The 54,102-nt window shown below is 39.5% G+C and overlaps 1 protein-coding gene across 5 annotated transcripts; it reads right to left on the bottom strand.

Moving 5' to 3' along the window:
• Positions 1–337: 337 nt before the first annotated feature.
• Positions 338–52,279, bottom strand: LOC121737845 (dedicator of cytokinesis protein 1). 5 transcript variants are annotated; one of them, XM_042129573.1, is made up of 39 exons: positions 52,155–52,279; positions 43,388–43,559; positions 39,911–40,013; positions 36,564–36,709; positions 35,544–35,667; positions 34,465–34,689; positions 33,670–33,758; positions 33,123–33,269; positions 32,248–32,371; positions 31,657–31,863; positions 31,364–31,462; positions 30,646–30,822; positions 29,931–30,135; positions 29,475–29,623; positions 29,045–29,208; positions 28,538–28,730; positions 28,040–28,170; positions 27,252–27,426; positions 21,460–21,564; positions 20,499–20,681; positions 18,755–18,975; positions 15,030–15,265; positions 14,192–14,335; positions 13,733–13,878; positions 13,317–13,465; positions 12,668–12,833; positions 11,549–11,794; positions 10,874–11,009; positions 10,226–10,369; positions 8,853–8,948; positions 8,289–8,453; positions 7,540–7,689; positions 7,014–7,120; positions 6,519–6,637; positions 5,292–5,342; positions 3,095–3,143; positions 1,841–2,044; positions 1,055–1,163; positions 338–753 (listed from the first exon to the last, which is right to left on the bottom strand). In XM_042129573.1, exons 1-39 carry the CDS (start codon positions 52,198–52,200, stop codon positions 530–532), a joined length of 5,826 nt encoding a protein of 1,941 aa, XP_041985507.1. In that variant the 5' UTR covers positions 52,201–52,279; the 3' UTR covers positions 338–529. The 5 variants fall into 5 exon arrangements, with proteins under 5 accessions (XP_041985507.1, XP_041985508.1, XP_041985509.1 ...); XM_042129574.1 differs by having other exon boundaries at positions 33,123–33,254; XM_042129575.1 differs by having other exon boundaries at positions 33,123–33,248.
• Positions 52,280–54,102: the final 1,823 nt, after the last annotated feature.

The raw sequence follows: 54,102 nt of genomic DNA, 5'->3' as shown, positions 1-54,102 counted from the left end.
TCTTTCGAAAGTCTGTTCTTTAGTCTGCTATCGGAATCGGACGTCAATCGGAATTTTAAAAGTGCCTAAATGCTTAAAAGTGCCGTATTGAGCTGTAGAAATTCAAATAGAAACGTTGGCCTAAATAATGGGCACTTTCCTTATCATTGGTACGTCACAGTAGCTATAAAAAAGTGGCACGCTCGTTTTCATACAAATAGAGCGACATGCGGTATCTATCTTGATCTATGTCTGTGGGTGATTTGTATGATAGAGTTCGACAAGGCTGTTTATGAACGTGGCGAGAAAAGGAACTAACGCTTCCTTCATACAAAAACGTCATTTTTGACAGTTCTCCTTTACCAGCAGTGCACATTGACTGACATTGACACATTCAATTTGTCGAACTGTAGCAGCATTTTTTCGACTTTTATAAAGTTCACACTAGAACACTTGTATTATAATAATACACATTCCTTGTATCTTCAAACAAAATATATCTACGGTACCAATAATATAACTGTCAACTATCGTTTGTAAGACCGCTTTCTTACGACGAATTCACCTGATTCCTCTTCTTAGGCGGAGGCGTGGGCGCTCTTTCGTTGTTACTGTTCATAGGTCGTCTATGTAGGTAGCTAGTTCTCGGCGTAAGCACTAGATCGTAGCTGTGTCTAGCTGGGAGGGTCGGCTGGTCTTCTTCTACCGACCGTTGTGACTGTTTGAGCGGTAACGGTGGGGGCTCTTCGTCGTCTTGGTTGGAGTCTGTAGTGCCTGGAATTTTATTTATCTTAAAGACTACAAGTAAGAATACATAATAATATTAAACATCGATATGCCAAAAACAAACTTTCGCTAGTGTGTAATAACTAATAAATTAAAGCTAAAAGAAACATCAAATTATTATGATGACATCACATTACTTATAATGAGCTAAAATTTACCTGAGTGATGTGATGTGTAGGAGATTTAATTTTTTAAAATAAAACCCACGACCTCTGAATCAAGAGGTACGTTTTAAAAGCACTAGACCAGGGAGGGATTTATGTAAGTATTTTTTCTATATATTGTATACCTAGCGAATCTCTATTAGACGGTGGTTCCGAGTTCGTGATGAAGCTCGTTCGCTGCGACAGTCTCCGATCTCTCTCCACTTCTGAACGCGGCGGCCGCTCTGTCACCAGCTGAAATTGATAAGAGTTTGCGCATTAGATTATATCATGAATTTAATCATTGTCACATTTCGTGTGTGTGTGTGTGTGTGTGTGAAGTGTATTTTTGAGATATAGGTAATACCTATTTATTTATAAATTATTAGCTAGTTTATAATATAAATTCAAGTAAGTAAAAAATATTCAAAAAAATAAAATAAAATAAAATAAAATTCTTACAGTAAACTATAAAGTTAACTGTGAGAATTTTACTTGAATGGTTGTGGATAGTGATCAAATTAAGCTGCTGCTTTCAGAAGAGTGTGAAAGCAGCAGCTTGATTTGACAGCTATCCACAACCATTCAAGTAAAATTCTCTGTTCCTATGTTTGTTTGCGGATAACTTCGTATGAACCGATTTTAACACGTTTATTGCAACATCACGCGACGTCGCGTGATGCAGTCCACTACCCTGTGGCCGACCACGCGACGGCGCGTTTTATTGCCTTACGATTTTGTTTACGCTAAAAAACGGTAACCGTAGCGCGTAATGGGTAATGGCATTAGTTTTGGCCATCTCGGTAAGTTCACTATTTTTGGCTTGGCAATCAACGTGTTAATGAAAAAAGAAAAATCATAGGCGCGAACCGACATGATAAGGAAATACAGTTTAAAGTCAGTTTTATTTGTAAATAATATATTATTATTACCTCCTGTCGCAGCTCCCGCAGGTTGCCATTGTCTGTGGCGAGGCTGTAGTTGTTGTTGTGGTTGCCCAGCACGGGGCTGTTGAGGGCGCTACTGAAAGCGCTGTTGATGGCGCTCGCTATGGGGCTGTGTATGTTGACGTTGACGTGGCCGTTTGTTGCGGAAGTGTACCACTGACTCGCGCTTGACTGCGCGCTGCCTTCGCTCTGAAACGGTTATGCATGTTAGCATGTAGGTTATAGATAGCCAACCTTACACACCTATCTATACTAATATTATAAATGCGAAAGTATCTCTGTCTGTCTGTCTCGCTTTCACGCCAAAACTACGGAACCGATTGTAATGAAATGTTGTACACAGATAGTCTAAAGCCTGAGAAAGGACATAGGCTACTTTTTAACCGGAAAAGGGGGTTGTAAGGGGGTGTTAATGCGTAAATTTGTTCAAATTAAATTAGTTCCAAAAATTCACAATAGATGGCGCTGTGCGTCACCTAACTCGCACAAGCGCTTACTCAAACGTGTTTCTATGAGAGGTGGTAAGGAATAAGGATGAAGAGATTAGCTCACGTATTTTTTTTGAAGTTTTAAGAAGATTTTTGAAGTTTGAAATAATCGTACCGCAGAAGCAACTCTGTCGTGGAAATTTTGCAGTGTAATGTAGCCTACATGGAAACGGAAACTACCACGCGCTATAAGCTGAAGTCCACGCGGACGGAGTCACGGGCAACATCTAGTATATAATATTATATTTGTTGAAAATAATAACAATCTATCTTTATTTACACATAAATATAAACACTTCTAAAAGAAATGCAATCAAGTACTATTACTGAATATATAAAGAATACCACCTCCTCTAGCTACTGATTCGTCGAATATACTTATCATCTTATATATAAAATTCTTGTGTCACAATGTTAGTCACCGTACTCCTCCGAAACGGCTTTACTGATTTTTACCAAATTTTATATGAATATTCAGTAGGTCAGAGAATCGGCTACTGAGTACTTTTTATATTGATAAGTGCATTTGTTGAATAAATAATAGTAAATTATTACAACTCGAGACTGACGGCGGCCATTGTTTGTGAGACGGGATAGCGATGGACGTTGCCATGGTGACATACTTATTTATTCACTTCAATAAAATAATACGGGCGAAATACTTTATATGGCAAAGAAACGTTTGCCGGGACAGCTAGTATTTAATAAAATATTAATAAAATATTTGATAATCAATTGTCATGTGAGTTACCTTTCTGCCCCGTTTTTTTCGCGGCGTTAGCGTTCCAGTGCTGCTGTTCCTAAAACAAAAAAGTTTTGTTAAAACATGTCATTACACAAACAAGCACAAAAAATGACAAAATACATATTAATATTGTCAAGAAACTATAATCCGTGCAATCAACGAAGACGCGCCCCACTACTCCTCCTAATCGTTATAGTATAATATGTGTGCATTTGAACGCCTCCGTGGTCTAGTTGTAAAGAGCGCGGCTCTTGACTCGGAGGTCGTGGGTTCGATTCCCGCGTTGGAAACATGTTATTTCCAAGTTTGGTTAGGACAATGCAGGCTGATCACCTGATTGTCTGACAAGTAAGATGATCCATGCGTCGGATGGGCATGTAAAAAGTCGGTCCTGCGCCTGATCTCTCGCCAGTCGTGTCGGTCGTCCGTCCCACTGGGTTATGAGAGTAAAGGAATAGAGAGTGCTCTTGTGTACTGCGCACACACTTGGACACTATAAATTACTCCTGCGTAGCTGGCCTGGTTTCAATGAAACCGGCCACCGTCACCGAAACCGGTGTGGGAGCTATTATTATTATAATATGTGTGCAAGCTTTCGCCAATGTTTGAGTGTAATTGGTACAAACTAATTACTATGAGTGCACGCTCACACTACAATAAATGGACCAATTAAGAAAAAGCGTCACGGTCAAAGGGAAAGGTGCTCACCCAAAAGTTGTGGGGCGCGTCTTTGTGGATGCACGGACTATACCACTGTTTATAAAAATATTTTATCCTTGTCTGTTTTCTCATGTTTATAACACGAGGACATAATATTTATACGAGGGCTGCTATTTATGTATCCGGAACTGGCCACTTACAAGAACAATATTTAAAAAGTAATTACAACATTTGAAAATAGAACTCTTTGGTTGAAGAATACATTTTGTTTCATGTGACTGTCAATTATTTTTCCATTGTGGCGTCATTTTGAAAATTGCGTGTCTTCATTTGCCATGGATTTAACGCGTGAACATTTTCGTGCAATGATTTACTACGATTTTCGGCGTGGGCTAAATCAACAACAGTGCTTTATTCAACTCACCGCAACTTTTGGAGATGAAGCACCATCAAAAACCACTGTTTATCACTGGTACAGTGAGTTTAATCGTGGGCGGTCTATGCTCACGGATGAAAATAAAGAAGGTCGCCCAAAACAGCTGTTGTCCCACAAAATATAGATGCTGTGCGGGAACTAATAATGCGTGATCGTCATGTTACATATCGCGAGATAGAGGCGTCCTTAGGCATAAGTATGACGAGCATACATAAGATATTACACGAACATTTGGCTGTAAAAAAAATATGTTCGCGTTGGATTCCGCACAACTTGACAATCGATCAAAAACGGGCTCGTGTCGATTGGTGCAAAAAAATGATAAAAAAATACAACCGTGGTACGTCAAAAGCCGTTTATAATATCTACACAGGTGATGAATCTTGGATCTATGCATATGACCCCGAAACTAAACAACAGTCAACGGTGTGGGTGTTCCAAGATGAGCCGAAACCAACAAAAGTTACTCGTGCAAAAAGTACTTTGAAGCAAATGGTCGCCTGTTTTTTTGGAATTAATGGACATGTGGCTACAGTGCCATTAGAGAATCGTAAAACGGTTAATTCTGAATGGTATACGACCATTTGTTTACCAGAAGTCTTTGAAGAAATAAGAAAGGACAACCGACAACGCAGAATCATATTACATCACGACAATGCTAGCTGTCACACCTCAGCTGAAACAACTCAGTTTTTGGAGGGTCAAAAGATCGAATTGACTGGTCATCCGCCGTACGGCCCTGATTTGGCACCTAACGATTTCTTTTTATTTCCATACGCGAAGAACAAATTACGTGGTCAACGTTTTTCGAGCCGCGAAGAGGCTGTTGATGCGTTCAAAATGCACGTTTTGGAAATACCTCAATCAGAATGGAAAAAGTGCTATGAAAATTGGTTCCAGCGTATGCAAAAGTGTGTCGATCATCGCGGCGAATATTTTGAAAAGCAATAAAACCATATTAAATGATATATGTTTGTTCCTTTTTTTAATTCCGGATACATAAATAGCAGCCCTCGTAATTGTAACAGTGAAACCTCTGTATGCACAGTGCCAATCTCTTTTTATTAGTAAAGGACTCTATACCTACTTAAAATATTCCATAATTACCTCGTCCAACTGATGGCGGAGTTCAGCTTGAATTTGGATTTTGGTGTCGACCTGTAAAAAAAATCAAATTAGAAATAAAAATTACAACTTGTTACTATTTTCTGCCGTTGATGTTTTCGTTTATTTCGCAGGGACCGTACAGTGCTCCCAAAGTGATAATGCGCATAGAAATTTTCGTCATTGTTCGGCAACGATCGTTTTTCCCGAGTGTCGGAAGACGATGTCACAAAACCTTTTATTGCGCATGTCCAAATCATGTCATGCCATGGCAACGCCAACTGTTTTTTTTTTTTTTAATGAAATAAGGGGGCAAGCGAGCAAACGGGTCACCTGATGGAAAGCAACTTCCGTCGCCCATGGACACTCGCAGCATCAGAAGAGCTGCAGGTGCGTTGCCGGCCTTTTAAGAGGGAACAGGGTAATAGGGGAGGGTAGGGATGGGAAGGGAATGGAAGTTAAGGGAATAGGGGAGGGTAGGGAAGGGAATAGGGTAGGAGATTGGGTCTCCGGTAAACTCACTCACTCGGCGAAACACAGCGTAAGCGCTGTTTCACGCCGGTTTTCTGTGAGAACGTGGTATTTCTCCGGTCGAGCCGGCCCATTCGTGCCGAAGCATGGCTCTCCCACGTATTAAACGTGTAAATACGACTTGAACATAATGGCAACACCATAATTCGCCGTAACAAGCAACTTGTTGGTGGCGTTGCCATGGCACGACATGATTTGGACATGCGCAATAAAAGGTTTTGTGGCGCATGCGCCAAAAATAGAGACAATTGACGGACCGGCGACAGCCACTGAGTACCGAGTAAAATATGATATTTACTTCTATTTCTTTTGAAGAAGGTGCAAAATTCAAAAGCATTGTTTGGGCTCTTACGTTTCATACTAGATTCGGGTGTTCTCGTGATTACGACAATTAGCGAAGATTTACATGCGGATTATTAATTTGGGAGTACTGTACATTGTTGTTTGTTCCAAAACAAACACTGCGCTTCTGTGCTTTACCAAGTAACGATACCTGACAAATCAAATCAATTATGTTTATTCAAAGTAGGTTACTCGTTTTGAACGTCGGAACAATGGTGCCTACCACCGGTTCGGGACTAGCACGGCGTAAGAAACTCGTAGGGTCCACATTTTAGCAAAAATGTGTAAAATTTATCTTTTCGCAAACCAAGTGAATTGAGAAAATAATGCTCTTTTGAACGCAGTCGGTTAACTCACTCATTGCCACTGGACACGTCCGACACGCGCTTGTTCAGTCGCGGCTCCAAGTCGACGCTGTCGCGGACGCTGCGCAGCTGCACTTCGGGCGTCTCCGGTTCTAATTCCACTATCGGCTTCTAGAAAGAGAAGATACAACATTAAATACAAAAACTTCTGGAACGGGAAAAGATGCAAATTTAAGTACTTATAAAAATTCTAGAACGTAAAAATAATAAAATTTAAGTATAAAAAGGTCTATAGTCCGTCAAAAAAGTGAAGAAATTAAAAAGTGGCAACATCGTAATGTCATCCCTTTTTCTTAGATTAATTTGAAAGGAATGACACTACGATGTTGCCACTTTTTAATTTCTTCACTTTCTTGACAGACTATAATATTTTTAGGAGTGAAGTTCAAGAGGGTGTGAAAAGAATAGATAGTGGGCGATTCTTACAACTGCCCGACAAAATTTCTTGAAAATCACGAGAGACACGAGAATTTTATATTTAATTTACCCTTCGTCCGTATCTCTGGTGCACATGTCGTTGTCTATTTTTGAAACACTCCATGAGATGTGCGTGGAGCTCCCTCTGCGTTGTTCGGCTCGCGTGGACTTCTAGACCTAAAGAACAGAAGAAGTAGATTAAAATTTAATAAAAAATAAGCTAAACAAAACTTGGGTACAGATTTCTATGAATTGTGTATGAAGGAATGTGAAATATGACAGACAGATAAAGAGACTTATGGGTCGCCTGCAACTACGTTGCGCCACAATTCGTCGTGATGAGGGAACTGCACATATTTCCGTAATAAAAACTATATATTAGGGTCAATTCAAACCGCAACGCAACGCGTAGATGCATTTCTAAAGTACTGAATTTACAGATTTAAATTGCGTGAGACGTCTTGCAAATCTGTCAAATCCATACAAATCTAGAAATGCATCTAACCGTCGCGTTGCAAGTCTGAATTGACCCTTGCCCGCCTTGGACGCCCGCGTCGAGTATACGCTAAACCAAGTATACAACATGTATAACTCACCTAGCTGTAACAGGGGTAACTGATCAGCGACTAACTCCTTCAGTCTGGTCAACAGCGTCTCGTGTTCGGGATGTCTGGCCGCGTACTCCGCCGTCATGAACGCCTTCTCGTAGTTGTCCAACCCGCCTTGGACGCCCGCGTCGAGTATACCTGAAAATAAGTAGTGTTTTTGTTATAGTTAACATTCAGGGATTTATTAAGTCGGGTTATGTCAAGTCAATACTAGTCAACAAGTGAATTTCGCCTGGCCTATACAGGGTGTAACAAAACTAATTTATAATACTTTAGGGTGTGTATGTGTTCCTTGTAGACTGTGAAAATAACAGCGCTGAAAAACCATTTTGTATGGGGAAACTCGTGATGCTGGGGCTCTTGCCCATACAAAAGTGAAAGAAAATTTGATCTTTCAGCGCTGCAAATTTCACAGTGAAATACAAGACGTAACACCTTAAAGTATTATCAATTTGTTTCGATACACGCTGTGGATTTAGTTGATTGAATTTTAAGCTATTGCAATGCTTTTATTGCGGGCTTTGACAACGGGGAGCGAATCAAGAAATTCCATAATGAAAATAAACCTAACACCGCCCCCCCCCCCCCTCCGAAAACACACGGCGTTGAAATCCATGCATCGTCTAACGTCGTTTCAGTTTGAGAGACTTCGGCACGACGTATTAGCTATGCAATAGCTTTAACGCGGCAGTCCAAGAGTGCCACACGTGTTTTTTAAAATAACTGTAGCGTCTTACCCTGCAACCTCATACACAGAGGGTTGAGCGAGGCCTGCGTGTTCCTCGCCTCTGATATCGCATGCTTGAGGTCCCTGTTGGTCTTGGTCATGGTCTCCACGGCGACCTCGAGCGGGGACACCCAGTATGTCCGCGAAGATACCACCGGGAACCAGCGGAGGATGCCTGCAAGATGAGGTGGAATTTAGATGAGATCAGTGATCATAATATTATGCAAAAGGCAGCCCTCAATAATAGGGAAGGTGCATATAAATTATATCTCATGATTTTGCCACCACATTGTCAAGGGAACATAAAAGAGGGCACATTGTAATGTTTTCACTTCAATCGATATTGATTTTTGATAAAAATAAGCATTAGAAAAAATGTGAACCAGAAAGTTTTTTCAAAACACAAAGTTATGTTACTTACCGTTTCCAAATTCGTTTCCAAATTTAAATAGGCAGGATACTAAACCATGTTTTTTTTAGTGTGAGAAGTGTCACGCATATCTTCTTAGAACGCATATAAATTATAATATTATATTATAGCTGTAAAGGTGTTTGCTTATATAGTTAAACTTACCCGGTAAAGTATCGCTGATCTCAATTTCTGTGCGTTCCAGCCAGAGCGAACCGAATTCGTTGCCTCCGGACACGTCATTCCCGTTTATTGTATCTTCTGAGAAAATATTAAACAAAAAATAAATGGAAGAAAATTTCTTCCATTTATTTTTTAATCTTAATAATAAAGTTTAAGTAAGTACTTAATAAAATATATTGTGTATTCAATGATGAATATTTAATATTCATCATTGAATACACAATATATTTTATTACTAGAACTGAGTTTCTTGATTTTGCCTCTTCTGGGTAACACCACTAAGGCCCGATTCGAGCAAACTTGAAGTTACACGAGTATAACTACCATGAGAATAATTTTACTCCTTTAATTTACTCTAGGGTATTATCGTTTGCATTTTACCAAGTTACTCAAAGAGTATGAAATAAAATGTCAATTATAGTTCACAATGACACCGACCGTGACAGTTGAACCCTGTTGTGCAACTATTCTCAGTTTAATATTTACTCCACCAAAATAGCCCGTGTAAATATTTACTCCCGTGTAATTACCTCATTCTTGGATTACAAGTTGGAAAAACGCAAAACCAGCTTACTCTTAGATTAGGAGACAGTTATACTCGAGTAAAATTTTACTTCAGTTTGGTCGAATCCGCCCTAAATGGATTAAAAATAGCTTTTATGCTATTCTTCTTAAAATGCTCTTTTGGCGCGATGTACTAAGAGTAACGCCACTATGTTAATAATATATTCTATGAGAGTCAGTTGCTTCACACTCGCACATGCAGCGACTTCATAGCAGAGTCAAGTGCGTTGCCGGTTTTTTGAAGAGGGAATACGCGAATAAACTATTGTAGTTATGAATTTCATGCCTCATCAAATGTGGCACAAGACTTTATTCTCCTGGTTTGACCACAAAATTTAAATAAAGATTAATCAGGGTAAGTTCAGATTATTCAACTTATCACTAAATTAGTCATTGTTTTTTTACCAGGCGTTACGGTGCCTTTACGCCATACTGCATTGCAACCGCAAACTAGTACCAGGCGAACAAAATATTTAATTTAGCGTTAACTTGAATTATCCGGACCTATTCTGTATCCCAGGAGTTTCCAAACTTATTTTGTCTACTGCCCACTTTGAGAAACAAATTATGTTTTAGTGCCCCCCATTGGTTCAATTTAAAATGGACATTACAATATAAATGAAATTACAAATCACCCCCAAGCCTCTACACAATTTTTTTCTAGGTCCCACACCTTCCCGACCGGTCCCTTTAGACCTTCAGCGCCCACAAGGGGGCGTTATCGACCACTTTGGGAAAGGCTGCTGTATCCGAACTTACCCTGATTACCTATATATACATTATACACTCACCGGGTCTATGGAAAGGCCGCGAGAACTCGAACACACTGACATCGTTGTGTTCATAGTACCGGACGACTTGCTCGTCCGCACCGCACTCCAGTAGATAGTGCCACTTCTCCGACATTAGAGGGGCTACGGTGTTGATTTGTAGATCTGGTGTGGGGGTTGAGGAAATATCGTGTACTGGATGACGCCCGCAACTCTGTTACGCCAAAACTCGTTTATTGCACGGCAACCGTACATTTTTCCGGGATAAAAGTATCTCCATACATGTAAAGAGGTAACAGACAGACGGACTGACAGACAGACAGACACACTTTCCCATTTATAATATTAGTATGGATGTCAGCAAAGTGAACTTTACACACGTTTCGCAGTGATTTTATGTCTTACGACAGCAATGCAGAAGGCGAAAATTGTTTGACAACTACGTTAAATATTGTGTTTATGATAGTGGTGTCATAAGAAATATTCTTATAAATTGCATAACTTCTCGAATGGTATACAAATATTAAAAAAAAAAGACTTACATATTAAGTTATGAAGCTGAAATTTTACAAATGCTTATTTTTTACCGTTAAATCTTTATTTTATTCAAAAAATCTGCTAATCTTTGAACTTGTCAACATCCAAATTAATCAAATGTATAAAGGATACACTGTCCATCAGAGTCTGTGACGTCTTCCCCGGGTTCGTCCAGCTTCAGTAGCACTTCGGCGTCCGGCCATTCATCCAGCATGCGTTCCTTGAAGCTCTGCAGCATCTCGCACTCGTTGCCGCGGTACACGAAACCCTGAGAATTCATAAATATATTATACTAAAGTACTATCAACGAAGTTGATGCATAGACAAATGACGGACTTATTTCATTTGGTCGTGTTATGTCAAACCCATCCAATATTTCACGATAAGGCTGCGTTTTCTAGGAATGTGTTTTTCAAATCCAACAGTATCACTCGGAAGAAGTCGCCGGCATTAGTAGCTCAATGAGCGGCGCTCTATACAATCTTGATAGTTGCTAGTGTAAATAAAACTATACAAAATAATGATATCACGTCACAACTTACCCTTGGCACTTAACTCCCCAAGTACTTAAATCGAAAATAAGTTACCGGCATTCGTAATTCAGTGAGCGACGCTCTATACAATTTTGACAGAAAATTACTATAACATGACGTCACAACTCAGATGATCGAGGAATCCCCTCCCTAAGTATTTGACTCGGAAATACTTCGCCGGCATTCGTAGCTCAATTAGCGGCGCTCTGTACAATCTTGATGTTGCTCGCGTAGTTACAACGATGTAAAACAACTATATGACGTCACAACTCACCCTTGGCACTCTCAGATGATCGGGGAATCCCCTCCCCAAGTATTTGACTCGGAAATACGTCGCCGGCATTCGTAATTCAATTATCGGCGCTCTGTACAATCTCGATAGTTGCTCGTGTAGTTTGGCTAGTGTGGTGTGACTGGCGCGTTGTTCGCACACTCGCACTAGCTCCTGTAACGCGCGCACCGCTAGCTCCCACTGTCGGCCTTCGTCTAGTAGCCTAGCTACTTCTTCGTATAGATACATCTGTGAACACATGTGGATGAAATAAAAGATTTAGGGCCTGTTTCAGCACTTCCTGATAAGGCTATCCACCACTTAACTTAACTTGACAGATAGAGTACGGAGAATCTGTCAAATAAGCCTATCCGGCACTTTATCAGGAAGTGGCCCTAAGGGCCTGTTTCACCACTTTCTGATAAAGTGCCGAATAGGCTATTCACAACTTTCTTGACAGATTTTCCAAACTTGATCTGTCAAGTTAATTGGTGTATAGCCTATTCGTCACTTATCAGGAAGTGGTGAAACAGGCCCTTAGTTGTTAACTCAGTTTGTTTTGAAAACATACTAAATTACTAATGTTTTAAATGCGAAAGTGTGTATGTCCGTCTATCTGTCTTCGTCTCAAACCGCACGAGAACCGTACTCATCGCTAATTTTTTCCGGGACAAATAGCATTGTATGTCGTTTCCTGGGACTCCATGTATATCCACACCGAATTTCATCTAGATCATTGAAGCGTAAATAGGTAACAGACAAACACATTTTCGAATTTATAAGTAACTAGCTGTCCCGGCAAACGTTTCTTTGCCATATGAAGTATTTCGCCAATATTATTTTATCGAAGTGACTAAATAAGTATGTCACCATGGCAACGTCCATCGCTATCCCGTCACACAAACAATGGTCGTCGTCAGTCTCGAGTTGTAATAATTTACTATTACAAATTTATTCAACAAATCCTCTTATCAATATAAAGAGTAGCCAGTAGCCGATTCTCAGACCTACTGAATATGCATATAAAATTTGGTAAAAATCAGTAGAGCCGTTTCGGAGGAATACGGTAACTAACATTGTGACACGAGAATTTCATATATAAGATAATTTAAAACATCCAACCTTCAGCTGTAAATGCGTCTTGTGCGTGTGCACAGTCGGATGCCGCAGTCGAGTCGGCAGCGGCGCGTCGCTCCACTCCAGCAGTTTGGCGTGCAACTGCAGAGTCAGACCCGCCTCCGCCCAGTGCTGGGACGAGCAGTGCATGTCGGCTAGACGGTGGACGTAGCTAGAACGACATTTACTTTTTATAATATAGGACTAGCTGACCCGCCAAACGTTGTTTTGCCATATAAATTATTACTGGTATCAATATAAAAAGTAGATAAAACCTTATTCTCAGGCCTAACGAATGTAATATCAGAGAAATTATTCCTAGGCAGATAGCGGACGTAAATAATTTGGTCGCGTTATGTCAAACCCATCCGACCGATCACAGCTAATATCGAAATGACATTTGCCGACCAAACGACGATGGTATGTCAACCTAGGAATCATTTTCCTCGGGCATACATACAAAATTCATTAAAATCGGTTGAGCCGTTTTGGAGGAGTTTGCACACAAACACTGTGACACGAGAATTTTATATATTAGATGTAACAAAACAAAGTGATAATATTTCAGACTGTCTATGTCTCCCTTGTACTTGCGAATGTACGCAAATAGCGTGCAGTACGCACTATTACACACTTATTTCTATCTCTTTCTTACCGTATATACATGTGCGGTCGCTCTATATGCTCGTAAAACCTCAGCACTCGTGTGACGAGCTGCACGCGCTGGTGGTGCGGCGCCGCGCGATACTGCAGCAGCGCGTCGAGCTGTCGCGCCGCCGCCGCCACTAGCGCTCCACCTGCCGCCTGAAACGTAAAGTCATTTATTAAAAATTCTTTATTAAGCCATTTATTAAATATTATTTATACATTTCATTATTCCTGATGGCGTCGTAAATAAAACGTCGCATCCCCGCGCCCCGCCACTCTAGTTTACATAGAACGTTACCTATAGCTCACTATCCGCTTTCGCGCATAATCCGACACAGCATCGCTAACCGCGACCGCCATGCTGCTGCGTCCCCGCACCACGCCTACACTAAGAGGTTCACTCTAGTTTACATAGAACTTTACCTGTAACCCGCTATCCGCTTTGGCGCATAATCCGCCACACAGCACCGCTAACCGCGCCCGCCAAGCCGCATCTCCACGACCCGCCTCCGCTAAGAGATCCACTTTGTCTATCAGCTCCGTTTCAAAAGTACGCATGTTAGCTTCACCTGTAGAACACAAATTTATTAATCAATAAGAACAGTATGTATACTGATAAAACTATTTTAGAAGAATAAAAGTATACACAACGAAATTAACACGTGTCCTAAATTAGGTTAAACGCTACGTTAAACGGTTGACTTCTTTAATCACCTTTTTACGTATGAAGGACTGCTCTCTGAGCTTCAACATATTTCACTTTCTGCCTTATATAAATTTGTATACAATAGACATTGGCTATGGAAAAGTTGCTCGAAAGACACATTCAAAAGCACTGTATAATATTTTTTATTAGTCAGGGGTTTAAATCTAAAAACTCACCATTTTCTGCATTTCGGTTGTATTCAGTCTGCATCATGTCGAAGAAAAGCGGTATCGTGGTGTTCCTCACTTCCTCGTCCCTCAGAAAACTCACTTCCAATAACGGCCCGACCAGTTGGGGTATAAAAAGACGCTTGTAGTCACCTGAAAATAAAATCATTGGCAACTAACATATGTGATACAATGCAAAGACCTCTTAGCTCGCAGTAGAAATAGAAACTAACTATACCTATTTCTTCTACGTTAATGAGTGTCTAATTGTGAAGACGTCGTGTAAACAGTGTTTAGAGTTTATATAGTACCTATTTAAGGTGGTTAATTACAATCAGTGTGTGTTTTCTAAACAAATAAAAAAAAAATTATACATTTACACATCACAGACTTGTATTTCACACCCACTTGTCCTGTACGCGTGCATTTTGCACTTGGTCGAAATCAGAGCTTACTCTCGCACGCATGCACGCAGGCACACACACACACACACACAGCTGTCATTCTTCAAGTAAAATTTTGTGGCTAAACGCCATAACACCAAAGTGTCAAAAGATCCTGAAGGCAGTATTATTCTTAAGCATGGAAGTAGCATTGTGTATGTTACCTAAGCTTTGCCAAGTATCAGCCAACAGCGTCGCGGCGCTCCAGCGTATGTCGCCGTAAAGTGCGAGCGCGCGCTGGCTTCGCGACGCAGGCAGGCTCTCCAGCACACACACACACATACACACGTACGAACGCACGTACGCACACTGGTGCTTTTTTGAGTCGATGTTTTGAAATGCCGTCCAACACAATACCAAAAGATTCACAAGTAAGATCCTTAAGCAAGGAAGTAGCATGTTACCTAAGCTTTTCCAAGTATCAGCCAACAGCGTCGCGGCGCTCCTGCGTACATCACCGTAAAGTGCGAGCGCGCGCTGGCGTCGCGACGCAGGTAAACTCTCTAGCTGCAGCGGCGGTGACGACGCCACCGCGCATACAGTACTGAACCAGTCTTGGAAACTGGTTTGAACTGTTGCCAACGCTTCCGCATCGTCTTCGGCGGCCCTGAGGTTCTCGCGAAGTGTTAATGCTAGTAGCCTGAAAGAGATTTTCTTGTGTAAGTATTGTGCCCGTCTCTAAAACATATTTTTTAATTTTTATTTTATAAAATTAAGGTATAATTTATATTGATTGCCAATAACAAGAGACCACAAAATGTGGAAGTTTTATGTCATTTAATAGCATGCATTGCGTACACGCAAATATCGTACGATGATCATGCGCAGTTTTATGTTCGGGCCACACTAACGTCAAACGCCGTTAATTATCGCGTTGCTGGACGTTAGCCGTAGGTGTAGCCACAATTTAACGCGATAATTTTCAACGGCATATACAATGCCGTTTGCCGTTTGACGATAGCTCTAGTGACGGTACATCAAAGAGATTAACGCGAGAATTAATGCGTTGAAGCGGCCACACTACGTATCGTCACTTTGCGTTGAGAGCCCAACGGGATCACACGTGTTGGCTTAGACTTGTTTGCATTTAAATTGCACGTTTTTTAAATTTAAATACGTACTTTGGTAATGGAGTCTTCACTCCGCTCTAGTTACTCCTAATGAGAAAGTAATTGCTTTTTTTTGAGATTTTGCAAACCGAACCATGTTTGTGGAATCTATAAATCAAAAGTTACAAGAATCGTGGAATGCAAAGTGATGCTTGACGACGAATAATAGAATTATTACCTTTTGAAGAAATTAATTAACATTATAAAAAGATAAAAGCAACTTCAAAATTGTACGTAATTTAGAATTAAATCGCCCTACCTCCAAAACTACTGAACCAATTTCGATGCAATCTGCACTATTCCCTAAGTTATGGCCTGTATTCACTTTCATTAGTGCAAGTGCAAGTGACTAGTAATTGAGGCAGTGGAGCAGGTATGTAGCTCAAGTAGTGTCCAATTCTTATTTAGTGGCTCTATTTAGTAAATTCAGTAGTAGCTGTCAACCAGCGATTGTTTTTTTGTCAACCAGCGAGTACGGTCGAACAATGAACATCGAGAAGCAAGCTTGCAATTGCAAGAAGTACTCACAGAAGTATTAAATGCGATGCTGTCTGATACGGGAACTCTTTTGGAAGCTGAATTTGCAAGACCAAGAAAAATATGGGATTAATAGAAGACTTTGCCATTTTTTTTGCAAAACAAGACAAGCGTCCGAGTTTCAAAAATACAACTGCCATTTTGATTTTTAATATTCATTTTATTAAAAACTATTTAACCATAAAGTATTTATATAAAACTAGATATCGCCCGCTATGGAGTTGCGGCCATAATTCGTGTATCGCGCGGGAACTTTGCGATTTTTCGGGATATAAAAATATCCTACGTCGTTTCCCGGGACTCAAAGAATCTCCACACCAAATTTCAGCAAAATCGGTTCTGAGGTTTGAGCGTGAAGAGTAACAGACAAACAGAGAGGCACACATTCGCATTTATAATATTAGTAAGTATAGATTAGTATGGAAGTAATTATTGAAAGGGTGTCCTTTCGTACTTTTAATATAAGGGCGCGTTTAAACGTGCGCGTGTTCTACTATAGCGTATGGGAAAACACGCGCGCGGCCTGCGCGCAGGTTCTGCGCGGGCTCAGCGCGTGCTGCGCGCGTTTTTTCCCATACGCTATAGTAGAACACGCGCAGAACACGCGCACGTCTGAACGAGTCCTAATATAATTATTTTATCTATGGACGCTTCACACCACGTCAGTCTGGCCCCATGGAAGGACTTTTGTTACGGGTACCAGACAACGGAAATATAATATTTAATAATTTTATACTAGACTAGATGACGCCCGCAACTCCGTTGCGCCAAAATTCGTTTATCGCCCGAGTACCGTACATTTTCCCGGGATAAAAAGTATCCTATGTCCTTTCCCGGGACTCAAAGTATATTCATACTAAATTTTAGCAAAATTGGTTTTGGAGTTTGGGCGTGAAGTGGTAACAGACGTAGACAGACAGACAGATAAACAATATAGACAGACAGACACATTCGCATTTATAATATTAGTATGGATAGGTATACATATTATATTGTTTAATGTTTTTATTATAATATCATACACATAATATTATATCAGTCTCCAGACCCGGGAACATTGAAAACTTTTTGTTCCGTCGTCGGCGGGACTCGAACCCGCGACCCCCGCCTTGAGCTGCCACACACTCAACCAATTGAGCCACAGAGGTCGTCTCTTTATTTTGATGAATGAAAAACTTACTTTAAAGTTAAAGAAAAAATAAATTAGGTATGGTGATAATTATAATTATTTAGCCCCCTCTATTTCCATTGTCCCTAGTATGAATTCATAATTGATCAAAAAATTCAAATTGAACCATATTATTTACTGCACCAAGAGCCTGTGACGGCCGGCCTGGCCGGCGGCGGCGGCGTTCCTCAGTTTCGGAAAGCTGTATTTCAACATTCTGAAAACATTTGCTTCAAATTTATTCAGAAATAAAAACAATTTTTATTTACTATTTTATTTATTTATCTGAAGGTCTACCTGATATTTGAGAAAAAATAAAGCTCAATTTCATAGCTAGCAGGCACGCTGCGAGTGGAGGGAGGAAGGGCGCGCGGGACGCGTACTCGCACTTGCACTTGCAAAAAATAGAACAACTATTTTAATCACGTTACTACGCAGCCGACTAATCACTTGCACTGATCAGTCGCTGTCCACACTTACTTTCTCCTAATAACTAATGACCCGCACTAGTTACCTGCACTGAATCACTAATCAAAGTGATTACAGTTCTAATCACGTTACTACGTAGCCAGCTAATCACTTGCACTACTGAGTCGCTGTCCACACTTACTTTCTCCTAATAACTAATGACCCGCACTAGTTACCTACACTGAATCACTAATCAAAGTGAATACAGTTCTAATCACGTTACTACGCAGCCAGCTAATCACTTGCACTACTGAGTCGCTGTCCACACTTACTTTCTCCTAATAACTAATTACCTGCCCTAATCACTTGTACTTACTACTAATGAAAGTGAATACGGGCCTTTATATCTAGTATATATCTAGTACAACAAAAAAAGATTTACTGAAATCGCAATGGTAGTTCCAGAGATATGCGAACACAAACATAAAAACATACATACATACATACCTACTTACATACATAAATACCTACACTTTTGAAATATTTTGGCACATTTGTTCAGACGCTGATATATGAAAATTAGGCAGTTCTGGAATGTTACATACATACGCGTCGAATTGATAACCTCCTTTTTATGAAGTCGGTAAGTAAAATCAACGCCGTTTATAACGCCGTTAGGCATTAAACGTTGACCGTTCAAGTGTAGCCACCCACTTTAACGCGTTAAAATTATCGCAATAATTGTCGCATTGTTGGGCATTGACGTTAAACGTTAGTGTGGCCCGAACATTATAAGTATTACAAGCAAACGAACGATCTATATTATCTAATCATAATCATATGTATGTGTATGTGTAAAAAGGCCATCAATAGAAGGCTTATGGATTTATGGCCTTCGCAAACTCACCTGCAAGCATGCAGCATCACGTGATGTTGTAGATGTAGCATATCGGCCCAGTACGATCTGAACACAGGGCGCTGTAGTAGAGCCATCATGAGAGCCAATGCATCAGTCACCAACACACCGGTACTTCTAGAATTTTCCGCGTCAATGGATCGCATCACAACTATGTACTGTTCTTCGGACATCTGACGAACCATGTCTAGAAGTACGCAGATTAGTTTCCTCTAAAAATAATTAAAATAGGTTAAGTTATAATTATTATCTTGTAATGTTAGTTGCTTACCTATTAATTGGAATATAAACATTTTTATTGCATTTTCATTTTATTTCAATACTTTATTTTGATCAGAGAGAATAGTCAAAGTCACCGTGCACTGGACTGACGTCGTCATGGGCTAGCAGTAATACTACCTCGCCTAGAGGGTCCATTATTCCCAAGTCCTTACTAATAACGGATCATCCTGGGCACCATCATCCTTGCCCTTATCTCGCATCATGGCAGCCGCTATCCTCAGCACTGTCGGCAGCAGACATCGCGCCAGCTCGCCTCTGTCAGCCTCTACTGGACCGACGTCATCCCAAGCTACCATTCTATTATTGCCAAGTGCTAACTCACCAGCAACGGATCATCCTGGGCACCATCATCCTTGCCCCTATCTCGCATCATGACAGCCGCTATCCTCTGTACTGTGGGCAGCAGACATCGCGCCAGCTCGCCTCTGTCAGCCTCTACTGGACCGACGTCATCCCAAGCTACCATTCTATTATTGCCAAGTGCTAACTCACCAGCAACGGATCATCCTGGGCACCATCATCCTTGCCCCTATCTCGCATCATGACAGCCGCTATCCTCTGTACTGTGGGCAGCAGACATCGCGCCAGCTCGCCTCTGTCAGCCTCCACTGGACCGACGTCATCCCAAGCTACCATTCTATTATTGCCAAGTGCTAACTCACCAGCAACGGATCATCCTGGGCACCATCATCCTTGCCCCTATCTCGCATCATGACAGCCGCTATCCTCTGTACTGTGGGCAGCAGACATCGCGCCAGCTCGCCTCTGTCAGCCTCCACTCGACCGACGTCGTCACGAGCTAGCATTATATTATTGCCAAGTGCTAACTCACCAGCAACGGATCATTCTGGGCACCATCATCCTTGCCCCTATCTCGCATCATGACAGCCGCTATCCTCTGTACTGTGGGCAGCAGACATCGCGCCAGCTCGCCTCTGTCAGCCTCCACTGGACCGACGTCATCCCAAGCTACCATTCTATTATTGCCAAGTGCTAACTCACCAGCAACGGATCATCCTGGGCACCATCATCCTTGCCCCTATCTCGCATCATGACAGCCGCTATCCTCTGTACTGTGGGCAGCAGACATCGCGCCAGCTCGCCTCTGTCAGCCTCCACTCGACCGACGTCGTCACGAGCTAGCATTATATTATTGCCAAGTGCTAACTCACCAGCAACGGATCATTCTGGGCACCATCATCCTTGCCCCTATCTCGCATCATGACAGCCGCTATCCTCAGCACTGTGGGCAGCAGACATCGCGCCAACTCGCCTCTGTCAGCCTCCACTGGACCGACGTCGTCACGAGCTAGCATTCTATTATTGCCAAGTGCTAACTCACCAACAAAGGATCATCCTGGGCAGCATCATCTTCCCCCCTATCTCGCATCATGGCAGCCGCTATCCTCTGTACTGTGGGCAGCAGACATCGCGCCAGCTCGCCTCAACTCACCAGTAAAGGATCATCCTGGGCACCATCATCCTTCCCCCGATCTCGCATCATGGCAGCCGCTATCCTCAGCACTGTGGGCAGCAGACATCGAGCCAGCTCGCCTCTGTCAGCCTCAACTGGACCGACGTCGTCACGAGCTAGCAGTGATACCACTTCACCTAGAGTTTCCACGCAGAGCTCCATCTAGATAGATAGAATCACTTTAAAGTCTTGCAGATCTTAGGCAGTTAACACTAATGAAACATGTTATTATTTGCACCCTTTCAACCATGTTTATTAATTAACATTTCTAACAAAATACGCGACAGATCGATAATTTTATTTTATCGAACCGGTCGTGTATTTCGTTTTTTGTTGTTTCATTAGTGTTGAACATAAATTTCCACCAGGAACCTGAAGTAGGCACAATCAATACATACATTTAGGTAGTATGTCCAATATTAATAACCGTTTTGGACAGTTAATAGAAATTTATATCACTTTATATTTGGGTATAGGCCATATAAATGTCCTTTACTGTATAATATGAGACAGTGCTAAACAAATAGAGTATATTTACAAAATAATAATTTGAATTGAGCGTGGCTAAATTCTCCATTTCAATATTTAAATATGAAATTCGCTTGGTTTCTTAAAAACAAGAAAATTTTACCACGCTTTATAAAACAAAAATATACTAACCTGGTATTCCACTTCGAGCGTGCTGCATAAAATCATGTTTAAAATGATAATATTATTCAGTCTGTACAATTCTGATGCATATAAGAGAAGCTATCCGCTACCAAAAGCTTTACAAACTCGAACACTCAATTCTATATAGTGTAAAGCGGGCTTCACACTTACAAACCGCCGAGCATGTTCGCGAACTCACCCGTGCGCGCTAGAATTTTTTTACTCCGAAGGCCTTACGGCCCTGACATCACTGCGACCCTCGAGGATCTATTGTGGTTGGTATACATACGACTTGCTGTTGCTGCGTGTGGTCCAACAACCTGGCTGTGTCGGCGCCGAGCAGCCGCGCCGCCTTGTCGACGGAGCGGGACTTGTGCAGCGCGTCCGGGTCCAACTGTACAGCGGACTGACGCTCACCGGACGTGGACATTGACCATGGCGGTTGCATGGATCGAACAGTCATTTTTATAATAAAAATAACACTATCAAAACGTGTAACAAAATTATTCATTCGAATACGAAACGTCTACATTGAAATAAACTTGCTAAACTGCATGGCAGAGGTATAGTCCAGTCGCGGAGAAAGTAGAAAAACGTCAATGACTCCGCCCTACTTGCCTCTTTTGATCGCGCACAAAAATAAACGATACGTAAATAGATACAAAAACATTATTGTTCTTCTTTGATATATTAAGACTGTTTGATCCATCAATTCAGAAATTCTATATACTAAAACCATCCATGATCAGTGTCCAGAAAGCGAGGAATGTTAGGTGTTTAAATCAGTCACTCTTTGTTAAGTAATTCAAACTTAAAACTTTTTACACAAACGCTTTTAAAAATGTAAAACTTGATATTTTATCGACGCAAATATTATCTTGTTCGGTCGTGTAATGCTAAGTACTCACATACGGTTTTACTCTATAGTTGAAGCAAAACTCACAGCTCGACGGCTCGCATCGAGCCGGCTCGATGGAATTAAATGTATCTAATTTCCTTTGATTTGGAGTAAAACTATCGAACAATGCTGAATGTGTGGACGAAAGCCCCATCCGTGGTTTTTACTCTACGTGATTGCTCGATCGAGCAAAACCGTATGTGAGTACTTACCATTTGAAAGTTTTAATTGTATATAATTTTTTGACACGAATTTTAAAAGCGTTTATGTATATTTTGCGTGACCAACTTAAGTATATCGGGTTCATTACAAGCGTACAATAAAACTTTGATCAATCATTATAAATATAAATAACTAAATAGTTATTTTCATCTTTGATTTTGGAAGTTTTCATTTCAAATCGACACAATGCTAATGTAAAATATAATGTTGCTTTTTCAGAGAAAGTATCTTTGCATTTTTTAAATTATTTAAAAACACTAAAAATAATGACTGATCTTAAAAATCGTAGTGCATGCTACATCTTGAGTTTGCACACAATAGCGAGCAACATCTAAAGCTCGGGTGTGTAGACCCCGCTTAACTACCGCCATGATTGTAAAAGCGCCATCTAGTCATAGCTAACAGTAAATTTTGACTTTCACTTATCAGTTATCATGGATCAGAAAATGTCATCTCTCTCATTCTTCGTATTAATGAAAGAGGAGGGAAATAACGCTTAATAATTTTTTTTAATAGGATAATAATTTGCATCCTAAAATTTCATATCTCAGAATTTTATAACTTTGGCGATTTAGCAATCATGGGTTCGAGTGTAAGAGGGTCTTAAAATGTCCAAAATCTACACATCAAAGAGTTTGTCTGGATTGTGGTGGAAATATTCGTGTGCAGTGTAGTATAATATTGTAGTACATAATATTATATCAGCTTTAAACTATTTTATATGTTTATAACGTATGTATGAGTATAGTCCGGTCGCCGAATAGATGGAAATATTGAAGAAGGGCTAAATCTAGCTGTTCCTTTTACTCGCACATAAACTTATTTCCACATGTCATTGTAGAGCTTTCGCTCTAACAATACGTGCGGGAAAGAAAGAGACAACAAGCATTAAATCTTTGTTAAAATTTCTCTCCATCCGGCGTCCAGACTAATAATGTATAAATAATGTAACAATTGATTTTGAATACATATAATACATTTTAAATATGTAATAATATAAGCCCAGAACAAATGATCACACTATTAATGGACAGGACAAAAACGCACACTCACACAAAAAAAGTTAAAACGCACACGCACGAACACAAAATATCCTAATAGTCATCTACTTATTGTGAGGATTTAAGAGCCAATAGTGGCACATGAAATGATAGAAAACATACATTAAGAATAAAAACATAGTTTGTTTTGTAGATTCTATATGTGATAGAATCTCTGAGAAACTTTAGACTTTAGAGTTTAGATGGTAAAATATTTTTATCAAGCAATCAATGAATTTTGTTGATAAAAAGAATTGAAAGTTTTGCATTTTGAAATAAATTTACACAAAAAGATAATTTTTATTATACAAAAAGATATGTGAAAGTGCATAGAGAGGTAAATGCAATTCTAAATATGACGTACGGAGAAACATAATAATTAAAATAATATTATAAATAATTTGTGTCGGTGACAATTAGACTTGTGTGCACACCTCACGATGCTTGTGGTTTGTTAATAACTTTGTGACAGAACAATATTTTTACTTCTTAAAAATACGGACAAAAAAATATTTCAACAGAAAAATTACTACACAACTTTAAAAGATTTTTATTTATAACTCAGTCTGTATTTTTAAACATAGGTTCATGCTATAGCCCGGTCGCAGAACACATATAAATTAGTTCATCGAATCCTGTCGCTATTTGTTTCGATCACTCGCACATGAATATTTAGCTCTCTTTCTAATGCATATCTGTATAGATATGCGTTTGTTCGCGTGTTGAGAGAAAGAAACAAAAAGCGTTAGGTCAATGACCGAATTTCTTCCTACTCCACGACCAGGCTTAGACTCGTGCTATTAAAACGAATATGACACAAATACCATGCATCTCCATCGATTCTCACATGCACAACAGATTTTATACTAAAGGATAATGATATAACATTGAAATGTAATTCTATAAGTAGGAAGACAGACTGACTAAAGGGCATGTAATATAAACCTTTAAAAATCAAGAAAAAGTATCATAAATGACAATAATATTATAATAAGTGGTAATATTAATAGATAAAACTCTGGAATATAAAAGAAAGAAGCCCAACACTACAGACATAAAATAAAGTGGATTGAAAAGTGCGAAATGGGAATGAAAATAGAAGAATCTAAAGAGTAAATGAGAAAGGAAGACAATTTTTTTACTTGCAAGTAACATTTACTGTGGCAATGTAAACTTATTATGGCTTGCCATAGAGTCTAGAATCTATACGACAACACTTAGGTAACACCTACTAAACGTCATAGGAAACTAAGCCTAAAGAACATCAGCTTCAAACCTCTGAGAGGACAATTTCATGCAATCATGCTACGTACAGTGCGTGCAGGCATCATGCATAGCGTGGCTTACCTCATCACACTGCGACACGTACACAGACCTGCCCGGCGACTCTCGCGTCTATGACCATCGAGATTAGAGCGAGTTTCCAATACATTTGCTTTTTAAAAAAATGCTTTTTTTTTTGCAAACAGTTCAAGGTCAAGTTATAGGAAATATAACCCAAATACGTTGATGTAAAGTTCATTTTTGTACAATGGCAACTTTACTTTGTCTCCAGTATCCCGATTCAAAAAAAAATTATGCGACATTAAGCTTCGCCCCTTGTTCGATCCAGTCCATTTCCTATTCTACTAAATGGTATCCCCATAAGAGACTTTATTGATGTTTTATAGGAAACGCACTGAATCAAACAAGAAACGAAGCTGCATCAAAGTTTCCTAAAATAAGTTTCTAAGTAATATGCCGTAGTGGCATACACATCGCTAAGTGTCATGGCGCGTGCGATGCATTTTGTCGTATCCCATACATTTTTGACAACTAACTTCGCTATCAAAACTGGTGAATTATAGACTAGGTGTCTTAAATTATCTAAGTAGACCATAGACACTAGTATCGCCATCTCGCTCTAACCTCCACGGCCGCTATAGTGCATTGTGCATACATACCATCGCATGTGGTGTAACACGGACGGACACACTGTTAATTCACAAGTGACTGCTAACTTACACTAAGAACAATTAGCACAGATTATGACGATGGTTCACAAATAGATAATGAGCATAGATTATTATATTTTAATAAAGGGCACATCTAGGCATATAGTGTCTTGACCTTAACTATTTTTAGGGTTGCTTAAGGGTCAATTCAGACCGCAACGCGACGCGTAGATGCATATTTTCTAAATTTATATTGAATTGACAGACGATTGCGTGAGACGTCATGCAATACTAGAAATACGTTCACGAGTCGCGTTGCGGTCTGAATTGACCATTAGACTCACATTATGTACGCAAAGACTTTTATAATGTCACTCTGTCATCACTTTGTTAAAATTGTACTGTTTTCTGTGTTCAACTATATTAGTTAACTATAAGCCGCGTACCGACCAAGCGAGCAGCCTCGCGCGGCATCCTCGCGAAGCAGTTGCTGGGTCGGCGGTCGACGTGCCTAGTGAGCGCGGCAAACGTACCGAGGCGCCTTTGAGCATCGACAAAAATGCGTTTCCCTCGGGCGAGGCACGTCCTGACCGACCGAGCAACTGCCTCGCGAGGCTGCTCGCTTGGTCAGTACACGGCTATAGACTAAAATACCATATTTTTGAAAACATCATTCATTTACTTATTTTTTACACAAGGTCAACTTATGACAAAAATATCATCGTTTAACAAATCTGTGCTAATTATTGTATACTTAAATAATCTTATATGATAAAATGTGCGAGTGTCATAGAACCTACTCCTTTAGCTATAAAAATACACACTGGATAGAAAGGTGGTTGATGAAAGTCTGTCAAGAAAGTAAAGAAATTAAAAAGTAGCAACATCGTAGTGTTGCAACCTTTCAAATAAATTTAAGAAAAAAGGGATGACACTACGATGTTGCCACTTTTTAATTTCTTCACTTTCTTGACAGACTATAATGTTCTATCCTTGTCTATCATGGGAAATTTCTAAGATGTAAGGAGAAAAGATTGTGTAAGTTATCCAATGTGTATTTTCAGTAAGAGAGTTGGTGTTTTGGTGTTTGGTGAAAGTTGCGTTTTTATTTAATTAGAACGAAACAAGTTACGAGTGATTTTTATCATGACAGAAATGACGATTTATTTGTTACCCCGAAATGACGAAATGTAAAAATTTGAGTCAAAGGTATGAATTTTGAAATAGAATCATGAACGAAAAATTGTTATACATAATTTTGAACGATTAATATTTGAATTATATTTCGGTGATAGGAGGTACTGAGTATTTGAAACATTTTAGAAAAGAAACAAAAAGTAGAAAAGTACAAATACCATCAGAACTATTTATTCATCTATGTTATTTGGTAGGGTTTTATCAAGTCAAAGTTAGTCGTGATATTATGTCGGTTGGGCTTCCAAACACAACCCGACCAAATCACGTAGGTTCGTCATCTTCCTATGAATCAATTTCTCTGATAGTATATTTCGAATAAAATAAGTCCTAACTATTTTGGGAGCATTTTTGTCGAGTATTATCATGTAGGTGTATGTAACAAGTAAAGTGTAAACTGTAAAATGTAAAAATTTATGTACATTTTAAAAATAAGAATTCGGTAATAAATTAAACAAGTGTTCACGATTTCCGTTCGACTCAGATTCGGAAACTTTACCGTGCTATCATTGGTCAATGCCTAGCGAGGCGAGTGTTTATTGGATGTCGCGTAATTTTGTATTCCAAGTCGAATTGCGTATTGTGAATCAGGGGTGAGCCAAGATCTTTTCTTTATCGCTTCTTTATAGACTCGCCGATCAAAATGTATGGAATTGACATAAGACGAGTCGAACTTCAACGTCATATTAACGAACGCTTGTGTCAATTCCGTACATTTTTGTGATTCTATAACGAAGCGATAACGAAAAAATCTTGCCTAAATGGCCAGGGCTAAGAAATTCTAATAGCTCACCTCCGCTGGGGCCCGCAGTAGATTCCTCAGCGTCCAGGCGAGGTGGGGCAACAGTTTCGCCCGGGGCCCCGGCGACGAACCCAGGGGGCCCCTCGCTAGTTCCAGCAACGCGTGCAGGCGTTGGTTTGACAGCCTTCCTCGGGGCAACGCTTCGAGCGCTAGTACTGTATATTCACTGAAATGAAATTTAGGTAGTATTGTAAGTATTGTTATATAAATTAAGTCATAAGTGGACTTTCGTAGTTTCGTCAGGTTCCACCACTCAAAACCAACCAACCATTTTTTGAACTTTATTCACTAAACAAAAAGATGCAGATTGATTTAACAGACTTCAATGAAACTTGTATGACGTCGCTATTAATAAGTGTAATGACGATTCGTTAAGATCTGTCAATTATAGTCCGCGCAATCCACAAAGACGCGCCCCACTACTTCTCCTAATCGTTTATAGTATATAAAAAAGTGGTGGGGCGCGTCTTCGTGGATTGCACGGTCTATAGAAGTGAATCTTTTTGTGTAGTTAATGGATCTCGCGGCATCTACGCGAACGTTGCAGTAGGAACTGACAATAAGGGTCAATTCAGACCACAACGCGATGCGTAGATGCATTTCTAAATTTGTACTGATTTGACAGATTTGCAAGGCGTCTCACGCAATTGAAATTTGTCAAATCCATACAAAAGAAAGGCGTGTACGCGTCGCGATGCAGTCTGAATTGACTCTGAGTCTCACTCAATACCTTATAATATAATTCGATTGTTTTTAATACACGAATAACGAATGAATACCTCAACTCAGTGTCCGGATATATCTTGATCATGTGCGGCATGGCGTGCGGTAGATATTTCAGCGCGGAGCCCTGACATGTTAGCGCGTGGTCGCCGCACCGCATCAGCCAGACTAGCGCTTCTAGAAGACGCTGTGAAGTAGAATATAGTGATTGTATAATCTAAAAGCAACATGTTTTGTTATTTTTAATAACCTGAAATTAGCAGAATTAGAGAGTGGCGTATATTTGCGTACTCACGCATGTAATTTTGCGTACAGACGTCAATACACATTTAACGTCAACACGCAAGACTAAGCGAGATGCAGTATGTATCTCGCCGTCTCATTGTCATAGTCCTCTGCAAAGATGAGCACGAACTACACACATGCACTGTTTTTGCCCCGCCCTATGCACTATGATCACATGATCTGTAGCAACACTGTACCTTAAGCTGCGGGCAGTAGTGCGGCAGATTAGGCCCCGCCCCCTGATCACGTGGTCTGTAGCAACACTGTACCTTCAGCTGCGGGCAGTAGTGCGGCAGGTCCGGCGGCGCGGGCTGAGCGCCGAGCGCCGCGCGCAGCTGTCTCGACCGCACCAGCAGTCGCACCAGACTCTCCAGACACTTCATGCACTGCAGCAGCCGCTTAGGCCCCGCCTCCCCCGCTTCCGCCGAGCTTATCGTCCACACCATGATCGATATTAGTTTCCTGTAAGTAATATTGACATAAGTAACAAAAGAGACCGACTTGAAATATTATTTCGTTATAATAGGACCTTCGGTGAAGTACTCTATTTCCAACTGAAAAAGAATCATCAAAATCGGTCCTTATATGACGAAGTTAATGATGATCAGACAAAAAAACATATATACGGTCGAATTGAGAAATATCCTCCCTTCTTGGTTAAAATTATTGAAGTTGGATTAGGTAATAAGTTCGTGATTATCGTACGCGACTGAAAAACCACGTAAAGTAAATTACAAATATTTTAATGCAATTTAAGTTAACTTTATATAACTTACTCATAAGCCAGAGCGTCACAGAAGCTCTGGTCTATATACACGTGTAACACCGGTTGGAAATGTTGGTATTTGTGATCGGCGACAAGAGATAGAACCAGCAGAAGACAGTCCAATACTAGGACTGCGTAACTCTCTTCTGTATAGTCTTCTTGATCTTCGTCCACCTGTAGATGTCATAAACGTATTAACATGTAAAATAGAACGCAATTTTAGATCGTATTATTATGGCATTAAGTTGAAAATTATGTGTGTAAAATAATTAGCATGTTGTGAAAGTAACGCGTACACCATTTTAGAGCGTATTATGTTTGTCATAAGGAGGGTTTTTCGTCCATAAACACACTGTGCTAGCTTATAGTTGGGCACATGTAACAACCGCGGTGTAAGCCATATCAAAACCTATTACGTATACAATAAGGTGGTATTTTACCTGCGTCAATATACAGAACAGCGCGTCTAATATGTCTTGTAAGAACTTGACTAGCTCGTCGTTTGGTACTCGCAGCAGCCGCCGCAGCGCCGCACGTAGCGTTCCCTCCGAGTGATGCGTACTCCATTTTAGTACGCCGAGGATTTCCTCTGTAATTTTTTAATTAATATTTCTTAGAAAACGCAGTAAATATCTTTCTAGTTTCTACATTTTGTTTTTCAAGTTTATTTGTACAGTTAATTCAAGTAACGATTCAGTATTTTATGATAACTTACTAAAGAGGCAAAATACTTTTCATGTGCACGCAATTGCGTATATATGCACGTAAAAGACGTTCGGAAAATTCAAAATAAAAAGGTTCAAAATCTAGTTAAAACAGACAAGTTTATGGACAAATTCCTAAATCTTCTGTAACCACATAGCCTAGCTCAAGTTATAAAAACATCAGCCTCTCACCTCTCTGAGTCAACTTAGTCGAGCAGAGCTTTGTCTCGACCGTCAGAGTGTCTCTCGGTATCAGCGCTAGCGGCCCTCGAGTCAGCCCCTTATCAGCGCCGGCCGGTAGCTTGTCACGGTGCGACCACAGACCGAGACACGCGGCGCTCGCTTCTGTCTCTATCTCCTCTGTGGTCGCGGTCGAACTGGTCTTCTTGTATTCGATCTAAGACAACAGAGAAAGATAAGTTGTAATGTTTTCGTTTTTGTTCTACTTAATTAGTAAGTTTTGGGTCAGTTACCAGTTACCACTGCAACATTACGCGTAGATGCATTTTTAAATTTGTATGGATTTGACAGATTTGCAGACAACATCATTTATACGTGGGAGAGCCATGCTTCTGCACGAACGGGCCGGCTCGACCGGAGAAACACCACGTTCTCACAGAAAACCGGCGTGAAACAGCGCTTGCGCTGTGTTTCGCCGAGTGAGTGAGTTTACCGGAGGCCCAATCCCCTAACCTATTTTCCCCTCCCTACCCTCCTCTATTCCCTTCCCTTCCCTATCCTCCCCTATTACCCTATTCCCTCTTAAAAAGCCGGCAACGCACCTGCAGCTCTTCTGATACTGCGAGTGTCCATGGGCGACGGAAGTTGCTTTCCATCAGGTGACCCGTTTGCTCATTTGCCCCCTTATTTCATAAAAAAAAAACATCAAAAAGACTTCAGTAGTTACCTTATACACGGCCAAATTATGCGCCTTATCCGGCGTAGTGGTGCCCTCTCGCTGCATCAGCGGTAAGTAAGCCAGGGCGAAGTGTTTCTCAGCTCTATCCTTAGCCTCGTTGGAGCTGCGGTGACGTAGGAAGAATACTATGTGGTCTTCTTTAAACTCTTCTATGTTTAGACAGACCTGTAAAGAGATAAATTGATATGTATAAGAATAAGAGACGCAAAGTTCTATGAAATGCATGGTTGTTTTAGTTAGAACATTAAAGAAGGTACTATAAATAATGATCTTAGTTACACACGATATTTCGAATAACATTCGAATTAGTGTTTAAATCTTGATACCAGCGGGCAGCGGGGCGGGAGCGGCGGCGGCGCGTTCCAACGTTTACATTATATGGACCGGTTCTCGAAAACAGCGACGCGGCGAGCAGCGCGCGGCGTACTAGACGGAATATCCATATAAATCTATACATTGAAACGCGCCGCTCCCGCCCTGCTGGCCGCTGTTTTCGAGACTGAACCCTTATTCATTTTTATGCCAACCCATTCTTAACATATTTTTTTTACACACGAAATTCGTCATAAAATAATTTATTCTGTTTAATTCTATTATCAGCTTGGTGAAGGTAGTTTAGATCTTCTACCATATTATAATATCTACAAAAATTATAAAAATACATATTTTAAATCAAGCCTTACTCATCATAATAACATTATTTTACCTTGAAAACCTCCTGCCAGCGTGGTCTGTCGTCGTGGTAATACACTATAGACGTATACTCGTTGACTAGAGGCATACCCGCTCCGCGCGATATCACACCCTGAAAAATAAAAAAAAGCTTGTCAAGTGAAACGATGCAAGGGCCGAAAATATAACCGGGACCAACCATTCTTGACGTCAAGGGCACTGGCCAATACAGTCAGGTATATTTTGGAACTCATGTTATACGAAATGGTTTCTTATTTTGCTGCTTACCATACTAATTGTTGTAAGTACTGAGCTTATACTAATTACCGGTATAATCTTGCCGTTTTTGTCCACAACTCGCGCGACCAGCTCAATATTCCTGTCCGAGGACTTCCCCCCTCTGCTGAAGGCGCCGCTGACCAGCGTCACGTACAGGTCGTTGCGCGCGTCGCCCGGTAGGATCACTTCGGGGAATCCCATTTTGCGCGCGACGGCGGTTGGTCGCGCGACGAGATGGGCGTTCTCTTGCTGGATCTGAAAAAAATATATATAACGAGTTACGACGATAACACTGCACTGCAGTTTGATTTCTAATAATATCTCCGACACCGATTGGGTCTGATTTTATATAGTGCAATCAAAGTCGCACAAAATTGCCCCTAGCGTCATTTTCTGTAAATAAATTATTTTTTTTCCGGCGTCTCGGTACTTACTTACGTACGTGATACTTGGACTTGCATTTTGGACCAACACAGGATTTCCAAGATATAGGATTGGACGTATTCAATGATTTTTAAAGAAACGTTAGGCTTTATTGGAAAATGACATCATTTACTTTATTTTATAACTTCAGAATTCATTGACGTAGCAAAGTACTGAGTAAAAACACCAAAATATCTGAATACTTTCCATTCTTACCTGTTTCATATCACCTTCCACTAGTTGTATATCCAGCCATAGTCCTTGCGTCTGCTTCTGATCTTTCGGGTCTCTATTTGCTATCACCTTTTTCAGTAACGAGTCCATGTTTTCTTTTTCGCATCTAAAATAATGAAGTCAGGAATTAGAAAATATTGCGAGTAACTTAAATTTTTGCTTGACAGGTACTTTGAATATTGTGTCAGATGATGCTCTTTGCGTACGCGTCGCAATTATTGCGTACTTATGTGCGTTTATTTTGCGTGCACGGGTGCAACACATACGTATTGACATATGTATGCGGCTCTATATCGACTAGTTTGTACAGACGACTTACTTATACAGTGTTCTTTGTCCGATGGGTTAGATAAGTGACTTGACGGACTTGGACTATGACGTTTATAATAATAATAATAATAATATCTATGGACGCTTCACACCACGTCAGTCTGGCCCCGCGCTAAGTACCTAAAGGACTTGTGTTACAGGTACCAGACAACGGAAATATATTTAATACTTTTATACTATACATATTATGTTTAAGATTTTTATTATATCATACATATATTTAATACACATCCAGACCCGGGAATTTTTTTCCGTCTTTTGTTCCGTCGGCGGGATTCGAACCCGCGACCCCTGGCTTGAGCTACCAGCGCGCTCACCACTGAGCCACAGGGGTCGTCGGTTTGTAAGCAGTGTTAATCTTTTTATTAGTAAGTCGGGAAGTATACAACAATTATTTCTTACTAATTGTAAAGTTACTCAATACATTCACAATGCTTTGTCTTTGTTTTTGAATCTTCTTTTCAAACGTAACAAATACGGACGACATATTGAAATGATTAGTAAGAGCGGAAGAATAAGATACTAACGGGTAGAACGGTAGCTGTATCTCCTTAGTATCGTGTCCTGGTGACAGTGTCACTTCAGTGACAGCTACGCCACACGGCCGTCGTATCGCACCGAGTAGATTCGCCGAACCCGTAGAACACATCGAACTGCGTCTGAAAATTATCAACCTGACACATCATGTAAATTTATTAGTGCATGCATAATACAGATACATAATAGCATAAATAGTAAGGCTTGTCTAACTTAAAATGACGCGCCCCTCCCTCGCATTCTTTTAATTTTTTCATTTATATCAACTAGTGAATTGGTGGGGCGCGTCATTTTAAATTAGACAAGCTCTAACATATTTTTAATTGAACATAAAAGAAAGAGGTAATTTAGAAGGTGGCTCAAACAATTATTTGTACAGTAATAAAGGAGTAAATTATCCACTATAGGAGTAAATTAATCATGCTTGATTTTGACTTGTTCTAAATGTTTTTCGGGGAGCAAAAAAAATTAAAGCAGACGGGCAGGCAAGTTGGGCGTTAAGAGCAGGAAAAACACAGACTATATAAAAATATTTACCTGTGATCTATATTCTGTGGCTCCATCGTCCCAAGCCTTACGACATGACAGACAAGGAAAATTTTCTTTGTTATATCACTTGACAGATCCTAAAAATAAACAATATAACATTACTTTATTTATATTTTACTGCAAGACGCAAACTAAAGATTGGGAAAGCCATGCTTCGGCACGAACGGGCCGGCTCGACTGGAGAAATACCACGGGCTAACAGAAAACCGACGTGAAACAGCGCTTGCGCTGTGTTTCGCCGAGTGAGTGAGTTTACCGGAGGCCCAATCCCCTCCCCTATTTCCTTCCCTACCCTCCCCTACTCCCTTCCCAACCCTTCCCTATTACCCTATTAAAATGCCGGTAACGCACCTTCTGATGCTGCGAGTGTCCATGGGCGACGGAAGTTGCTTTCCATCAGGTGACCCGTTTGCTCGTTTGTCCCCTTATTTTATATTAAAAAAAAAGTTGTATGCAGCTTTAATAACTTTTACCGGTAAATAATCAAAATCGGACAGTTTTTCACCTGACCGAACACTACTGTGTTATAGGATATTAAAAATGTCCAACATTATGCGAAAATTTTTCTAATGTAGGACATTTTTGCATCTTGTAGGACACTTATTCAACTCTTAAGAACCTTATACTAACATAAAAAAAACATTTTTCTAACTTTAATGATATTTTCTCAATCTACCGAACATTTTCGCGTCACGTAAAACGTTTCTGCATCACGTAGGTCATTTTCGAATTTCGTAGGACATTTCTACACCTCGTAGGACACTTGACCAACTTTCAACTCACCGTGAACACGAACGTCGGTCTCATATGCAGATCCACGGCCGCCAAATGTGGTGGGGGCCATCGCAGCAATACGCTTTCGGTCAGTTTGTTCCCGCTCGAGTCATGTAAGGCTAGCGACAGTTCTGACGTGACTGACACTCGGCATACGAAGTTGGTCACTTTCCCGACTACGGTGTAGGTACGGGCGGTGGGCGTCTGACTTATCGGTCTACTGGGGGTTGTCTCCTGAAATACACAGACGGACATAAAAATATTTTCACTTTAATAATCGCTATCATGCTCAACAGTTTCAGCGAGTTTTGAAGGACATCAACAGCTCTGAGATCACGTTAAGATTTTGGAACGAAGTTCCTTATCGCGCGTTGCGCAAGGGGGCCAGACGAAAAGTTGTAACGACACGCGAACTCGCATTGAACAGTGTTGTGTAGCTGCGATTTTTTTGTTGAGTGTGTATACACTCAACAAAAAAATCGCAGCTATGTACAAAAAACCTGTATAGGTTTTTTGTACATAAGGAACAACTTCGTTCCATCCGGGTGTCCCTTGAAACTCTCAATTTTTTTCTCCCCAACGAAAAAAATATACTTAAGTTTAATATGTCTGTGTGAGTGTGTCTATCCGTGGCGTTGTAGCATCTAAACGGATGGACCGATTTTGATCTGGTTTTTTAAGCTATTGCATAGATTTTATCGCGGGCTTTGAGGGCGGCAACCGAATCGTCTAAAGTCGTTTTAGTTCAGCAGACTTCGGCACGGTGTTAGTGTGCGTGCGACGTATGCGAATTAGAATTGCATAAGTTGATAAGAAATGCTATGCAATAGTAATGCCGTGGCAGTCACCGAGTGCTAAACGTATTTTAAGTAGGGCTACTACGAAATTGTTTTGAGACTCAAACAATCGGATGTGAATGCCGCGTCCTGCTCTAACAACGTCATTTCACGTTTGTTAGAGCAGGACGCGGCATTCTCGTACGATTGTTTGAGTCTCGAAACGGTTTCGTGATACGGCCCCTGGTTTGAAAGCTGATATGATCGAGACAAATTAGCAGTGTAGTTCATCATCAAAATACTGGAGCTCACCATATTCTTATCGATCCTGGAATTCGCCTCATCATGTAGACCATTCAGCTTGAAGGTGGAGGTGATGAGGGGATCCACGAGTTGACCGTTCACCGTCCTGATGGCCAGCTCCATGCCTAGCGATCTGGAAATTACGAGTTTCATTAAAACTTATATTTTTAATTGGTTGGATTTATATTTAGAGAATAATAATGTAAAAAGAGATACATAAAAGAGATACATTACGTATAATGTTTGCACTTCAGGCATGACAATAGGGATGATGACAAGGTCAAAGATTAACGAATTTTGTTAATAAAATAAAGTAATCACGGTAAAAAATAAGTGTTCCCAAAATTTCAGCTTGATAGCATTTGTATTATTTTTTTGTTATGCGCCTTGAAAGTTGGATATTCAAGTCGAATTTTTCAATAAAATTTCTTAATATTTGTATACCATTCGATAACTTATGCAATTAAAAGCAACTTTCGTTATCAAACAACTTTCATAAACGCAATATTCAATATACCTATCGAACAAAGTTCTCCCCCGATGCGTACAAACTACGAAAGAGTGACGTCATACTTTTGTAGCACTTTGTATGGAGCGTTTCGGGCAGGTTTATTTTATAAGATGTTCGAATTGTCATATCTTGGTGAATTTTTAAGCTATCAGAGTTAATCTTTCAGCAATGTTTCTATTTTTAAGGGTCTTTCAATTACCAATAAGAAAAAAAAAATAGTCATCGTGCCTATTGACAAGGTATATCGAGGCAAAAAGTGTCGACAAAAGGCAAAGGTGGTGACAACTGAGGCGTTCTTTAGGGCCATTTTGCAGTTGAGGTTCCTTCCAGATTGAGGTCCCTTCACGAGCATTATAATTTATACCTGTACGTGTGTACGTACTCCAGTGTATGATTGAGCTTACAAAAATATCATTTTGCCATCTCTTTACCACTCTGTCTGTCGTACCCATTCGTATCTCTACCACTCTGTGTGTCGTATAATATAGCAATTAACATTAAGCAGCTGTCACTCTTACCTGTTCCCCTTGTCAATAGTGAATATAGCGGTTCTGGCGACACGTCGTAGCTCGTCTTGCGGTATAGCGCTGGACGCGGCCTGCGCGCGAAGCGCTAGCAGCGCTCGCATGCTCAGCTCCATGAAAGTGAAGCGGTCGTCGTTTGTCTGAAATTGAGACGAAAGATATATTGTAAAATAATGACAGCTAAACTGAGGATTAAGAGGGCGATTAACCCAAAAAATCAAACATCGTCCTTCTCTCTTCACACTCACGCCCGTCTTTCATATTATGCCAGGTGAAAAAGGACGACGCGGATTCATCGCCGAATTAGTTTTTCACAATAACTCGATAAATATACATTTTAAAAATCCGCTAGGTCGGTTTCTCAACGATGGAATTTTACACAATGTGTTAAAATATTAACGTAGTTCAATGCATGGTTAGGGCAATATATGAAAAATTCGTGATTAGATGTATCTTTGTGATTTTTTCTATCGAGAAAATTTTAAGATATCGTGTTTTTGCTCAAATTGAATTCTTGGAAATATAAATATAATATGATCCTGTTGATAGGAATTATTCTGCACTATAACCAACACAAGTTTAAAAAGCATGAAATAAAATAAAATTAATAAATATATTAAATTAAAAAAAAAAACCCCCGCCAAACAACTTTAAAAAGTAATGAAATAATATATTATACTGACTTTAAGTTTAAATAATTCCTAAGTGTAAAGTGATATTTTAGTCCATAATTGTTGTCACGGTGTGTCGGGGGACCGCCAACAGTGTCTTTTACATTATGTATCGCCATTTCACTGATTGTCTCCTTTTGGTTCGCTGAAAACTGACCCTTAAACTATAATATTAATTGTTATGTGAAATCAAACGTCTACATTAGCGGTCCCCCGACACACCTTGACAACAATTATGGACTAAAATATCACTTTACACTTAGGAATTATTTAAACTTAATGTCAGTAAAATATATTATTTCATTACTTTTTAAAGTTGTTTGGCGGGGTATTTTTTTAAATTTAATATTTATTAATTTAATTTTATTTCATGCTTTTTAAACTTGTGTTGGTTATAGTGCAGAATAATTCCTATCAACAGGATCATATTATATCCCAATGAATACCATCTAGGAATGTCCTTTTAGATGAGTCCGTCAATATGAGTGCAAACATGAAACCTCCACTTTGGGTTCATATGGAGCTCGGCTCCTATAGAATCCAGGTAATGCTGCAGCAGCAGCATGCAAAAATTTATTGGTTATCTACGTCTTACTAGTTGTCGCAGTTAAAATGAGCCCAAACACGAAACCATTGCTCTAAGTTGGTGAGGAGTTGGGTATCCTGTTGATTACCAGGTGATGCTGCAGCACCAGGTCAACTTTCCATTAACATGTAAATGTCACGAACTAGAATGCAATAAAGCCCACCAAGCGACTGCAAGTTGCTAATCAGCCCTTCACGAACCAGATGAACCACGATTTTTCAGCACGGAGCAGGCTGATGATGATGAACCATAGCTAAGAACACTCTCAATTAGGTCAGCTTTCAAACAAAAAAAACTAGATCAAAATCGTTCTACCCGTTTGGATGCTACGATGCCACAGACAGACAGACAGACAGACAGACAGACAGACAGACAGACAGACAGACAGACAGACAGACAGACAGACAGACAGACAGACAGACAGACAGACAGACAGACAGACAGACAGACAGACAGACAGACAGACAGACAGACAGACAGACAGACAGACAGACAGACAGACAGACAGACAGACAGACAGACAGACAGACAGACAGACAGACAGACAGACAGACAGACAGACAGACAGACAGACAGACAGACAGACAGACAGACAGACAGACAGACAGACAGACAGACAGACAGACAGACAGACAGACAGACAGACAGACAGACAGACAGACAGACAGACAGACAGACAGACAGACAGACAGACAGACAGACAGACAGACAGACAGACAGACAGACAGACAGACAGACAGACAGACAGACAGACAGACAGACAGACAGACAGACAGACAGACAGACAGACAGACAGACAGACAGACAGACAGACAGACAGACAGACAGACAGACAGACAGACAGACAGACAGACAGACAGACAGACAGACAGACAGACAGACAGACAGACAGACAGACAGACAGACAGACAGACAGACAGACAGACAGACAGACAGACAGACAGACAGACAGACAGACAGACCGACAGACAGACACGTCAAACTTATAACACCCCTCTTTTTTGTCGGGGGTTAAAAACGAAACAATTCGGAGGTTATTTTCAAGTATATTTTTATATATATTAGTATTTAGTATTTTTTTTATACATAAAAATGAAAAAAATCTATACTAATATTATAATTCTGCAGAGTTTGTTTGTTTGAACGCGCTTATCTCAGGACTACTGGTCCGATTTGAAAAATTCTTTCAGTGTTAGATAGCCCATTTGTTGAGGAAGGTTATAGGCTATATTTTATCACGCTAAGACTAATAAGAGCGAAGAAATAGAGGAAAGCGTGGAAAAAACGGGGGGAAATTATTTGAAAGGGCTTATTTGAACGCGCTAATCTCAGGAACTACTGTCCGATTTGAAAAATTCTTTCAGTGTTAGATAGCCTATTTATTGAGGAAGGCCAAAGGCTATATTTTATTATTCTACGACTAATAGGAGCAAAGAAATAGAGGAAAATGTGGAAAGAACGGGGGAAATTATATGAAATTGCTTATTATCTTAAGATTCTTAAGAACTACTGGAGCAATTTTTATGTTATTTGGCAAACATGAAGAATAGACCACGTTAAGAGACATAGGCTATTTTTTTTGCGGAAAAATGTACGGTCGCGTGAAATTCCTAAATTACGCAAGCGAAGCCGCGCGGAACGCGCGGAATATCTGATATATAATAAAATCGTAGGAAAGTCAATGCTGTACATTGAATATTTTTGTACAATAAATAATACTTGGGACGTGATCTACTATACTAACGCGGACGAAGTCGCGGGCAACAGCTAGTGAATTATAAAACCGAAAATTTTGGGTTAGTCGCCCCCTTAAATTGGCGATAATAAAATTATCCCCTGACAATAAAAGAGTGGTTTTATAAGATGGACATCCGTCCATGTCTGTCTGTGCCATCGTATCACCCGTTTGCTGTTACCTCGGAATTTACGTTTGCCAAGTGTCAGGCAGTAACGAGGCACAGAATTGTTTACAAATTCTTATTCAATTTATTTTCATTTTCAAATGCCTCTGCTCTCAATTTCAACTTTAGTGGTATTTTTTTAGGGAATGCGAAATACAAGCAATAACCACCCTTATTCCTTACCAAATAAAGCTGTTTCCAGTGCTGCAGCCATTCTCGCAACGTCACCGCTATATCGTGTACCACTCCGCCGCCGCCAGCAGACGCCACCACTGTTTCGCCGCATCTGAAATGGTAGAGTCACATGGGTGAAGTTGGTAAAGGCAATATTCTGTTGAAAGTACTAGGCTAACATAGGTGCTTTATGTTTATAGTGAGAAATTCATCTATAATTATTGTTATTTGTATCTTTCGCTCAATATAATATCCTAAAAGAGATACTTACCAATACTTTTACTTGTCTGATTAATAAAAAAACAAACAATCTTCAATGAAGGAATTTCTCTCTATCCTGTGACCGGACTTTACATAGAGTGATCTGTAATATTCCTAAGAAGTTCACCGGGTTCAGTATGAGTATAAAAATTTTCGTGTCGCTGTGTGATAAAAATGATGATGAATATAATTCTTGATCAATGACGTTGATGATGATGATGAGGAATAATTGACCAAGTGTATAATGCAATCATTATATTTCAATTAGCGTGCCCGGGCCACCATGATTTACAGATGGCAATTTCTCATTATCATCAGCAGTATGTGAGTGCGCATTCGCCACATCTGAAATGGTAGAGTAACATGGGTAAAGTTGGTAGATGAAGGCAATATTCTGTTGAAATTACTAGGTTAACATAGGTGCTTTATGTTTATAGTGAGAAAATCTATAATTGGTGTTATTTGTATCTTTCGCTTACTAAAATATCCTAAAAGAGATACTTACCAATACTTTTACTTGTCTGATTAATAAAAAAACAAACAATCTTCAATGAAGGAATTTCTCTCTATCCTGTGACCGGACTTTACATAGAGTGATCTGTAATATTCCTAAGAAGTTCACCGGGTCTAGTATGAGTATAAAAATTTTCTTTAGTCTAGTATGAGTAAAAAAAATTAAATGATGATGAATATAATTCTTGATCAATGACGTTGATGATGATGATGAGAAATAATTGACCAAGTGTATAATGCAATCATTATATTTCAATTAGCGTGCCCGGGCCACCATGATTTACAGATGGCAATTTCTCATTATCATCAGCAGTATGTGAGTGCGCATTCGCCACATCTGAAATGGTAGAGTAACATGGGTAAAGTTGGTAGATGAAGGCAATATTCTGTTGAAATTACTAGGTTAACATAGGTGCTTTATGTTTATAGTGAGAAAATCTATAATTGGTGTTATTTGTATCTTTCGCTTACTAAAATATCCTAAAAGAGATACTTACCAATACTTTTACTTGTCTGATTAATAAAAAAACAAACAATCTTCAATGAAGGAATTTCTCTCTATCCTGTGACCGGACTTTACATAGAGTGATCTGTAATATTCCTAAGAAGTTCACCGGGTCTAGTATGAGTATAAAAATTTTCTTTAGTCTAGTATGAGTAAAAAAAATTAAATGATGATGAATATAATTCTTGATCAATGACGTTGATGATGATGATGAGAAATAATTGACCAAGTGTATAATGCAATCATTATATTTCAATTAGCGTGCCCGGGCCACCATGATTTACAGATGACAAATCGTTCAAGTGTGTAATGCAATGATTATATTTCATTTAGCGTGCCCGGGCCACCATGATTCACAGATGACAATTTCTCATTATCATCAGCAGTCAGCACCATGATGATGATGGTGATGATGATGACAAATTGTTCAAGTGTATAATGCAATGATTATATTTCAATTAGCGTGCCCGGGCCACCATGATTCACGCATTATCAATGGGGTCGACGCCCGCGCTGACTGGGACGTAAGGGACCTTGTACAACAAAGGACCTTATTTTTATAGGAATTAGGTTAAAAATGCAGTGGGGGCTGGCTGAGATTGAGAGTAAGGGCCCTTGTACATGGACGAAAATGTATGTTAAACTTTAGCCAGTAGAAAATATGCCGAACAACTACATTTGGCTCTCCGATCTATGCCGCAAGCGACCGCGACCGACAAAAATTCAAATAAAACGCCACTTTATGACATAAAAAAATGAGAAGTGTCAAGGGACATCCGAATGGAACAAATTTATTTCTAATGTTCAAAAAACCTCTAGCCTCCTTTACGCCGAAGGCGCGATAAGGAACTTCGTTCCAATACGTTACATACGTTTCATTTTGCTTTACGCCACTACAAAGCAGCAGTGACATGAGTCGCTGGACCAAATATGTCGGTAGAAAATGAAACCTATATGCGTGGTCATAAAGTGGCATTTTATTTGAATTGTTGTCGGTCGCGGTCGGCTGCGTCAAAGATCGGAAAGCCACCTTAAACTGTCATTGCTTTGACAGTGATAAGTGGAATTTATCGAATATTCTTTTCTTTTTCGTGATGCCGAGATTTGGTTTGAGATGTTTTTGTTAGAAAAGCCAAAATATAGCGTGCATCACGCAACCAACTGAACAGATTCGCGTACAGTTTTTATTGATTATAATTTAGTGGGGAGTTTTACGTCAGTAACTTTTTAACGTTTAACTTAAAACTTTCATTTTTACATAGTTTGTTAAAAAAAATAAAAAACAAGTGTACACGGTCCTTATCTTCACATTCCCGAGGGATTAAGAATTGACACTTGTCATAATAAGAACAATGTCGCGGTCGGGAATTTGTCGAATATAGGGGCAAGCGCGCTGTTATAGAGGTCGCTATTCTTCTGTGTGCACTTCTAGTACATAATATCACACTTCTACTATCCTGAATACTTCCTACGCCTCCTATGTTTCTCCTGATTAATTTAGTTGCATGTTATGCGGGCTCCACACTCGCGGCGCGAAAGCCCGCGAGCCGCGAGTGTGGAGGGTTTCGCGGCTTCGCGTTCGCGCTTCGCGGCTTTCCCCGGTGTCGGTTTTTTGGCTCGCGACATTTTGATAAGCACACTATGTAAGAGCAGCAGTAACAGTGACTTCAACGTCCATTTTACTCAAATGCGCGAACGTGAATGCGAAGATTGCGAGCGTATTTATCCGCGTCGTGTTCATGGCGCGTAGCGCCCGTGAATCGCGGCCGCGATTCGCGCCGCGAGTGTGGAGCCCGCATTATACGACAAATTTGCTTGCTGAGATTCTATCAAAGGGTTTACGTGGTTGGTTACCAGTTACCACTGTCGATTCTCAATAACAGAAGTTGTTGTGATAAGAAAATGATCGTTAAAATAACAGTATCAATAGTACCTACTACTACTATCAACAGGATCGTCGTGGATCTCACCAACTCGTACAGTAGTTCCCAAACTTATTTTATCTACTGTCCATTTTGAAAACAAATTATGTTTTAGCGCCCCCAATTGTTTCAATTTAAAATGCATCCCAATAAAATCAATCCCAAAATCTCTACACAACGCCCCCATTTTTTTCTGGGTCCTACACTGCCCCCCTCTAGGTCTTCAGCGACCAAAATGGGGCGTTATAGCCCATTTTGGGAAAGACTTCCCTAGTAGGTACTCACTTGTCAACATTGGTCTCTCGTACTGTCACGTAGTTCTTGGGAAAAGCACCTTTTGCTTCTCTTCTCAGACTCGAGCCCCAGTACCAGTTCCTCGTCTCCCTGACGATGTGCACCAGCTCTCCCACCTCCAGCGCCAGGTGGAGATGCGACGACGAGTTGAAGTTGTATATGGCTGGAATGAGAAATCTTTGATCAATCATTAATTACAATCTACTTCAGTGCAGCTGTCTAACTGCACTTATGCTGCACGCTGTTCACATTGAATTCTACAGGGTGTAATAAAACCAAGTGATTTTTTGGGGTCTATGATAAGTGTTTTTTCACCCAAATAGATTTAACTGTAAAAGTAGCATCGTCGAAAGAGTTTTTTCCTATATAATTGAATGGGTACATTCATGACGCTTATGGCATTTTACAGAAACACTAGCTGTCCCGGTAAAAGTTTATTTGCCGTATAAAGTATTTCGCCCGTATTATTTTATTGAAGTAACTAAATAAGTATGTTACCATGGCAACGTCCATCGCTATCCCGTCGCACAAACAATGGTCGCCGTCAGTCTCGAGTTGTAATAATTTACTATTATTTATTCAACTTACACTTATCGATATAAAATGTACCCAGCAGCCGATTCTCAGACCCACTGAATATGCGTATAAAATTTGGTCAAAATCAGTAAAACCGTTTCGGAGGAGTACGCGGCCTAACATTGTGACACGAGAATTTTCTATATAAGAAGATATTTAAGTCAAATGTAGCTCTTTCACCTACTTTAACAATGAACTCTTATATTTGGAATATGTAACAAAACAAAGTGGTATTAATACTTTAGACTGTGTTGGTGTCCCTCATATTATACGCCCTACTGTTATGAATTGGGCCATAAAAATTTTACACAAACATATTACTAGTTATAAAGAGGAAAATTTTGTTTCATTGCATTGATTAGGCTCCGAAAGAATTGGCCGATTTCAATTAATTCTGGCATAGACATAGAGTAGACAAGCGAATGAAGCTTAAAGCAACATCAGGCATTTTATATTTATTATACTCTGTTTAGGTAGAATAACATTCACAACGGTAAAACCTATTGCACCAATGGCACGCTAGAAGTATGGCCCTAACCAAAACTATTCTAGTCCAATTAGTACTAATATCCTGACTAAATACTGACTAATCCCGTTAAAAGCACAGTCTAGAATTTTAAAACCTAATTAGCAGTTCAGACCATGTCTGACCAACTGTTCCAAGCACCCTGTATGGTGTCGTTGCGTATGTTTTGCATAGTCTCTATTAAGTGCGAATAAGGTTGGTAATCGCATGTAACATGGCGCACGGAACATCTAATAAAGGCGCGTCCTAATTTGGCATAACAATAACACTGAGTCGCCAAAATGCGTGTATGGTGCCAGTGGGGGCGATTAGCGGGTTGGGAAAAACCTGTGTTACAGAACTACAAGGATGTTATCTTGATGATAATTTCATGGGAACGTGGATCCAAAAAAAAACACACATACAGCCAAACGTATTACGTCCTCCTTTTTGGAAGTCGGTCAAAAACAGTTGTCACTCAAAGTTAAACCAGCTATCCATACTTAATATTATACATAAATGCGAAAGTGTCTCTGTTTGCCTGTCTGTCCGTCTGTTACCACTGCACGCCCAAACCGCTGAACCGATTTTGCTGAAACTTGGCATGGAGATACTTTGAGTCCAACATGTAACGGAAAAAATTACTGAGTTGCTGGCGTCATTTAATTGGACATTTGTCTGCAATGCGTTCACTTGTACCACTCCCTAATTCATAGCAAGTGCGAACATCTATCTCTGAAATTAATTAAGACAATAATTCAGCTGGGGTCAGCTGATAGGGGGCGCAATTAATTATTACAAAACTAAGTCACCGTATTACCCTTATCAGTTGCGGGGTCAGGTCGTGTAATACATATTACATGTTAGAAATGTAATTTCTTCTGCGGTTGGATAATACGAATTTATACTGGATGTAAAAGGTAGATTAAGTGGGTAACATTTATAATTATTTTAATTTTCTTATAAGGCAGTTAAAGCTATTACTTGGTAGAGTTGGTACTTCTACTAGAGTAGGTACATCTGCAGTGTAACAAAAATAAGTGATAATAATACTTTAGGGTGTGTAAGTGTTCCTTGTAGAGAGTTCACTGTGAAAGTTGCAGCGCTGAAAGACGAATTTTTTTTTTCAATTTTGTATGGGCAAGGGCCCGAGCGTGACAAGTTTCCGCATACAAGTGAAAAATTTTTTGGTATTTCAGCGCTGCTACTTTCCCAGTGAGCTCTCTACAAGGAACACGTACACACCCTAAAGTATTATCACTTAGTTTTGTTACACCTTGTATATTCGTCTACTAGATGACGCCTGCAACTCCGTTGCGCCAAAACTTGTTAATCGCACGAGATCCTAAATTTTTCTGAGATTAAACGTATCCTATGTCGTTTCTCGGGATTCTAAGTGTCTCCATACCAAATTTCAGCAAAATCGGCTCAGCAGTTTAGGCGTGAAGAGGTAACAGACAGACAGATTTGAAAGACGTCTCACGCAATTGAAATCTGTCAATTCATTACAGAAATGCATGCAATGCGGTCTGAATTGACCCTTAGGCCTGTTTCGCCACTTTCTGATAAAGTGCCGAATTCACAACTTTTTTGACAGATTCTTCATACTTGATCAGTCAAGTTAATTGGTGGATAACCTATTCGTCACTTATCAGGAAGTGGTGAAACAGGCCCTTAGAGTTTTGTAGAACCCTAGAACAATTACATTTCCACTTAAAACAATTAACCTCCCCACGCAGTCCAGTAAAACAAAATCCTACTTAAACATAGTTTTTTAGAACCTTAAACACCCATCTTACATTGAAAATCCTTTGTATTTCATATAGAATAGAACAATTAGAATCGCCAATGCAAAGCCGAGATTTCGGGGACAAAGCCTCAAACCCGGCATTACTCTGCATATTCAAATGTTCTAAATAGTCGTTTCGCATGGAGAATCTCACCTTTAGAATTCGTCCATACTAATAGCTCATCCATATTGTCTATCCGACGTCCGTCTGTCTTATCCATACTAATATTACTAATAGTCTGTCTGTCGTCTTTGCGCTTAAGGACCTCACGATCAAAACGACATACGAAATTAAAGAATCGGATCCAAAGGAATCATCGGGCTAGTAAATCGGAATCTGATCGATTGAAAGTAAAGGCGGCTTTCCGATCTTTCCCGCAGCCCGCAAGCGACCGCGAACTAATCTACGCGTCGCTTTGCGGTCTAAATTGACCCTAAGTCTTGGATATCTTCTACTCCTACCTACCTTTCTACTGATTAATTTCGTTGCGGGTCCCAAGACAGATTTAGCGTACCCCTCCGGGCACCCCTGAGATCATATCAAAGGGTTTTCGTGGTTGGTTACCACTGTTGATCCTGGCGACACAGGAGCTGCAGTTGTGGGCCTTTTGTCCGTTTAATAAAAACCCCTTAGGGCCTGTTTCACCACTTCCTGATAAAGTGCCGGATAGGCTATTCACAACTTTTTTGACAGATTCCCCATACTCTATCTATCAAGTCAATTGGTGGATAGTCTATCCGGCACTTATCAGGAAGTGGTGAAATAAGCCTTTAGTCAATGGTTTGGACCAAAGGTACATCTACTATTTTCCCGTCCGTACAGATAACCTATTAATTGCGTTCAAGGCTGATTTACTACAATCAGGTGCTGTGACTCATTGAATGGGGAGTGGGGACTGATTGGACTTCCTCAGGTGGGGCGGGGAGATGGATTCGCGTGGAAACAAATCATGAGCGAATTCTCGTTAAGAAGACAGTGAGTCGTGCTCACAAACTCCTGAATATCAGCCTGTGGTGAATTCAGACCGCAACGCGACACGTAGATATGCATTTCTAAATTTGTATGGATTTGACAGACTTGCAAGACGTCTCACGCAATTGAAGTCAGTCAAATCCATACAGAAATGCTTCTACGCGTCGCGTTGGGGTCTGATTGACCCTAAACGCGACGCGTAGATGCATTTCTAAATTTATACTGAATTGACAGATTTCAATAGCGCGAGACGTCTTGCAAATCTGTCAAATCCATACAAATTTAGAAATGCAGATACCCGTCGCGTTGCGGTCTGAATTGACCCTTACTCTCCATCAGAAATTAGAATAATATTATGATTAACACTAAAAATGTATTTTGCAATCCAGTCAAAAGTCACAGGACTAAAATTGTCGCGGCACATTTTATTAACACAGGATGTGACCCACTATAAAATGTCATCGCATATGCACTCATAACCCCAAAGTGCAATACTCCGGATTCGCGAAACTTTTAATGCCACATGTGAGCGTCGTTACGGGTTAAACTTTTAAATTATATGTACCATAGAGTTAGGAAATCTGTACGATACGGCGTCAATGTAATCATCATCAACACCACCATCTACCATTGAACGTGAGCCAAAAATGACAACATTTCATCCACCAGTATGGCACTAATTGTAAAACTGACAGATTTGCTAAGTTAAACTTTTAAAATATAGTCATTTTGCCTATCTACCACAGAAAAAAACACTTTTTACACAACCCTTTTTAATACTAGTAAGTAATTTAAAATAATTTCAAGGGATACAATATAGAGTCGGTTAAAAATTAGAGTTGGTAACTTCGTGAAAGAATCCGTGAAAGAAGCTGCAGTCACTAGTGACTAGCCCTATAAAATCTTACGACCCTCATTAAGGGCATAGGGTTCATAACCTCCATGAGAGCCCTTCACCAACGCACAATGTCAAATTTCCGTTCGCCCTATCGAACATCAAACAGATAAAGCCAGATAAAAATTTCCGATAAGGCGCCCCAAATAATGCAGCTAATGATATTATGTTAGCTACTGTATGTTACCTGCATGTTTGAAGCTGCGTTGATAGGGAGTAATTATTATTAATACGTAATAAATAATAATAATCCATACTAAGGGCCTGTTTCACCACTTCCTGATATGGCTATCCACCAATTAACTTGACAGATCAAGTATGGAGAATCTGTCAAAAAAGTTGTGAATAGTCTATTAGGCACTTTATCAGAAAGTGGTGAAAACAGGCCCTTAGCATTATAAATGTGTAAGCGAGTTTGTCTGTCTGTTTGTTATCTCTTCACGCCTAAACCACTGAACCGATTTTGTTGAATTTTGCATAGAGATAGGGCCAGGCCCCAACAGTGCGTTGCGGCGTCGATTCGTAAAAATCTACGAAGTCGCAGAACGCATCGTGGAAAGCAACGCGACAGCGAGATTTCCGATGACATTTTTGCGTTGTGACAACGCATCGCATTTCTGTGCGACGTTGTTTTTGCGATACGACGCCGCAACGCAGTGTTGTGGCCTGGCTCATGAGTCTCGGAAAAGGAGATAGGATACTTTTCATCCCGGAAAAATGTACGGTCCCAACGCGATAGACGAATTTGAAGCAACGGAGTTGCGGGCGTCTACTAGTAGCATAAAAAATATTATGTATAGTCCGTCAAGAAAGTGAAGCAATTAAAAAGTGGCAACATCATAGTCTCATCCCTTTTTTCTTAGATTGATTTGAAAGGGACAGTACGATGTTGCCACTTTTTCATTTCTTTACTTTCTTGACAGACTATACATGTACAGGTGTTTATTTATTTACATTGTTCTATCAGAGAAGTTGATTCATATCAGATGGCTGACTTGCGCAATATTACTAATAGTCTGTCTGTCGTCTTTGCGCTTAAGGACCTCACGATCAAAACGACATACGTAATTAAAGAATCAGGTCCAAAGGAATCGGGCACGTTAATCGGAATCTGATCGATTGAAAGTAAAGGGGGCTATAGATCACAGCTAACATTTCATAAACGATGGCACACCTTGGGAGTAGGATGGCTTCTTGCAAGGCTACTTCTTCATTATTATAGGACTTACAATTATGTATGTGGATATTGTATATAATATTTAGTTACAAAATTGTAAACTTTATTTTAAAAGATTAATTTTTTCTCACTTTTTTTGGTAAAAAAGTGGGCCCCGTGCGAGTTTCTTACGCCGGTTCTTCTCGCCGGGTTAGTTCCCGAACCGGTGGTAGGCATCATGTAGGACTTTCTGAAAACATTTATTTTAAATTTATTCAGAAATAAAACAATTTTGATTTTGATTTTTTTGATAACATTTAATTAACATAATCGGACCAAATGACGTAGGTCTGTCAACTGCCTATGAATCAATTTCTTCGATGGTACATAATAATACATTGCCTTGTCTACAGAATAACTTCTTCGTTAGTCTGTGGTTCAGTTTATTGTGTTAGAAAACAACAGGAAATAACATTAATAGAATGACTAGTTGGATGGAATCTTTGTTCCATTAAAATCCTAACCAATATTATAAACACTGATTGACTGTCTTCTATCTCATAACACCACGCTGAAACAATTTTGTTGTTTACTATAACAGCTTGCAAAGGACTAAAAGGCATACATTTATGATTTTTTAAATTTTACACACGTTTCTTAATTCTCTGCTACTTAAATTGAAAAAAAAACATCCTCCTTTATTGAACTCAGTTAAAAAATCTCCAAAATATATTATCATATAATTTAAACAAAAATATCCATAATGAGTCTTTTGTAATATTATAGACCAAGTAGCACTATAAAACTAGTATTTTTGCTGCATAGCTAAACAGTTTTAAAACGAAAACTTTTCAACTATCATTAAACATTATGAATTCAGAATGTGGCATCCCCCAAGGTCTAATATTAAGGCCACTGCTGTATAACGTTAAAACGAAGGATTTTACAAACATTTTTGAAAACTTACATTTTCTAATTTAAAGTAAAAATTAATTGTTTTTAAAAATATAATATTCATATTTAAGGCATTTTTAGATATGGTGTAATGAGTCTAACACAGTGGTACTCAACCTTTTTATACGGTTGGTACAATTAATATAATATATTCTGTGATACGGGCCACACACAAATTTAAATAGTCTGCTTACGTGGGAGAGCCATGCTCCGGCACAAGACCGGAGAAACACCACGTTCTCACAGAAAACCGGCGTGAAACAGCGCTTGCGCTGTGCTTCGCCGAGTGAGTGAGTTTACCGGAGGCCCAATTCCCTTCCCTATCCTCCCCTATTCCTTTCCCTTCCCATCCCTACTCTTCCCTATTACCCTATTCCCTCTTAAAAGGCCGGCAACGCACCTGCAGCTCTTCTGATGCTGCGAGTGTCCATGGGCGACGGAAGTTGCTTTCCGTCACCCGTTTGCTTGTTTGCTTTCATAAAAAAAAAAGTCTGTGTTGCGGGTCACAAAAAAAATTGGGGTTAAAAATTATGTTGTTGAAAATTAGCAGTTTACTATTTTTATTATTATCTTTAAGTGTGCCACTGATAAAGTCTCAGCGGACATAACATTTAAAAAGAAACTAGGCTACGTAGATCATACATTTTCAATAGTATAATATTTGGCCAGGTATCACTCATTTGTTACACTTGTCAAATCAAGTTAGTCGAGTAGTTAATTACTGCTTAGTGCTTAGATAATAAATGCTTATAACACCTGAATAGCATGTAACGCATGATTAAACCCAACTTGTTAACAACATAATATACTTATTAATTATTGGTTTACTTACATTTAACCACTTCATTAGTTACCAGTATTTATTATGTAATAGTTTGCTCAGATATATGTAAAGTAAATATGTAAACCAATAAATTAAAAATGCAGTATGGTGGCAAATTTTATTATGTAGGAACAATAATCAATCCAATAATCATTCAATAAAATAGTTTATTGTCAGTATACCGCTGAAAATTTGACTGAAAACACATACAGGATTTGGCAGGTGCAACAATGATATGGAACATGTAAAATGCTACCCCCTTTCTCAGGCAGTTGGGTAAAATGACCTATTGGACATGGCCTCAGGGCCCCCGCTACCATAATATGTGCAATGCACACGGGCGCCATCCTCTAGGGGCGCCAAATCGCCATCTTTAGGGGCGCCAAAACCAACGACCCAAAAAATTTGCCTAAAAGGGGCGCCAAAATCCTTTTTTTGCACACAGGCGCCAGTAGCCCTTACAGGGGCCTAATCATAAGCTTATTTCATAGAGATTAATAGAGCCAACCTATATAAACATTGTTTCATAGTAACAATAAGTTCCTCATAGAATCATCATAGCGTTACAAATAATTTTATATTTCTTCCTCATTCCAGCAGAGGCAATGTTTTGATACTCGTTGTTCTGTACTTAACGAGTATCAAAGCAAGCGTGATATGAAAATACATGAGATAAAACAGAATAAAATTTTATTGTTATTGATAATATTAGATAAAATATTTTGGATTGAGCCTCATTCCAGTAGAGGCAATGTTTTGATACTCGTTGCTCTGTACTTAACGAGTATCAAAGCAAGCGTGATATGAAAATACATGAGATAAAACAGAATAAAATTTTATTGTTATTGATAATATTAGATAAAATATTTTGGATTGAGTTAAAGTTTGGCGACATAGTGATTTAATTATTCCAAAACTTAGTATGTGATAATTGATAAATAATTACGGTTTAGTAGTTTGGGGCTAGGATATGATACAATGTTTATATTTATCTCTCTGCGGGAGGCATGTATGACGGGAATCATTGTACTTTTTATCAACAAACTTTTATAACTTTTTTGTTTTGTGTAACATGGAAAGTACTTACCGACAGCGTAGCAATCTTCATTTTCGAGTTTTCGCCACACAGTCATGGTTAATTTCACTAATTTTAATAAGTTTTATCTAAATAATTGTAGGACTCGTCATATTTATCTCGATGAAAACTTTTAACTTTGTCAAAACTGAAAACAGGTTGTCGTTGTCTATGGTTGGGCGTAGCACAGACTATAAGCTGATTGTGACATTTGACTTTAGTCTTTGATTGATTTGAATGATTAAATAATATCCTCATTACAAAAGTTTCCCAATTGTGTCAACAGATGTTGCTACTTATTACACTAAACTATTGATACCACACTATGAAATAAAACGAAACCAGGTGCTCTTGATGATGCAGCGTAATTTAAGCGTTTTATAATAGGCAAAATTGAAACACTTTATCTTATAATTTATATTAGTTGAATTAACCTAATTAGTAATTCCTAAAAGTCAGTTCTGAATATTAATATTGCAATGCGACGTGATGGGGCGATGCAATATGCAGTGCAAATTTTATGAATGAGCCACTCAAAATTGACCTTATCATAATATGTACCTATTTATAGGTAATAATCTGTTATGGAGTAAATAAAGTTTAGTTTTGAACGAATTAGGTATTTAAATCACATCGCATCGCCTCGTCAGTCGTGACGCTGCAGTACGAGCTGACCCTAATAGGTACACCTAATGAGGGATTTTCCTATTTTTTTAATTTGATTGTCAAACAGTTTCCATTTTAGTAACTAGATGGCGTATGGGTAGACAACTATCGGTAATACCAGGGAATACCATCAATAATTGCTACAAAATTGGGCAAAAGAATGTAAAACTTGATACATTTCAATTTGAAAAAGACGCAATAATATTCCAATGAATAGGATACTTAATAAAGTTATTAAAACGACGTTTTAGCTAAAATTCACGGAAGAAATAGCCCTATTTACCTATATTCACACCAAATGTCACAGGAATAATACATTTTGGTTTTGACAACATCTTACCTGCACTTGTGCAAGATAACGGATATTTAATGGCTAATATTTTACCAATAATGAATATCAAAAACCCAAATAACACAATTTGGGAAAAAATAATAAAAACCACACCAACAATAAAAGTAGAAGAAGTTTGAAAGTGACATGCCCGCCAAAACTCTTTCAGTTGTCAAGTTTCAGTTTGACAAGTTTTTATTATGTCAGCGTGTTCCTAAACTATTACCAGTGTACTGGTCTAATCACTTAGGCCAATGATCGCTTAGGTTGAAGATATTTTGATTTATGTCACACTTGACAGTACACTGATATATCTTGGAAACACAACCCATATGTAGTCAGTGATGCCAACCTGCAGATAATTTCAGATCGGTGAGGAACCAATAGAAAATCTAGAAGTGTCTATCCTTACGCCATCTAGTTAAAATTGTTAAAATTAAAATTAAAAAATATAAATGAAAATCACTCATTAAGGAGATGGTGCATTAGTCAATAATCATTACGAAAGTAGTATCTTTAAAAATGCGTTTCAGTGTAACAAGACCCTAAACTTCAAGGCTAGATTATAAAATAGTGAATCCTTCACCAAATCTTATTTATATCTTCTTCTGCGAAAGCATTTTAAAATAGAAGTGAGGAGAAAATGGTTTTCTTGAACCACTTCTTGAAAAACCTATCCACTGCAACTCTATATTTTGATACGTGTGCTAGCCACGTCGCACACTATAAACTTACGATTTTTAATATGTTGTCTACTTGTCTATATTAAAAATCGTAAGTTTATAGTGTGCGACGTGGCTAACACACGTATCAAAATATAGAGCAGTGGTCCTAACCTAACCTAAGTTAGGACAATCACGTAAGTATGTATATTAAAAGAAGTGAAAATACTGTCAAATCGACTGACCCACTTACAAAATATCAGGCTAGACCCGTGCATACTTACTGCGTTTTCGGCAGGGC

Source organism: Aricia agestis, chromosome 21 (genome assembly GCF_905147365.1).
Source record: "Aricia agestis chromosome 21, ilAriAges1.1, whole genome shotgun sequence".
In the NCBI taxonomy this organism is placed as follows: Eukaryota; Metazoa; Arthropoda; class Insecta; order Lepidoptera; family Lycaenidae; genus Aricia; species Aricia agestis.
This window is presented reverse-complemented; position numbering and strand designations above follow the sequence as displayed.

Bases quoted from the DNA above. Each gene is read 5' to 3' on its own strand.
- LOC121737845 (XM_042129573.1), bottom strand. From the start codon at position 52,200: ATGACTGTGTGGCGAAAACTCGAAAATGAAGATTGCTACGCTGTCG. The intron at 31,864-32,247 runs GTAAGAATGGAA...TATTTTTTTCAG, and splicing joins TGGAAGGTGATATGAAACAG to ATCCAGCAAGAGAACGCCCA. The intron at 6,638-7,013 runs GTAAATTAAATA...TTCTCTTTCTAG, and splicing joins ACCAGAGATACGGACGAAGG to AAGCCGATAGTGGAATTAGA.